The sequence below is a fragment of the Urocitellus parryii genome (assembly GCF_045843805.1).
Source record: "Urocitellus parryii isolate mUroPar1 chromosome 13 unlocalized genomic scaffold, mUroPar1.hap1 SUPER_13_unloc_8, whole genome shotgun sequence".
NCBI classification, from domain to species: Eukaryota; Metazoa; Chordata; class Mammalia; order Rodentia; family Sciuridae; genus Urocitellus; species Urocitellus parryii.
In genome coordinates, this window is record NW_027551776.1 from 1,545,890 (window position 1) to 1,606,837 (window position 60,948).

The following is a 60,948-nucleotide window of genomic DNA, read 5'->3' on the forward strand; positions in this document are numbered from 1 at the left end:
CAGCAAAGATGCCAGCATTACCACAATTCGCTGCACCAACAGATAGTTCACAATGCATACAAGTGATACATAGTCCAGGCAAGTTCTGCAAGCAGTTCAAAGTAGAGGAATCTGTCAATATGTCCATTTCCTCCCAAAGTAAATCTACTCCTTGATTGAGCATTACTTGTTGAGTTATTATTCACTGATGCATCAGTTTATACAGTTTGTTGATAGCTACCGAAGAAGCTGTAGTTTGGTTTTATCTTTGTCTTCACCGGCACTGGGATGAAGATAGGAATTCTGGCAATGATGCTAGGAAAAAAATTATGTAACATTCCAACAGGCATTAAGAAAACAATTTTTTGAACAATTTACATTATCCTGAACAGAATTATTAAATATAATGAGAAGGAAAGGTGAAAGCAAACAAACAGATCTGTTAACCTCCTTATTTGTTCACATATTAAAACAATTTTCAACAGCTGTTTACCCAATCTAAATTAAACCATTAAAATCATGTGAATAAAAAAAAATTCGGATCCATTTATTCATGAGCGCTCCTCATATAAGATATATGGACATACACACATACAGACATACAACACAAAACAGAAGTGTGCGCACATAACATACAACATATAAGACAATAATAAAGCCCTTGTAGCTTTACCTAGGTGAAATCTCCATTGCAATGTTTAAAAACTCCACAGTCAAAAAATAAAACACAGTCAAAAAACAAAACTGATCAGAAAAACATTAACCTAGGTTTGTATGAGCTCAAAAAATAAAATAGAACTTTATGATGTGGGAAAAATGCAATAATAAAATAGATATTGAAAAAAGGCACCGTGGTTAATCACTGTCGCAGATGTAAGAATAGCCAAGCTGGAGCTCTGGATATCAGCTGTTATGGATTTCAGTCAAATCATCTTCTTTTTCTGTAGAAATTGTTTTGGTTAACCTCTCTGGAATCCAAATCGGCTGCTGTTCTCCCTGTGGGAACACACAAACGGAACCCCTACTCCAGACAATAACTGGGTCGGGACCTTTCCATTGTCCTGTTAGAATATCTTTCCAAAGTACCTTAGGCTTATGTACATTTTTCGGATACATATGTCTTTCCGCAGCACTAAGTCCTGATGAATCCAAATTTAGAAAGTTTAGAGTAAAAAGGGTTATTTTAAGTTTATCTTTGGGGGATATATACCCCTTTCCAATTCCCTCTTTTTGCTTTAATAAGTACGTTTTAATAGTTTGATGAGCTCTTTCAACTATGCCTTGTCCCTGTGGATTGTATGGGATTCCTGTTATATGAGTAATACCAAAAGATGAGCAAAATTGTTTAAAAGAGTTAGAAGTGTAACCAGGACCATTATCAGTTTTTAACTGTTTAGGAACACCCACAGTGGCAAAATTTTGTAAGCAATGAGCTATAACATCTTTAGTTTTTTCTCCGGCATGAAGGGAGCCCATCAAAAATCCGGAAGAAGTATCAACTGTAACATGTAAATATTTTAATTTTCCAAATTCTGGCAAGTGTGTGACGTCCATCTGCCAAATATGGTTAGGTATCAGTCCTCTAGGATTGACTCCAAGATTAACTTGTGGTAAAAAGGTCACACAATTTTGACATTGTTTTATTATATGCCTGGCTTGTTCCTTAGTTATTTTAAAACACTTTTGTAAAGTATTAGCATTAACATGAAACCTTTTATGAAAATTTGTAGCTTCTTCTACAGTAGAAAAAATATGTATATCATGTGTAGTTTTATCTGCTAAATCATTGCCCAAACTAAGGGCTCCAGGCAATCCTGTATGTGCCCTGATATGTCCTATAAAGAATGGATCTTTTCTATCCCAGATTAGACTTTGTATAGTGGAAAACAAAGAGAAAACAGTAGAGGAAGGGGAAATCCTACCAGCATCTTCAAGGGATATTATAGCATTAACTATATACTGACTATCAGAAAATAAATTAAATACAGAATCTTTAAACATCACAAAAGCTTGTAAAACTGCATTGAGCTCTACCTTTTGAGCTGATTGTTTGGGAACTAAAAATGTAAAAGTTTGATCAGGGGTAACTACTGCTGCTGTACCATTATTAGACCCATCAGTGAATATATTTGGAGCATTCACGATAGGTGTTTTTCTTGTCATTTTAGGAAAAACTACAGGATGCTTAGACCAAAAAGACAACAAAGGATTAGATGGTAAATGATTATCAAATGAAACATTTGATTTACACATGATTATTGCCCATGTATTTAACTCATTAGCTAACTCATCAATTTGCTCCATAGTATATGGAGTAATAATTTTATTGGGAGAAATTCCAAACACTCCCTTTGCTGCTTTTATTCCTTTCAGTATTAATTGTCCTACAGCCTCAGGATACCTAGTAAGAATAGTGTTAGGAGAGTAAGATAAATGTATCCACAATAATGGACCTTCTTGCCAAAATACTCCTGTAGGAATATTTTTTGTTGGTATTACAATGAATAATAAAGGCAAACTTATATCAATTCTGTCCAAATGCATATTTTCCATATATGTTTCAATAATTTTTAATGCCTTTCTTGCTTCAGGAGTTAATATGCGGGGTGAATTTGGATCTGATGGACCTTTTAGGATATCAAATAAAGGTCCCAACTCTCCTGTTGGTATGCCTAGATAAGGCCTTATCCAATTTATATCTCCCAACAACTTTTGAAAGTCATTAAGTGATTTGAGTTGATCTACTCGTATTTGAATTTTAGGTGGACAGACCATGGTTGAGGATAATAGAACTCCTAAATAATTAATTGGAAAATTTAATTGTACTTTATCTATTGCTATCTCTAGATTATAATTTTTTAACAAATTTGTAAGTGTGGCATAACATTCCAACAATGTGTTTTTATCTTTGTGTGCTAACAATACATCATCCATATAGTGAAATATTTGTAGTTCAGGATTTTGATTTCTAAGTGGCTGGATTGCTTTATTAACATAAATTTGACACATAGTTGGGCTGTTAGCCATCCCTTGAGGGAGCACTTTCCATTCATATCTCTGATCAGGACCTTCATGATTCAGTGCAGGGATAGTAAATGCAAAATGTGGACTATCCTCAGGATGAATTGGAATTGAAAAGAAACAATCTTTAATGTCTATAGCTAAAACATACCAGGTTTTTGGTAAAGCAGATAATTGAGGAATCCCTGATTGAGCAGGTCCCATAATAACCATCTCATTATTAATGGCTCTTAAATCTTGTAATAATCTCCATTTACCAGATTTCTTTTTAATGACAAAAATGGGAGTATTATAGGGAGATACAGAAGGTTGTATATGTCCCTCCGCTAATTGTTGTTTGACCAGGTCATGGGCTGCTTGTATCTTTTCTTTAGTCAGGGGCCACTGAGAAACCCATACTGGTCTATCTGATTTCCAAGTGATTTTTATTGCCTCAGTGACCCCTTCTGAAAACCCAGTCCATGTCTATTTATTCTTTGATCTATTTGTATTGGTGCTGCTATACCTTGTTCTTGTTTTTCTAATCTTTTTCCTTTCCTAAAACCTTGTCTAGCCATAATAGTGGGTGCATTTTGATTGATATTATGTGTTAATGTCAAACCTAATTGATCTAAGACATCTCGTCCCCATAAATTTACGGGAAGATGATCCAATACATATGGCTGTATAGTTCCTTCACATCCTTCAGGATCCTTCCAATCTAAGACCATTGCACTTCTATGGGGATTAGTTGCCACTCCTAGGCCTCGAAGTGTTTGAGTGGCTTGTTGTAATGGCCAATGTTTTGGCCATTCTTGACGAGATATGATGCTAAGGTCTGCACCTGTATCCAGTAGCCCATTAAATTCATGTCCTTGAATATTTAGTTTTAGCATTGGGCGAGAATCTAAATTCAAAGACAGCATAGCCCAATCTACACCTGTGGAGCCTAAACCCCTGGAACCTCTTTCCATAGTAGTACTGGAAAATTTATCATGTAGGCTGGATATTATTAATAACTGTGCTATTCTATCTCCTGGTGAAATTACTGATATACCCTTTGGAGAACTAGCTATAATTTTTATTTCACCTTCATAATCGGGATCAATTACCCCGGGACTTATCATAAGTCCTTTTAGCGTAGAAGAACTGCGTCCTAACAATAAGCCTACTGTTCCTTGGGGAAGAGGTCCTTTTACTCTTGTGGGAATGATTTGAACTCCCATCTCTGGAGTTAGTACTGCTCTGGCGGAGGCGCAGATGTCCAACCCTGCGCTTCCTCTGGTTCGTCTGATGAGAGATCGGATGGATAATGTGTCCTGGGTACTACCCTGATGGGGTTGCTGGGTTCCTCCATGGTTTTTCTGGGTTCCTCCAGTGCCCCGTACATTTGTGGTCGTGGGCCCCGGAGCATTGGGCCCCCCTGTCCGTTTTTTGGCAATGGAGCCTGATGCCTTTCTCCACGATATCGTGGGTAACCACCTGGTCCTTGTCCATTTTTTGATAATGGAGTACCCTCTATGGTGGTTTGAGAACGGCATTCATTAGCCCAGTGTCTCCCTCTACGGCATCGTGGGCAAATATCTGGTGTTCTATTCCTTTGATACCTAACTTTGTTATACCTTCCTCCTATGGGGCAACTCCTTTTAAAATGTCCTGTTTGTTCACAATTGTAGCATGTTTTTGGCCTGGCATCTAAAGCCTGTTGTACTGCTGCCAAGACTTGTCCTTGTTCATTAATGTCTCTACATAATTTAATATATGTGTTTAAATCTTCATGTTTCCATGGTCTAATGACCTCTCTGCAGCAACGATTTGCTTGGTCATAAGCCAGTTGTTTTATAAATGGCATTGCTTGTTCTGTGTCACCAAAAATTTTGGAGGCTGTTTGAATAAGCCTATCTACAAAGTCAGCGTAAGGTTCATTAGGTCTCTGTATTACCTTAGATAGCTGACCTTGTAAATCTCCATGTCCTTGTAAAGTCTTCCATGCCCTAACTGCGTCTGCAGCAATCTGTGCATATACAGCAGGATCATATTGAATTTGTTGCCGCTGACCCTCATAAGGTCCTTTTCCTAGCAACATCTCTAGACTTCTTTGAGGGTAACCGGCTGCTGCATTTCGTCTAGCTGTCTCCCTGCAAAATTCCTCATTGGCAACCTTCCATAACAAATATTGTCCTCCATTTAGCACAGATCTACACATGCTAGCCCAATCTGCTGGAGTCATGTCCAAGTTAGTAATGGATTCGACCATGCTTACAGTGAAGGGCGCATGAGGACCATAGGTTGTTACAGCCTCCTTTAATTGCTTCACTGTTTTGAACTCTAACTCACGGTGAATTCGCTGCCCTCCTGCCTGCTCAAGTACAGGGCATGCTAATCTTTGAGGTCCTGTCTCAGGATCCCATCTATCAACTACGGGGGTTGAGGGGGTTGAGGGCCACTCAGCTATCTCCATAGGTGGAGCTGTTGGCTGAATTACGCCCTCTGGTGATAGATCGGTGTTAGTAGCAGCCTCCTGTTGTTGCTTCCCCCCTGATAGCTGTTTCTCCTCTAAGCTTTCTTCCTTTAAATTTTCTTCCTCTGTCTGACTAGCTTGAGAGACCTTCTCTTTTGCTTGATCTAAATTGTCTTTCTCCATGGTTTGAACCTCTAACAATTTATTTAACACTCTTTCAGTTTGTTTTTTACTAATTTCTAATCTGTTACAAAGATAACGCAACCCAAAAAGATAACACAAAACAAGACAGAAACAGAATGAAACAAAAATGGAACAAAAAATCGTTGTATCAATTTTCCTATTTTCTGGACATGTGCATTTGTGGTCTATTTCTATCTCTTCCTCAGGGGCAAACAACTTCAAACCTTGAGCCAACCATTTTTCCCAGTCTGCCTGAGAAAATTCTAGGGATAGGCAGCTTGAAACAAAACCAAAACAAATCAAAGCAAGAACATATTGTTTTTTAAAATGGTCACCCATTCTCTTGCCTTCCCTTAGGGGTAAGCAATTTCACTTACCCCGAAGCTTCAGACGTTCCCGTCCGGGCCGCCAAATGCCGCAGTCTGGCTGGGCACAAATCACGAGCCACTAAAGCAGGAACAAATTTTATTTTTTCTACTGCAAGAAAAAACCTCACACACGCTCCTGGGGAATCCTCCCGAAAAGCCACGAGGCTCCTCCAGCAACCCCCAGCCGGAAATAACTATCCGGGAAAACCCTCCTCCTGCATTTCGACAACCAATGGGAACTCCCGGGGAATCCCCGTGAGAACTAAAAATAGCGCGAGAACTCAAAATTAGCGCTAGAACTCAAAAGTAGCGGCAGAGGCGGATATTAACGCCTTGCCTGTCAATCAATACTGTTGGCAAAATGCCAGGGGCCATACAGACTCGGCTGTGGCTCTCAGCAGCATCTCTTAACAAATCATCACACACTGCGGGGAAATCAAATAACAACTCTAAAACATGATTAGCACATTCACTGGCAGGAACAAGTTGGGGAGGGGTGAGTGGTCAGTACAAAAGGGGTATTCATTTGAACTGATTGGTTTAAGCCAAGAGGGGTGTAAGTGCTGAACTACATGGTTTCCCAACATGTTATCAACCACCATAAACTACTGGGAGGGTCATCTGGCATCCCAGGTATTTTCCTGTCTCATGCTGATTGGTGGCTGCTAGGGGGTTGCTATGGATCCCCACCTAGCCTGACTGACTCAGGGACACCTGGCGCAGCAGGTCTCTTCTGTTATTTGTAGATAACAACTTAGCACAGTGAGAATGTGCCTAGGAGTGCTCTGTGGGTTTTTCCAAGGACAAAGGTGATGTCCCTTCCTTGGACAGGCTTTGCTCTGAGGTAGAGGCTGGTTTTTCATCAGTAAGTCCTACTTCCTCACATGTTGAAGTTTGAACATTAGAGAAGATGCCAACTAAAGCATATAAAGCAGGGTTTATTTTAAAAAGGGTTAACATAGACTTCTTCCAGGAGGGAGAAGAGGGGCATAGCGGGTATCCCAAGAAGCGAGCTGTTCTGCCCTTTTTATGTCTTAGGCTTCCTTTGTTCTCCTGCCCTTTTCCCCTAATATTTCTCCTTCCTGCGTACATGACTAGGCCTAGGAAATGCTGCTTAGTGGGCTGGCCAAAATTTGAGAAACAGGTGGGCTGAAGGGGAAAGGGCAGGATGGAGCAGCCTTAACAAACTTAAGGCTCCCTGTAGGGAGGGATAATTCAGGGGGCTGGTTACCCTGGTAATAAGCTGTAGCAGGGGCATGTTCTCAATAAGGATGCAGGAAGGGCTCTTAAGGAATTAATATTTCAATCCCTCAGGGAACAATTTCCAACTGCCAGACTCATTCAAAATTGGTCTCCTGGATCCAACCTAACTTGATTTACCTATCTATACTAACTGCCTGTTTGGCTTCAATGGAATAAAGTCTTTCTAGGTTCCCCACCACCACCACCACCAGGGATTGAGCCCAGAGGCACTTAACAACTGATTGTTAACTACTGATTTTTTTTTCATTTATTTTATCTTCATATAGGGTCTCACTAAGTTGCTTAGGGCCTTACTTTGCTGAAACTGGCTGTGAACTTGACATCCTTCTGCCTCAGTCTCCTGAGCTACTGGTGATACCACTGGTTATTGGTCCTGCTTCCCCACATGTTGAAGTTTGAATATTAGAGAAGCATGCCGAGGCAAGCATATGAAGCAGGGTTTATTTAAAAAGGAGTAACATAGACTTCTCCCGCAAGGGAGAAGGGGGCCATAGCTGGTATCATGGTATTTCAAGAAATGAGGTGTTCTGCCTTTTTTATATGTCCTAGGCTTCCTTTGTTCCCCTGCCTTTCCCCCCTTATCTTTCTCCTTCCTGGTATCCCAAGAAAGGAGGGTGTTTTGCCTTTTTATATGTCCTTGGCTTCCTTTGTTCTCCTGCTCTCTTCCCCTATCTTTCTCCTTCCTGCTTAAGTGGCTAGGTCCAGGAGAAGTTCAGTAGGAAGGCCAAAAGGTGAAAAGCAGATGGACAGGGGGAAAGGCCAGATGGAGAAGCCCAAGACACATTAATTAACAACTTTTACAACTCCCTTTAGAGAGGGGCAATTCCTGGGACAGTCACCTTAGCAACGTGTGGAGCAGGGGCAGGTTCTTGATGAGGGTGGAGGAAGGGTCTGAAGGAATTAACATTTAAATCCCTCCATTCTCTGGATCTGACCCTTGCCTATCTGCCTCTCTAATTCTGGCTTCAAAGGGGGTGAGATTTCTTCCTGTCTTTGCAATGCTTTTTGTGGATTTCCCATGAAGTCCACTGCAGGCTAATTTAATGCTCATTAAACAATAAATTGGGCTTCTTGGTCTTTGACTTTTATGAAGAAGTTTTCTGGGTGTCAGATTATTTCATTTTTGAGTATTTCCCCGATGCTGAATGTAGGAATATTAGCCTCTGCTATTTATGCCTTAATAAAGGAAAGAAAACCTCAATAGTATAATTGATCATTGAGATCCTCTGAGAAAATACCTAGCACACTGTCAAACTGCAGGGTGGTGAAGAGGTGAGACAACATAACTGATAACCAAGACAAAAAGCAGCAGTAGAAACAGTCAAAGAGGAGCCAGCCATGGACTGTGATATAGAAGGACTTTAAAACAACTGATCTATAGGTTTAAGAAGAAGAGAAGAAATAGAAGATTTTTTTTAATTTATTGGTCGTTCATAACATTACATAGTTCATAATACATCATATTACACAGTTTGATTCACGTGGATTATGAACTCCCCCTTTTACCCCATATACAAATTGCTGTATCATATCAGTTTCCCTTCCATTGCTTGACATATTGCCTTTCTAGTGTCTGATGTATTCTGCTGTCTGTCCTATTCTCTACTATCCAAAATGACAAAATCATAGAATTTGGAGGAAAACGGATGGCATTAGAGCAGATTATGCTAAGTGAAGCTAGTCAATCTTTAAAAAACAAATACCAAATGACTCCTTTGATATAAGGGGAGTAAACAAGGACAGGGTAGGGACGAAGAGCTTGAGAAGAAGATTTACATTAAACAGTAGAAGGGGTAGAGAAATAGAAGATTTTTATGAGTACTAGAATTTATACAAATCAAATGGATACTCTAGAAATAAAAAAAATCCATAAAAAACTATAATAGTAGATGAGTTTAATATCAGATTTTTACTGGATTATAGAAAAAGAAGGCAGATGAATAAAAATATCTTAAATGAAACACAGAGAAAATAAAGAGAGAAAAAAACAAAATCATAAGAAACATGCTGGAAATGCCCAACATTTTTAAAGATATGTGTCTAGAGTTGCAATAGGAAAGAAGACAGATATTAAAGCAGAAGCAATACTTAAAGAATTTAAAGTAATAGTAGCTAAGAGTGCTCAAGAACAGATTAACAACTCTATGTAGAGACTTCTAGCTTGCCTTAAGTGGTTTTCAAAAATAATTAATACCTTAATATATAATGCTTCTTAGAAGTATTTTTGGCCAGGACCTCAAAAATACCTAATACCTTAATATTCTTAGAAGGAGACTTTGTCAAAAATCAATAACAAAAAAATCTTAAAAGCAGCAAGCAAATAATTATTCAACATAATGATATATATTTTTGTGATCACTTTATCAAGTCATTTAAAATTTTATTTCAAAAGGGACTGCCAAACTAAAGAACAATCATTATCTTATTAGAAAGTCAGACATACAGACTTCTAAAAGACATTTTTCCTAATAAGTAAGACATTTGTAAGTTTGTTTCACCCATATGGATATGGAATTAAAGGGAGAATCAGTGGTGCAAAAGTGATTCCTTAGAGAGAGAGAAAGTAAAAATTTATAGCAAAGATGTTGTTAGATGGAAAAAAAATGTTATGCACAACTTGAAGTGGAGTCAGAGGCTGACTCTCCTGAAAAATTGGAGAGTTGGAGCTTTTTATCTCTCTGATTTATTTTGCAGTGCACCACTATAATTTATGCATTTTAAATTTTCACCAGACAAATGCCTCCTTAAATTGAATTGGGTATGAATATGAGTGTACCTTCAAAGAAGAGAGTCCTATGTAGCTAGTTTTCAATTTGAAATTATAAAAATATAAACTCTCTAAAGGCCATTGACTAACTCTTCTCTACATTACCCAGCCTCTGTAACAGAGATGTCTCACTCCTTTTCAGTCCTCAAATTTGGCATCCACATTTTCATAAAATCTGATGTATATTAATTTTTTTGGGGGAAATGGGGATTTGCTATAAGTAAACTACAATCACTGTTATGACACACATATATTCACTATGACATCCTAACAGTAAAGTTGGCAAGGTCAAAATTAGTTGGTTGAAAGTAGCGTGGACAAAACTGAGATCAAGGTGCCACCTCCCCCTTGCACTTGAGAGGCTTCATTTTCCCCTGAATTTTAAGTAATTAACACAACATATCAACTTCATAGCCCTTGACATGACTCTAAAAATGCTGAGAGCTCTTCCTGCCCACCTACCTCACTAAAAAAACCCAGTACATTTTCCAATTTACTCTCTTTTAAGCAAACTTTTCAATTTCTGTATTTCTTTTGACTCTTTTTCAAAAAAATATTTGTGAAAGTCAAGAAACATTATTTTGCATTATAGATATGACAAGACTCAGGCAGAATACAATTGAAAATATGTCTATGTGTCTTACTACTTTGTTACTTTAGACAGTTAATTTTCTTGAGCTTCAATTTCTAAATCTGTTAATAAAAATATAAGACCTCTAAACCTGTGTGCCTATACTGAGGATTACATGAGATAGTACTTACAAAGCTTTTCATATGTAACTAATATGGAATAAGTGAGCATTTATATTCCTATAGGACAGAATAGGAACCAGCTCTCATTCATTAACTCTTTATATAAATATATCTTATTTTGTGTTTGCATTCTAAATGCCTCACTGTCTATATGACAGTTTCTGTATTTTAGCTCACCAATTCTATTGCTGCATTCCTGGACTTAACTTGGTTTCATTGAGCTCTTTGGACTATTCAGTTCACTCAGTGCCAGGTTTCAGTGGGTCGTGTTTGTAAAGACCTATCTGTGTATTACAAGTCTTATGACTGTGGCAGTGTGGGACAACAAATGGTTGAAGACTAGAACTGCCATTGAGGCATACTTGGGGAGGGCCATGCCTCACCAAGGACCACTCAGGAGTCCCCTAGGGTGAGGTGTCCATGCAGAGGAAGGGAGGGGAACTGTGGCCAAGCTCCTTTATGTGGTTTCTATGGGAAGGAACAGATGAAGGAGAGGAAGCTGATTTAGGACGAGTTTGAATAATGCCAGTGGGCTCTGGGGCACAAGGGCTGTCCCTAGTGGTCTGTTACCTGACCCTGGGGTGACGAGGGAAATAATAGCCCAGAGTATGATTGCTCAGAAAGGGAGGAGATTGGTTATGGACTAAGTTGTGTGCTCAGGAAGGGAAATGGACAAGCCTCTGGCCAGGACCTCAAAACTGGCTCAAGACAGTGTTTCAGACATCCTAAAAGTATTCTACACTCTATTATGTGTATCCATGAGACAGACAGTCTCATAACATGATGCAGGTAGCTCCTTGTGTGAAGGTAGGTTGCTGAGACATGGAACTCTGAGCATGTTGTGTAGCTGTGGCCTGGGGTCCTCTGGCTGACCCTTCACTTGGGAGGACATTGGCCAACAGTCACTATTACAATGTGCCACATAGTTCCATAATGTCATTCAATTTCATGGGCTAGAGAAAGTAGCAGCAGTGTGAAGAAAGGATGCAGGTAGATCTTTACCTCAGAGGATATATAAATTTCTCTCTGGATCTTACATAGCTGGAACACTCAAAAGAGCATGGAGGCTGGAGGCATGATCTGTGAAACTCTCAGGCAAAAGTACTTGTTCATGAAGATGAAACTGTGTTGATATGATGGTGTCATTCCTGAGTGTCAGACAGCAAGCTGTTGTCTATATAGCTCCCCAGCAACAGGATCAAGAAAACTGCATTGATGAGTGGACTTTTAATCATATTGAAAGGAGCCACATGTGGTGATCTTTCCAAAGTAGCATGTAATTACCTACACAGTTTGGCTCTGACACTTACAAAGAGGCCTATGGAAGTGAGTGAAAGAATAAGAAAGAGAAAATTCAAACATCTGAGTCCCTTTATCTTAGTCCTCCAGGGCCTACCTATCTGGTAGGTACAATAGTCAATGAAATGGTTTAATTTTTCTTTCTTTCTAAATCAGAAGAAAAATGAAGCTGTCATAATGATGAATATATTGTAATAAATCAGGCCTGAGTTATATTTGTCTTTTTGCTGATGCAGTGATAAAGTATAATCTGTAATATTATTTAATGAAAAAAATGTCCACATGGAAAAATTACCTATTAAATTAGAGAGAATAATGTATTCCCCAAAGATGTCTGTGTGCTAGGTCTGGAATCTGTGGGTCTGGAATCTGTGACTCTGGTAAAAGGGACTTTACACAGCAAATTAAGAATCTTAAGGTAGTATGAAAATAGTGAATTATCCAGGGTGGTTCAATGTGATCACAAGAGTCCTTATAAGACAGAAACATGTCAGAAAAAAGAGAAGTGATGACAGATGCAAAGGGTGTAGTGACTTCCTTTGAAGGTGGAAGATCTGGTCATAAGCCAAGGATAGCAGGTGGACTCTGAAAAAGGTGAGAAACAGCTTCTTCCCTGGAGCCTCCAGAAGGAAGGCAGCCTTGTGGACTTCTTGATTGAAGGTCAGAAAACTGGCTCCAGGATTCTGAACACTTAAACTGTAATATAAGAAATTTGTTTTAAGTCACTACGATCATGGCAATATGGTGCAGCCACGTTAGGAAATTTACACACCTGTGAAGTTATATAGCAGTCCTCTCATCATCTTGGGTAAATCCCTTAAACAACCTGACTTGTATTTCCTCCTCTGCCTAACAAGGAGATTGAGTATGCAAATGTCACTCACAAAGTTAGATTATTTCAGTGGTTTCACATGTAGAATAAACTAATGCTCCAGTTGGAGTTAGAAGAAGGAAATCATGCATCTGTGACAACCTGGTCATAGCCTGATCAAAATGTGTTCAGAAAATAATGTGAAAAAGAATCATAGAGTCCCCTTCAAAGCCCTTACAGACTTAAAAATGACAATGTCAGATTATTGAAACTGGAAACAAACTTGGAAAAAGTTCATATTTTATTGCATAATTATGTTTACCAATGCAAGTCTTTAAAGTATAATTGCTATCTGTATGTAGAAAATGAGTTATGAGACCAGGCAGAATACTTGTCATCATACATGGTCTTTAGAAGAAATTGTTTTGAAAGAGAGAGCACATTGTTTTGGATCAAAGGTCTTAAATTATTACAAAATCAAATCCTTTAATTTTTTTGGCTTGAGTGTGTGAAGCCTATCTGGTTTCACTTGATAAAATGAGAAATGTTTGCTTATTTAAATATATGTCCATATTTAAATATACACTTAAATATATTTATATTTTATACTTAAATATTTTATATTTAAATATATATATTTAAATATATATATTATATACTTTAAATATATATAAACACATATATTTATATACTTTCTACCCCTTTGGGGAAAAAATGGCTTCACTCAGTTTTCTCTGTAATCTCACTTTTTTCTCGGCTCTGTATCTGCCACATGAGCATCCATGATGCAGACAGACAGCAAGCTGAGCACCACATGTTTTCACAAGCAACTCAAACATCACCCTTTCATCACAGAAAAAAACAATAAAATGTATAATTGCTCTCTTTTAGTCATAAGTGGAGGTAAAAATCAAAACACACCAGCTGGAAATATTTAATTTGCTTCAGAAAAAACAATCCTCAATGTCAAAATAATTCTCAAATCTTGAAATTCAGGGCTATGAAAAACATTAAAAATAGCATTTTAGGGGCTAGGGTTGTGGCTCAGCAGTAGAGCACTCACCTCTCACGCATGAGACCCTGGGTTCGATCCTCAGCACCACATAAAAATGAATAAACAAAAATAAAGATATATTTTAAAAAAGAGCATTTTAAGTATCCCCCTCTTTTTTAAAAAAATATTTTGTTCAGTTGTAGTTGAACACAATACCTTTATTTTATATATTTATTTATTTTTATATGGTGCTGAGGATCGAACCCAGTGTCTCGAAAGTGCTATGCAAGTGCTCTGTGGCTGAGCCACAATCCCAGCCCAGTACCCCCCCCTTTTTTCTTTTCTTTCTTTTTTCTTTTTTTCAGTATACACATTTATTATAGAAATCTCCTTCCAGTAGTGTCTTGGTCCCAGATCCACTGGTACAAAAAGAAAAGTTTTAACACTAGGTAAAAGAGGTAGGGGAACCCCCAGCTCAGAAAGTCACAGACAGGTATCATAGAAAACACAGCCTGTGTTGTTTAAAAAGTAGTGAATGGAAGGAAAGCCAAGGAGGATGTGACGAGGCCTGTGGCCGTGGCCAGAGGTCACCTCAGGATTGTATTGGCATCTACCAGATACCAGGTTCGACCACCAAAACATCCTAGGATGCAACATACCCAATGGCTCTGCCCCTTGTTAGCCTCCTACAGGGCCTCATGATTGGGGATGATCAGCACAGAGAGGGATAGAGTACCCCATCCAGAATTTAATCCTTCCAAATGTGGGCAGAAATCCAAACTGCCCTGGTTTGAGGGGTGGCAGGGATTTCTATTCACAACAGAGTCTCCTGACTACCCCCCAAAAGGATCCTAACATTGTGGAGGGGGTGGACCTGAACAGAACAGGTTGGGCAGGGGACAGGAATGAACCCAACCAGGATGAGCTCACAGTTTCCCTTTTATAAAATGCCTAGTATTGGGGCAAAGACAGTGAATACTAAAATCACAACTGTAAACAGAAATGGAGGAAGGGGATTGGAATCCCTATTGCATCATTCACTCTCCTTGAAGCTGGCTGAAGTCCCCCATTCCCCATTGTGAGAGAAGCAAGGTAGCAGACACATTCCTGGGTCCTTGGGGAGCCAGGGACCTTGGAAGATCAGGTTGGCGCCCAGCCCAGCACTGAGAACAACCACATCCCAGGGCTCAGTGAGGTCGGCTGTGTGCTCCCAGGACTGGAGCCATGCCCAGACCAACAAGGTGCAAATCAGAAGGGGTAAGACCAGTGTCCATGGGGCCTGGGGGTCAGAACTGGAAGACTGGTTCCCCTATAGTGCAGATCACTTAAAGGAGCCTTTAGCTGGGGGCAGGGTGGGGTACAGGAAGTCTGGTAGTATCTTTAGAAGGGGACAGCAAGAATCTGGAGGACAGGGTGGGGAAGAAAGAAAAGAGAGAGGAAAAGACAGACATTACACAGAGAAAAAGAGTCTCATAAACGAGGCAAGCACAGGAAAGCAGGAAGAGAAAGGTGAGGGCATATGATGTCCCTTCCTCCCAGCACCCTGGCTTCAAGGCTCATTTCTAGCTAACCCGCACTCCTTCTATGATATGGTAAGGAACTACTACCAGTGCCCAAGATCCCCTTCTACCAGGACCCCAAGGACTAATGCAGGTCACACCTGGAAATGATCTGTGCCAACACTACAGCTAGTTTCCTTGTGGTCCCAGTCATTAACTATCATGACTAGCTGATCCCTGGCCTGAATATCTTCACCAATTGCTTCAAGAGACCCCTACTCATCAGTAAAAGCACCCCCCATACCTGCTGGACACAGGGGGTGCATTGAAACTCCCGGAGTGCCACACTAAAGCCTGGCTGGGGGCCCTGTAAGGCACGTGGCCCACTTAATAGCAGCGGGCATGGAGGAAGGATGGGTGTAGTGGGCCCCCATAAGGGAGCATAGGCCCAGCTCCTCCAGGGCAAGGTTCTTGTGGCCACTGCGCTCACCAGTCAGGGTGATATGGGTGGATAGGGACATCCATAGCAGAGGGTTCTGGTGTACCTCTGGACCCTCAGCAGCCTCCAGGGACAGGCCACAGGGCTTGGTATGGGTGGCATGGGTTGGGGGTTCTTGCTGCCAAGAAGGGGGCTGCTGCTGTCAGCTGCATACATAGGTGGTGGACCAGGGAGCATGGTGAGGAGGAGCCCACCGGGCGGGAGAGTGGTCCTGGGACCTCAGCTGCAGGCAGCAGCTCCCCCCAGCCTGTCCCTGCGGGCAAGCCCAGGTCCAAGGGTCCAAGGAATAGTCCAAAAGGAAGTCCCCACATACAGGTGGGAGAGGGGCTTCCGCGGGAAGCAGGAGCAGCTGAGCTAGGTCTGAGGACCCTGCTGTGCAAGAGGAGAAGGCAGGGGTGGTTGGGGGCGCTCATACAGCACCCCATTGCTCTGTCAGACTGGTGGGCCAGTGGCAGGGGGAGCCAGAGGAGCAGGCAGAGAGCCAGCTCCCCCAGCAGCATCCCAGTCCACCAGCAGGGCCTCAAAGCTGTTGCTGCAGCCAGTGAGAGCTGCAAAGAGGGTGGCGTGATCTGAAGCAGGGCGTGCCCTGGCTGCTAGACCGCTGTTGAGAATGGAGGCCTTCGGGCTTGCAGAGCTGAGGGCCAGCGACCCGAGTGGAAGGCACACTTCGCCCCTCAAAACTTTGGAGGCACTCCTGGGCAGGGAGCGTGTGGGGCTGATGGGGCTGGTCATAGAGTTCCTCCTGCTCTTCAGATCCCCATAAAGATCTAATGGAGGTGGTTTCCGCGGGGTTAGCTGCTCAGGGCTCCTCCCCGCCCCCAGATACTGCTTGCAGCTGGTCCCAAGCCTTTGGTGGCAAGGGGCGCTTTGCCAGAGAGAAGCAGCCACGGGGTTCCTCATTATCATGGCTGGCCCCAGACTCTGAGAGGGAGCTGCTCTCAGAGTGTAGAACTTCATCTTCTTGGCTGAGATGAGCTAGGCGTGTGCCCAGGCAGACTCCCTGGGTGCCCTTGCAGACAGCGGCAGTGGCTGCGGAGGGAAAACTGGGAGGCCAAGGCGGGCCCCGACGCCCCCCACTGCTCCTCCAACACATGCAGCCTCCTCAGTGCATCCGCCTATAATTGGCGCCAGCGTCGCAGCTGTTCACCACATAGCTCAGGGGCTGGGGCCAAGCATAGGGCAGCGGCTGCGGATCTGCTGTAGCACCTACACCTCCCCTTCCAGCTCCTCAACAGGGCTCAAGGAGTGGTGCGCTGGGTTAGGATGCAGTGGAGGGTAGGCACGGGCTGCCCCGGCCCACCGCGCACCAACTGGGGCGGTTCACCAAGTTTCAGGGGGCACTAAGGGGGCAGCTGGCCAGTAAGCTCCGCCTCCTGGAGACACACTTTTCGGAGATCCTGAAGTTTCAGGCTCAGGGCCTCTTGCAGGGCCCGCTGCCCGTCAAGCAGCGCCTCCCTCTCCCCCTCAGACGCTCTGAATTCGCCTGGGGGGCAGCCTCCCCGAAGGGGCTGCTGAGCAGTGAAGGTAGGAGAGCTGATCAGCTGACCTTTGACTTCCATCCTGGTGCTGTCAGGAGGCCGTGGCTGATGGTGGACAAGGTATTGGTTCTCTTCCCATTGAGTGGGAACACAGCAAGTGGGAAGCTGGGCAGACTTACAGGTGTAAGTCTGTAAGTCTACTTACTCAGAGGCCATGGGCCACAGCCAGGAGTCTTACCTAGGGTCCTTGCACCGTGACGTAGACGGGGTCCGTGTAGGCCAGCAGGAACAGTGGGCGCCCCCTCCCTCACTGAGCCCTGGTAGTCCCCTTCCGCCCTCTTTTGGTGGGCCGCATTCGGCCCCGCGACTGTTAGCTGTGGAGGCAAGATGGGGGGCGTGCTGAGCATGGGAGAGGTGTACTGGCCCCTCCGCCAGCTGCGGACCCCCGACCCCCACCTTTAACTCAGTGCATCCGCTCTCAGCAGCACCACCACCTCCACCGCTGAGCACGCGACCCTGAGGGAAATGGGAGTGGAGCGCCAGACCACTGCAGCGGCAGAGACGAAGTGCCTCCTTTTTAAATTTTTAATATCCCAGAGCTAGTGAAGAGTGGATAGAGCTAGTTTAGTTGTTTATCAAATACTTTTCTGATAAATATAATGTTCTGCAAGAAAGTTCAATCCGTGGACATCTAATTAATTTGTTCTTGAATTATAATCCTAGAAATAATGAATATTTGATAGTCAAGATGACTTTTAGGAGCCAGATAAAATTCCAATTTATAGTATTGCACTAACACCCCAAATTAAATAGACATAACAGTGAAAGAAAGTATTCTCTTAAAAGCAATGACATGCTTAAGTCAATGTCTTCGTAAATTTTAGAATTTCAGTTATGGAAGATTCTTTACTTAAATTTTCAGCACTAAAATATTTATAAGCAAAATCAGAAAAAAATGGGAAATTAATTTTAGTATTTAGGATGTTGCAGTATTCTCTGGAAATGTTATTTTGCATTTACCAAGTTTCTTTCAATATGTGACATTTCTATGTGAATAACATGACAGGAAAACTGACAGAAATTTACACAGAATAATGGACATTCACTTAAATGTCATTCTTGAAGACAGATCCTAAGAGATGAGTTTGTAGACAATGATTAATAAATGTTCAACAAAATTATAGTAAATCATTAAGATGCTGCAATTAAGGGTCACAAATTAGGGGCACCAAATGGTCCATCAGGTGACAGATGCATACTGCTCATCCAGGCTCAAGCCACGGTCCATAAGTACCCAAACAGAAATTTACCAATTGCTCCCACCAATGGAAATCTTGTGGTAAAAACAAAGAATTAGAGCTCATGTTCCCATGCAGTGATTAACAACTGGGAAAGATAACTTTAAGAGGATTTTTTTTTAAGTTATTACAAACAACAAAACACTTTCAAGGTATTAAAAAGCATTTGAGAGAAAATTGTGAGATCCCACATAAAAAGCAATATTTGAGCTCAGAATACAAATCTGGAGTCCAGAAAACCTAGGACTGTGGGAGCTGCACATCTGTAAGTGAGGCAGAGAGTAAATGAAGTAGTGTGAAGCAGTACAAGTGGGTGGAAATCAAGTTAAAAGGCCTGTCATTACCGGTTAGCACATGTGTGTTAGAAAACTACCCAAGGTCAGAAAAGAACCATCTGACATGATGAAGTGATCACTGACCCTGACACAGGGGCAAGAACAATGTCCATTTCTTCCATCAAGAATGGAAAACAGATGAACCATGATATATAGATGGCAAAGAATCATGGTTAATCCTGAGCAGTGGGGAAAAATTAACAGAGGATAAAATGATTTTCAAGTAATTATTGTGTCCCAATCCAAAGTTCAATATTTGCATATTTATAGGATTACCACATTATCCAACACACACACACACACACATACACACAAAAAAAAGAAAAATTAAAACTGCCAAAAAAAATCATCAGGTATGCAAACAAAGAGAAAATAGAAGGATAATCAGTAGAAAATACAATCAATTAAAACTGACAAAAATTAGAAGATTATAGCATTACTGAAGAAGGCCATAAAAAAGTTACAATCAAGTCAAAGAAGATATCAAAAAATACAAGGTGAAATTTCATAGATAAAAACTAAAATAATATAAAGTAATAAAAATACACTGTGTATGACTAAGAGCAGATTTTAAAAATTAGCAGGAATGAAATAAACATCAAAAGAATGAATGTGAAGTCACAGTGGTAAATAATATTTGTGCAAGACAAATGTGATAATAGAAGCTTACCCAAAATATGCAGAGAACTGTTCAAGATCAACACAAACTTATACGCACAATGACAACAACCACCACCTGATTAAGTAATGAGCAAAATCATCTGAACAGACATTGTATCAGAGAAGATATATAGATGGCAAAGTAACATATAAGACATTCAACATTATTCATCAATGGGGAATTGCAAATTAAAATAAAATGAGGTACCACTATGCACTTATTGGAATGGTAAAAAATCCAAAACACAGATAAGACAAAATTCTGGGAGAATATAGAGCAACAGGTACTCTCGTTCTTTACTGGTGGGATTGCAAAGTGGTACAGTCATTCATCAGTTTGTCAGTTTATTACAAAACTAAACTCCACCCATTTAAATGTGACATTTTAGAGAAAATGCATAAATTTCATGAAAAATAGAAACTATTACAACTCCCCCAAAAAGAAATAGGTAATTTTGAATGGTCCTACATCTATTGAGGAAATTTAATTCAGAATATTAAAAACATCTGAAAAAGAACATTTAGCACCAAATAGTTGCACTGAAAAATTTTACCTATTATTTAAAGAAATAACAACAGCCTACATAGTCTCTTTAGAAAATAAATAGGAAAGAAAAATCTGAATTAATTTCATAAAACTAGTATTTCCCTCATGTCAAAAAGAGTATCCAAAGAAATTGATAGTCCAATAACTCTCATGGACATAGATGTACTAATTGTTAACAAACATTAGCACTCAGAATTAAAAAAAATAATAATAAAAGAACTATATACCATGTCCAAATGGGGTTTTTCTAGTAATTTCACTCCTGGGCATTAATCTCAGTGATACTAAAATTTAATCCATGCAACAATTTGCACATGGTTGTTCACAGCAATTTTATTTGTAATAGCCTCAAAAAGGCAATAACCAAAATTTTTCTGAATAAGTGAATATATAAACTAAGGTACATCAATACCATAGAATACTACTTAGTCTTAAAAAGGGATGAACTATTGATACATGTAAATATTTTAATGGACCTCAAAGAAATTATGCTGAGTAACAAACAACAACCTCAAAGTTGTCACAAACTATGCCTTTACACGATCATGTGCCACAGGACAACTTTTTAGTCAATAATCGACTGCATGTATGATGGTGGCCACCTTCTAAAACCCACAATCCAGTTGGGCTCGGGAAGTGGGACAGGTTTCCAAGTGTTCAAAGAAGATACCCCGGGGTGGGAAATGAGATATAAGGTTTGTTGAGAGACACTTATAGGGAAGCTCCAGGGGTAACATCTGACCCTTGAGATGCTTTGCCAACTAACACCTCAGATCCTCCCGATGTAATTCCAGAAAAAAAGCATCTCAGTCCCTCTTGAGTCTTTGTTCAATGGCAGCTGGCTGACCTAGTGGACTTTCCCCTCCACAGAGCCCTCAGTTCTGCATCACTTACCACAGGGAGAGGGGTTTTGTAAGCCAGGCTACAGAAGCAGTGAGAGTAATAGTTTGTCTTGTGCAGTTGGGACAGGCATCACAAAGAGCATGGCATATACACAAGAAAGCAGCTTTCCACAGGTAACACTAAAGTGAGCACATTCTTGGGAAACCCAAGTAAAAATAAGCATCCTTTAATATAATATGTACCCATGCTCATTCCCATTGTTCCCTTAACTTGGCCAAGATTTGGGGAATAGGGAAGGGTACTTCAGGAAATTGATGTTCTACCATCCTCCTTCTCTTCAAGAATAATACAAGTTGATGAAGGACACATGAAGTTGGACACCGAGGAATTAGCAGGAAGCAAGTTAATTGGCTGCAGCCGGTCCAGAGCAGGACTTTCACGTAAATCAATTCATCCCTCTGAACCCTGAGTCCAGACATATTTAGAACTTTATACCCAGTGTGTAGAGGAATGGGGGTTCAGAGGCTCCCAATTTGCAGAAGTCTACATAATAGTAGTTTTTTGTTTGTTTTCTTTTACAGTAGTGGGCAACAAACCCAGTCCTGAATACAAAAATAAACCAAGGACATTCTCTGAGAAAATTAGTGCTTGGGAAAGGGAGAGTCCTGGGTTCCCCCAGCCCTGGTTTTCAAGGAACCTAATTATCACCATTCACTCTTAACTTTTGGATTGTAAAGGACTTTCCCCAGGATCTAACTATATTTTCCTTTAAAATTAAACACCCCTGTTAAGGCTTGGCCCAAGGCTAGAAGCCAATATCCCTTATCACACTCTGCTTTTGTAAACACACCTTCAGCCTGAAAACTCATACAAACAATCACATATCATTTTATGACTCTGTAGAACCTATAAATACTGTAAAAAACTAGAAAGGGGTGCTCAGAATCTGGAGTGCTGGTCTCCTTCAGGCCCACTGTCAAATTTAGTTATTGCAACAGAGCAATAGGAAATAAGAAGCCTACTCACATTTGAATTCTTTTGCAGAAATCCTTGCTGATAGTCTAAGAACAATTATGGTGAAAGTCTCTGGAGTAGCTTAATTAAGATTGTGTAGAGGGGCTGGAGATTTGGCTCAAGTGGTAGCGCGCTTGCCTGGCATGCGTGTGGCCCGGGTTTGATCCTCAGCACCACATACAAACAAAGATGTTGTGTCTGCCGAAAAACTAAAAAATAAATATTAAAATTCTCTCTCTCTTTAAAAAAAAAAAAAAAGATTGTGTAGAGGGGGTGCCTCTACATAGCCTAACTGTGGAGTTGTCTATAGCAGGTAGGTTTGAATTCACCCTGTGATGTTTGGGCAACAAATTTGCCTAATAAAGCATTTCTCAGAATGACCCATTTTATTAGGAAATACATGACTACATTACATTCTATTAATTAATTAATTGATTAATTAAAATTCTGATTTGTTATATATGACAGCAGAATGCATTACAACTCATATTACACATATAAAGCACAATTTTTCATATCTCTGGTTGTATCAAAGTATACAAAGTGAACAAATCCTAATAAATATTAATGCTAATATTGCTGAGTAAAAAATTAGCCAGATGACATTCATTATTACAACTTTCATAGAATCAAGAACAAACTAAATAAAATAATAATACACATATTTTTTTATGAAGAAAAACACAATTGGTTTTAATTCATGAATTCTAGGGTAGCTTAACAGCATTTCATTAATTATGTTACTTTGTATTATAATATTAGTTTAATATCTGTATTTTAAATATGATAATAAAATGTTAATATTTTCGTTATAGTACTATTTGTATTATAATACTTTAGCTTTTTGTAATGCATGCCAGATAAGGGCTTTCCTACACCCCCCAATTATATATATATATATATATATATATATATATGTATAATTTTTTTCAAATGCCAGATTTCTTTATTCTTAAAATGTGCACATTATAATTTCACTTAAATACAAAATGTCCACTTCTCTTGCAGGTAAGAAGTTTCACTGATATTTCCATGTCAACTGGCTTCTTTTTAATTGAAATCCTTCCATTAAAAATAAATAAACATTTAAATTACTGAACTGTTATACTCATTAGTCTCAATACCTCTTACAATACTTAGAACTTTATAAAACCATCTCACACTTGCTGCACTGTCTGAGCTGGCCCCTCAGGGGTGAGGCTGCTAATGACAATAGATAGCATGGGAAAGGGTAAAGGAGGGTGCTTTGAACTGCAGTCCTGCTCTTCACTCTTCCTAGCTGCCTGCTTTCAACTGTGCCTGTGACACAAAGAATGAGCAGAATGAGTTGTTTTATCCATTTGCTGTTTCATTTTTACAGCAAACAAGACAATTGGGAATGTTTCACCGAAAAAATATTAGAAGAGCTACAAATACCTTTAAGAAGTTTCCTTTGGGAATTTAAACTCAGGAAAAACAGTAGTGCTTATCAACTTGATAGGTAACAAACAGACTTAAGAGGTGGGTACATAAGGTTAAAGGGATAATTCTGTAAGCAGGACCTCCTGTGTTAAACCCCACATGGTTTATTGCAGATAAAAAGCAATTTACCTGCAGATCTGTCTGGCTTAAGTGAATAGGACATGTTACAGTCTGGGGCAAACAACTGGTTACCTACTAGAGAAATGTAGGCCCAAAGAGAAGCTTCTCCTTGCCAAAAAGGTGAACACAAGTTACCCTGGGATGGGATGGATATGAACTTCACACATACCAGATTCCACAGTTCAGGGAAATATGATAATTAGAACCAGTCAGGGTAGGTCAGAATGACCCAGATTTGCCTTGAATTGATTAGAAATCTCCCTTCCATGCACCGGTAAAACTATGTACAGTGGGGACTTGAAAGTCTGATGTCATCCTGCGTCATTCAAAAATTAAGAGGTAGACCTGGCAGAACTCTCTGACAAATTCCCTGGGAACTCCAATGATACAGGAAGGTAGGAGGTACATACTGTCTGTCTCTTGTCTGAGAGGACCCACTCTCTCCTTTGAGAGTGCTGCCTTCTTTCCTTTTTCTTAGCTCTTCTAATAAACTCATGTCTGCTACTCTGACATTTCTGAAACCTTTTTGGTATGATCACAAGAACCAGTAACCTAGGATAGCCTTGGCTGCCCTGTCTCCACAGTGGGCCCTTGGTCTATAACAACCTAATATTTTTACATTTTTGAAAATTTCCATAATACTGGTATCTAACTCAGTGCCTTCTACAGGCTGAGAAGGCTTTCTACCCCTGAGGCACATCATGACCCTTCATTTTTGTTGTTATGGTAACAAATTTATTTTCTAATAGATTTGTTTAGATGTAATTTACTAGCAATAAATTACATATTTTACAAGTGTATAATTCAAAAAATTTTTAAATAAATAGAATTGTGTGGGCACCCAAACCAGGGAACCTGCCTGGATCACTGCTGGCTGGATGTGGACCTCCTGCCCATATAAGAAATAAGCAAACAATAGAAAAAGGAAAGTTGAATTCTATGCAGTTAGATGAATTCGGGGAAACAGCTAGATTGTTATTCTGCTGTTCACACAGAAGCTGTTACATTTTATAATATCTAAAGCCAGGCAAGTGATGTATATGTGTAGACTGAGTGGGCTTTGTTTAGCCCACCCCTTGGTGCCTGGCCAGCACAGGGGTCAGGTAGTTTTGTTTTGTTTTTGTTTTTGTTTTTTCATTTTTATTCTCAGCATGAGCAAATTCGAGATGCAGAAAAGCAGTTTGCAGGAAGTTGCTATTAATTTTAAATGGGATCCGGTTCAGAATCACACAGTATGTATTATTATTTTAGTTAGGTTTTCTTCATCCTGCATGATAATTCTGTGATTTTTCCCTGTTCTTGCACTTAATTCTAGTCCCCTGTATAGTAGTTAACAATTTTTAAATTTTAATTTAACTTTGCTAAGTTGCCCAGGCTGACCTCTTTTACTTGTTTCCAGTTCAGGGTTATTGCCAATAAACTCTTGCAATCATCACTCCTTTAAACCTCAGCCATTCTAGTAGGTGTGTAGTTGTATCCATTGTGCATTTTGTTTGCATTTTCCCCATTGACTATGAATCCAAGAATCTTTTTGATGTTGATAGGCATTTTCTTTTATTTTCTACTGTGAAGTGACTATTCAAATCCTAGTAGCTTTTTAAAATGTTTGTTTGATTCCTATTATTGGATTCTAAGAGTTCTTCGTATATTATTTTGTTATTGGCAAGTATTTTCTCTAATCATATCTACTATTTTTATTCTCTTAATCATAAATGCTCTGTGAAAGAGTAGAAATGTTAATTTTGGTAAATTCTAGTTTATGGATTTCCTTTCTTCTGTGTTTTATTATCTTGGAGTTCTATGCAAGAAATATTTGCTTACTTTAAGATCTCAAAATTTTTTCCTTGTTTCTTCTGGAAATAATATTATTTTATCTTTAATATTTAGACATATGATTCATTTCGAACCAATCTGGCAAACTCGTCCATTGTGTTGACCGTGGAAAGCTCTTGGTGCATATCCTGGATCTCTGCCCTCATCTGCGACTCCTGCTCTGCATCCTTCTGCAGCACTCTGGACTTCAAGGACAGAAGCAGGATCCGAAGGACACTGCAACCAAACTGGAAACAGAGCACTGGCAGCGACGCCCAGCGGCGGGCCTCAGTCAAGCTCATCCGTTCTTCCCAGAGCTCCCTGCAGCCCATGCACTTTTAGGAAAGCTGCAAGGGGACCTCGTGGGTAGGCGCTCCTGCACCTGCGCTGTGAGTCCCACCTGCCGTCTTTCATTGAATGCTGTTTGTAAAATTTATTCCTACACATTTTATATTGTTGATGCTTTCTTGAATTGTTATAACTCAACCTAGATTATGGCTCAGCTCAGTAAGCACCCTATAAAATGTAGGAGGTTAATAGCTACAACAAGGTAAGATCACAGGATAAGTAATGTTAAGTTATCCTGGCTGTATTTAACAGAAGTTAGCCTTGGGCTGGGGTTGTGTTCTATGGTGGAGCGCTTACCTAGCATGTGTGAGGCATATAAATAAAGTCTACTGACAACTAAAACAAACAAACAAACAAACAACAACAACAACAACAACAAAAGCCTAGACTGAGTGACTCCATTTTGAAGTTCCACCATAGTGACCTAGATGTAACCCTAGTTATATAACTTATTTTTTTGTACAAGTTATTTTTGTACTAGATGTATTCGGAATAAGAATGTAGTTATATGCGTTGGCTGGCTGATTGCTAACTTTAGCTTCTGTGTCCTTCTTGCTTGCTTGCACGTACATTTTAGAGGGTGTGATTTTTTTCCCCTTATGAACCCCATAGAACTTGGACCAGGCGCTGTTCCTGGCAGATACAGTTTGGGTCCTGCAGGGAGCAGTTGCCAGGTAGCTAAATAAAGACTCTCCAGTTTGGACAAAAATCGGACTGAGAGTGTTTTCTGAGCGATTGGGTCACAACAGAATGACATCATTTTAAAATTTCTATTGATGAACGTTCATGTCTACTATATATACAATTGATTTTTTATGTGTATGTTCTAGAAGTTTTTAAAAGATTCAGTCTGATTTTTAATATAAGTGATTATGTTTACTCCAAATAAAGTTAATTTTATTTTTTTCTTTTTCGTTAGTATGCTTTTTAATATTGTTTTTCTCCCTTCACTGAGTACATCCACTGAATCTTTAGTAGCAAATGGAAAGAAATGTTATGGACAAAACGCCTTTTGTTCCTGAGGATGTGGTTAAGTATTGTCACTAAGTATTATGTTTCTGGTAAGTTTTTAATAGATTCCCTTTGTCAGACTGAGGAACTTTTTCTGTTCCTAGTTTGCCAAAACTTTTAAACAGAAGTTAATATTGGGTTATGGGAAAAAATACTTTTATACATTTATTGAGGTGGTTTTATGAATATATGTGTATATGCATATTACATATATGTGTAATTTTAGGTTATTAATATGGGAAATTATATTGATCAATTTTGGAATGTTAAATCAACATTGCATCAGTATGTAAAACTTTTGTATTTCATATGTTGTTGAATTTTCTTTGTCAAGTTTTGCTTAGAATTTGTGCATCCAAGATCATGGTGCACTGCTGGGGGTAGGGGGATCATTAGGGAATTAGTGATCTTAGTTTGTACTATTCTCTTGCAATGCTCTTTCCTGTTTGTTTTTTAAAATTTTTTTGATAAGAATAATGCTGGACTTATTAAATGAGTTGAAAAGCACTCCCTCTTCATCTTTCTTTATAGTTTTGTGTAAAATTGCATTACTTCTTTTATAATTGGAATTCAATATTGTTGCCACCTGAGATTGGATTCTTATTGGTAGAAGGGTTTTTAACTAAAATTTCAATTTCTTTTATAGATACAAGACTATTGACTAAATCTACTTCTTCTTGAGTTAAGTTTTGGTTTATTCTTAACTTTGAAAGAATTTATTCATTTTATCATAGTTGTCAAATTTATTGGCATAACGTAATTCATAATATTTTCTGAGTTTTTTTTACCCTTCTTTTTCTTTCTTCCTTCCTTCCTCCCTCCCTCCCTCCCTCCCTCCCTTCCTTCCTTCCTTCCTTCCTTCCTTCCTTCCTTTCTTTCTTTCGGCACAGGGTTGGGTGCTTGCCATTGAACCCAGAGGTGCTTAACCACTGATCCACATCCCTAGCTCTTTTCATTTTTTATTTTGAAACAGAGTCTCACTAAGTTGCTTAGGGCCTTATTAAGTTGTTGTGGCTGGCCTCAAACTTGTGATTCCCCTGTCTCAGTCTCCTGAGCCACTGGGATCACAAGAATGTGCCACCAGGACCAGATGACTTTTCTTTAATATCCTTAGAATATTTAGTGATATAATGCCTCTCATTCCTAATATTGGTAACTTGTGTCTATTCTTAAATTTCCTTGTCATTCTTCAGAGATTTATCAAGGTTATTTTGTTTCTTCTAGGACCAGCTTTTGTTTTTATAGATTACCCCCATTTTTAGAAGTGTTTTATTTAATTGATTTCTAAGCTGATATTTCTTTTTTCTCCAACTTCATTCATTTCTTATTTATTTTTATTTTCTGCTGTGTTAAGGTGAATGTCTTATCCATACAAACTAATCGGGCAGATAATACATGCAGTGACATGTATCTACACCATACCCACCCTTCTACCTCACATACTTTCCCCTAATTTCAATTTCTTTTATAGATACAGGACTGTTGCATTAGTGCGGTACCTATTCATTCTTCCTCTCTCTCCTCCTAAATTCCTGGTAACCATTGATTTTTCTAACTGTCTGTACAGATTTACCTTTTCCAAAATGTCATATAGTTGGAACTTTCAAGTATATAGCCTTTTCAGACTACCATCTTTCATATACCAGTATACACTTATGATTCCTTCATGTCTTTTTATGGACTGATACCTCATTAATTTTTATTGCTGAATAATATTCTGTTGTATGGATGAATTACCTTGTGTTCATCTATTAACCAGGACAGAGACATCTAGGTTGCTTCCCATTTTGTGTGGTTATGAACAAACCTTCCAGGCTTTTGTGTGAACATAAATTTTTGACTCATTAAGACAAATACTTAGGCATAAAATTGCTGGATTGTAAAGTAAAACTATGTTTGTATGTTTATCTTTTCTTTTTTTTTTTATGAAAATAGAATCTTTATTAAATGAGGAAGGCCTAGCAGTCGTGCACTCGTGAAACGCGGGTGTTTACTAAGACAGCAGGAACATCCAAGTCAATTACTTGGGGCGAGACCGCTGCCCCTGGGGGCCTGTCTGGAGAGGGGCAGGTGGCGAGGCCAGCTGCTGTGGGTGGCGCCCCCTGGTGGAGCACATGCCCCTGCGAGGCCCCCACGGGACAGTCCTGCTCCTCAGCCGGAGACCTTGTGTGCTCACCAGGGAGAAGTGGCCGCCCACGGGCAGCCCTGGCCTTGCGCGGCTCTGGGCCTCGGCCACGGCCGCATCCCCTCCCAGCCCCGTTCTTTTTCAGCCGTTTTCTATTTTGGGCAGTGAGCGCTGGCTGGCCATTACTGGCAGCAACCGGAAGACAAATTTAAATTTAAAAAGTGAGTCTGTCTAAAGGAGAATATTTGGGAAACAACTTAAAATACAGGAAAGGAAAAAAAAGAAGAAGAAGAAAGAGAAACAGCCAGCAAGGACAGGGCTGAGGACCCCTCTCCACGCCTGCGGCCTGCGGTTCCCGGGAGGCAGGAGGAGGGCGACACCCGGGCCTTCCTAGCCCTGCAGCCAGCACTGTGCCGCCATCTCTCCCCATTCTTTAACACTTACTAAAAGGAAAAAAGGGAGAAAAGAAAAGTCGAGAAAAATTCTAAAGAGTGAAGCAAGAGCATTTAACTCCTGCCCCAGCGCCTGGGCCGCGGGGGGAGCCTCTTCTCCTGGAGCCGTTCCCATGACCTGCTCCAAGGAGGAGGGACCGGTCCTTCTTTGAAGGCAGGGGAGAACCCAGCCTCGGGGACAGCCCAGCCCAGCCTGGGGGACAGCCCGGCCCAGCCTGGGGGGAGTCGGCAGGTCCTCCCCGCGCACACGCCAGGCTGCAGCCGGGGAGCTCCGGGCTCTTCCGCTGGCCTCCTTCCTTTCCCGCAGCAGCCAGGCGGCAGCGAGGGTTGCCATGGAAACCGGCCGTCCTCCCACAGGAGGCTGCCGGCTCTGATTTCCTGCAGAGTTAAGAAGCAGGCGGCGGTGGGTCACCCAGGCGTGGAGATGGGTCTCCCCGGGGATATCCAGCCTCCTGCCAATCACACCGTCTGTCTGGGAATCCGGGGCTGCCTGGCGACAGAGGGCTGGGGAAGCCCCACACCCCGCACTGCTCCAGGAAGGGACGGACCCCTGGGGCCTCTCCTGTCCACCTAAAGCTCCGTGTCTGTGTCTACGGCTCAGGGTATGAATGCACACTCAAGCCTCTGGCTCTGGGCACTCCAAGGCCAGACAGAATGGCACCCCACCAGCCCTGGACCCCGAGGAACATGAGCCCATCCACCATTTGCTCCTAGAACAAGAAGTGTGGTCCCAGTTCGACCAGTTGATGAGCTGTATGACCCCCAGGAAACCCACTGCACCTCTCTGAGCCTGCTTTCCCATGTACAAAGAGGGCATCACTGTCCTCTCTTCACAGAGACATTGTAAGGAATAGAAATCCATGTCTCCTCGCACGTCACAGCACTCCAGGGGCATCCGATAAGCAGAACCTGCTGTCGATAACACCTGCGGCCACCATCAGGGTTCGCAGGCTGTTTTTCTGACGTCGTTTTTCCTTAAAACTGAGGCAAATGTTGGTTTCCTCACCGACCTGCTTGTTCAAAGGCTAGTGCAGGCAGGTCAGTCGGCTGGTTCCCACCAGCTCGTGACATCACTTCTGCTCCTGTGACGTCACTTCTAAGAGCCAGACGGCCTCAGACTTGGATGCCCTCGGGGCCAGAAGGTACCTAGAGGCAGAGCCTGGGGCCTGTCTCCTGGTCCCCGAGGCAGGGAAGCCCACATCAGAGGACTCTCCCAGAGCCCAGCGCTCAGGGGGGCCTAGGGACCACACCCGGCTGTCAGCTCCTCGGAGATCCTTCTGTCTCTCAGGTGTCCCGTGGACGGTGGGGGGACTCTGTCCAGTGAGTGGGGCACCCAGGGAGGGAGGGGTCCTGAGGGACGCCTTAGCAATCGGGACAGAGCCTGCGCTGTGGACACACTGCTGGGTCCAAGGGGCCTCTCCAGGCCAGCATCTGCTTTGACCGGCTTCGCCTGGACCACACTAGTTGTCAAGGGCTGGGACAGGGACCACCGTGGAGCTGGGGGCCTAGCAGCAGGACTCATGGCCCTGCCCTGTCTGGATTAGCTTCAGGGGACATCACCAGGTGACAGGAGCAAGGTGAGCCGGGGAGGAGTCTGGCTGGGGCTTGAGGTCTGCAGCGGTCCCAGCCTCTGCGGTCTTTCCTGCTGTGTCCTTCGCAGCTCCCGCCCCTCGTCCCCTCAGTGGACACGGCCTCTGGAGCAGCAGGAGAGGGCGATGCGGTGCAGGAAGGCAGAGCCGCGCACGTCAGGGCCGGACGCGGAATCGCACAGGCACGTCGAGTTCCGGCTGCATCAGGCCGAAGCCGTACCTGCTGAGGTGGAACTCGGGGACCTCCACGTCTGCGCGGATCAGCTCCAGGTCGCAGTGCGTCAGCACCAGGACCACGAACTGCTTGATGCTGCTGACGGTGTAGCCCCTGCCCAGGCACTGGTTGTGGCCCGCCCCCCAGGGCACGCTGGGGTGCTTCAGCCGCTTCCCGTCCTTGTAGAAGTCTCTCTTCTCCGACCCGTCGGCGTTCAGGAACCGGTCGTATTTAAACGTCTCGGGATCCGAGTAGGACTCAGGAAGGGGAAGAGGAGGAGGCGGTCACCACGTCGCAGAGAGAATTCCCGCCCATCGGCCATGGGCATAGCCATGTCCACCACCACCTCCCGGGTGATGAAGGGTGCAGCTGTGAGCCTGAGGGTCTCATCCAGCACGCTGTCGAGCACGGGCATGTTGTCTAGGACCTTCTGCGGGAGGGTGGTCATCTGTGAGCCGGACTGCTCTGCTCTCCAGAGGACGCCCTCGAGCTCCCCGCGGACAGCAGCCAGGGCCTCCGGATTCTTGAGGAGGAAGAGGAGGAGCCAGAAGGCAGCAGGCCCCGTGTTTCCCTGTGTGGCCCACAGCTGCAGCACCAGGGCCCACGCCTGCATCTCCTCCGACGCCCCCAGCTCCTCCAGGTGCCGCAGGTAGCTCTCCAGCCAGCTGCTCCGCTGGGCCCGCGTGGCCAGCCTGACGGGGGACAGCAGCTTCCACAGGTGGGCTTTGACGCTGCACACACGGTCCTTATCCCCCACTGACAGGGAGCCTCGCGCCAGCTTGGGGAGCATCAGGTCCAGCTGGCGGAAGGTGTGGTAGACGTCGGCCGAGTGGGCTCTGTCCTGGGCCTGGCTCTCCTGGGTGCGTGTGGACGCCTCCACTCCATACAGGGTCAGGTAGCCGGCTCTGAGCAGAGAGCCGTAGCAGAGGTCCAGGAGGCCCACCTCCCGCCAGCCGCTGGCCCCTTCCGTGGCGTCGCCCAGGAGGACGGAGCGGAGGTTGGTGAACATGGCTTCCGTGAGCGCCTGCAGGTCTCTGTGGACGAGTGTCGGTCTCATCCGGGCCTTCTCCTCCGTGGGGCTGTAGTGCGGGAGCTGCACGTCGAAGATCCTCTCCATGAGGAAGGCGGCATACGAGTGGAAGTCCAGCCGGGAGCGCGGCTCCCACGCCACCCTCTCGTAGGAGTGGGGGTCCAGGAGCACGGTCACGTGCCGGCCCCCCACCAGCACGGTAAAGATGTCCCTGTGCTTCTCCTTCATCCTAGCGAGGAAGCTGGCGGCGTCTCTCCCAAACTCCAAGGCGTGGCCCAACCAGGGGATGCTGCCCAGGTCCAGGGGAGGCTCGCCAGGTCGCCGCGTGCGCCGGCGGGTCAGCAGCAGCAGCAGCAGCAGCAGCACGGCCAGGAGGCCGAGGAGCTCGGCCCAGGACGTGGCAGCGGCGGGCGCGGCCCCTCCAGGTAGGCAGCGCACCGCGGCCCCGGGGTCCCTAGACCTCCCCGCCGCCCCTCCCCAGCGCCGCTTCCCCGCGGACGGCCCCCGCCCCCGCCCGGGGCCACGTGGAAGGGACGATATGTTTGTCTTTTCAAGAAACTTCAGAGTGGTCTTCCAAAGTGAATGTACCATTTTTCATTCTGACCAAACACACATGTAAGTTCCTTTTACTTAATACTCTCACTTGTATTTGATATTGTCATTTTTCAAAAAAAAAAAATAGCCATTTTAATTGTGGCATAGTGGTATCATGTTGAAAATCCCTAATGACACATGGTATTATGTAGTTTTTCATAAGCTTTTGTTATATGTGTAGATTTCCTTTGGTAAAATTGGTTTTCAGATTTTTTAAAGTCCATTTACTAATTGTGTTTTTTTCTTATTATTGTATTTTTGGAGTTACTTTTATATTTTGGATGCAGGTTTTAATAAGATATTTGTTGTGAAAATATATATGATTTGTTTCTTTATTCTTTCAACATTTTTTTCAGAGCATTAGTTATTGATTGATTGATTAGTTGATTGATTCATGCATTATTTGTGATGGTATCTCACTATGTTGCCCAGGCTTGTCTTAAACTACTGGACTCATGCACTCCTACCACCTCAGCCTTCCAGGTTCTTAAAGTTTTTCATTTTATCAAAGTTCCGATTTACCAGTATTTTCTTTCATGGATTATATTTTGCTATTAAATTTTAAAAACCACTGTCAAATTCAAGGTCACCTAGACACTTTCTGATGTTATTTTATAAATGTCTTATGTTTAAATTTAGGTCTTCAAGTTTAACTCATAGAAGTAGAGAGTAAACTAATGATTGTTACCAGATACTGGTATCAAAACAGACAAGCCCTCCAGTGAAATACCATAGAAGACACAGAGATAAATCCCCATATGTACAATCATCTGATCCTTGACAAGATATCAGAAACATACATTGGAGAAAACACAGCCTTTTTAACAAGTGGTTTTGAGAAAACTGGATAACATATGTAGAAGAATGAAATGAGAAACTCATTTTATATTTCAAATATAAGTGTTTTGTTGTAAAACATTTTAAACTTATTTTTAGTTATTTTGAAATATAAAATGAGGTTCTCATTTCATTCATTTAATTTCTTTATTCCAAATTTGTATACCTTTTATTTATTTATTTTTAAATTTTGTTGTTTTACTGCATTAGCTAAGAATCCAGGAACAATAAGATGGGGCATTCATGCCATCTTCCTGATAATAGGAGCAATCACTCAGTTGTTCACATTATGTATAACATTACTGTTGGTTCCTTGTTTTGTTTTTGATAGATTTTTAAATCAGGTTGAGGAATTTCCATGGTGTTCCTAGTTTCCTGAAAGTTTTAGTCATGAATGAGCATTGAAGTCTGTCAGATGCATTTTCTGGACCTGTTTATATGATCAAATGATTTTTCTTCTTTAGTTTAATTGATGAGTTAATTACTTTAACTATATTTTGAATGTTGAGCTAGCCTTGCACACCTGGAGTAAATATCACTTGGTCTTAGTGTAGAATTGTTATTATGTATTGCTAGATTCTGTTTGCTAATACTTTTGTTGAGAATTTTTAAAAATCTTATGTTCCTGAAAGATACTGGTCAGCACATATTTTTTCTATTTATGACTTTATCTTGTTTTGGCATACAGCCCCATGAAATGATTTGGGAAATGTTCTGTTCTTCTATTTCTGAGAGAGAATATAAATCATTGTCTTAATTTTTTTCCTTGAATTTTTGGTATAATTCATCAGTGAAATTTTCTGTACCTGGTGTTTTCTTTATTAGAAGGCTGTTGATTATTCACTTTTTTTTTCTTTTTAGGTATAAACCAAACCTACTTAACATTATCTATATCTGCTTTTGTGAATGTTGTAGACTGAGTTAGTATCCCTTTAAAATGTATTAGTTGAAACATTGTCTCCTATGTGATGGTGTTAGGAGGTAGGACCTTTGAGAGGCAGTTAATTTCTGAGGGTAGACTCTCATGAATGGGATTAGTGCTTTGATAAAAGAGGCCATAGGGGTCCTCACCCCTTCTGCCATGTGAGAACACATTCCTACATATTCCAGGAGGTGGATACTTATCAGACAATGAAACTGCTGATGGCTTGCATTGATTTTTAACCCACTCATCCTCCAGTAAGATGAGAAATAAGTTTCTGCGTCAATTCAAAAGGATATCAATCCACCCAGTTTGTGCTTTTCTGTTATATAGCATCATGAATATATGAAGACACTGAGTTTTGGTATTTTGTGTCTTTCAATGAATCAGTGCATTTTAAAATTCATAACATACATAATTTTCATAATATTCTTTTAACCTTTTAATGTCTATGACATCAGTGGTAATGAAATTCTTTTATTTCTGACATTAGAAGTTTTAAAATCTTTTATGTCTGTTTTTTCTCCTCTTACCCTTCCTCCTCCTCTGCCTCCTTTTTCTTCTCTCTTTGCTGTTTCCCCTTCTCTTTCAGTTACCTTGGCTTGAGTTTGATCAATTTTATTGATCTTTTCAAAAATTAGCTTTGAATTTTGTTGGCCTTTTGATATTGCTTTCCTTTTAAAAAACTTCATTGATTCTTGTTCTTTTTTTTCTGCTTTATTTAGGCTCTTTCTCTATTTTTCTAAGGTGGAGGTTTAAATTATTAATGGTATATTTTTCCAGTGCTAAACTCTTTCTTCTAAGTACTGTTTTCTCTACATCCCTCAAATTTTAACCAAATGTTTTAATTTTCAAAATGCTTTCTAATTTCTCTTGAGACTTTGGCTCATGTGCTATTTAGAAGTCTATTGTTTGATCTTCAATATTTTAGGAATTTTGGTGTATTATTCTGTTATAGTTTTCTACTTTACTCTGTTGTTGTTCAAGGACACGTTTTGTGTGATCATTATTCTTTTAATTTGTTCAGTTATGTTTTATATCCTAGCATGTGATCTATCTTATTTGGAGTTCTATGTGAGCTTGAGAAGAATATGAATTGTGCTGTTGTTGGATGAAGTGTTCTATAGAGTCAGTTATTTCCATTTAATGAGCAAGCATCACTCATCATACTTGGCCTCTTTAGACTGAAATATATGGAAATGTTATTCTCTTGAGAGTGGGAAACATAGGATAAACTAGCCAGGAAAGTGGGTGTGTAGCTCTCCCTCCCCAGCATTGCCAGTAGTCAGCCAGGTTTAAGATTTACTGTCCCTGCCTGCACTTCCCTGTATTACACCAGGGCAGCCTGGACCTAGGGGCTCTGCAGGTGTGTGGGGCAAGGAGTGCAAAATGGCAGATGAGTGGATGTGTCTGCAGGTTCCACCTTCGCCCCACATCAGAGAGGAGAGAAAAGGCTGGGAGGATGTGCACCAAGAGACCTCTGCATCGAGTGAGATATTGGATGTGGGGTGGAGGAGCCTCGAGAATGTGGACGTGAACCCTGTCCCTGGAACCTTGCTCAGGATGCTCACTCTTTTGAATTCGAAGACCTGCAGCACAGGAGTGGCAGGAGTACTTGTAAGTACAGCAGATCTTTTTAAACTTATATTGAAAACTTAGAAATTGTGTTGTTATTGTTAATAAATATTGACAAATGTAATCGCTGGTTTGTCTCTGAAAATGAAGCTTTAAAAGTATCTCCAAATCCCACCACTAAAATAGTATGGATTAAAATTGTTTTTCCTCTTGTTGCATCTAAAACATAAGAAGCATGTTTTGACTTTTGTGAACCTAAATGTAGGCTGCTGTTTTGCATAATTTGAGTAAGTGCAAGAACCTAAAATTACTCCCCCAGTGCCTGCAAGCGAGGCGAACCGGCAAGCCACGGGCGGGCGGGTCAGGCCCAGCAACCAGCCAAGGGACTGCAGCTACACGTGCCAGCGGGGAACGCGGACCGGACCCACTAGGACAGGTCCAGCGGCGGACGGCTGAGGGCTAGGCCCGTCCCCTCCCCCAGTGTCTGCAGGTAGGCGGGACTGTGAACAGGAGCAGAGCTGGCCCAAAGCCTGCTGAGGGGCGGAACCGGCCCCTCCCCCAGTGCCTGCAAGCGAGGTGAACCGGCAAGCCATGGGCGGGCGGGTCAGGCCCAGCAACCAGCCAAGGGACTGCAGCTACACGCGCCAGCGGGGAACGCTGACCGGACCCACTAGGACAGGTCCGGCGGCGGACGGCTGAGGGCTAGGCCCGTCCCCTCCCCCAGTGTCTGCAGGGAGGAGGGACTGTGAACAGCAGCAGAGCGAGCCCAAAGCCTGCTGATGGGCGGAACCGGCCCCTCCCCCAGTGCCTGCAAGCGAGGCGAACCTGCAACCCATCGGGAGGTTAGGCCCAGCAACCTATGGAGTGACACAGGTGCCCCTGGCGCCTGCTGGGTAGGTGGACCTTTGACCGACCAGCAAAGCAGACCTAGGGCCTGCCAGCATGGTAGACGGATCACACTAATTGGAGGAGGATCACAGCCACTACCTGCCCTGCAAGGGTGATTTTTCAACTATACAAGAGCAATATAAATAAATAGAGGGGGAAAATATCAAAGACACAACAATTTCACCAAGCAGAAAGAAACGCCAGCAGTATGAAACGACAAGGAAAGAAAGGACCACAGGCAATGCAGGTCAACTCAACTTTAGAAGAGGTAATAGCTGCAACAGATGGAATGTCAGATAGAGAGCTCAGGACATACATGCTTCAGATGATCTGGAGTCTCAAGGAAGACATGAGACAGCAAAATCAGACAATGAAAGATCACATTGACAAACAAATCCAGGAAGTTAAAGATCATTTTCACAGGGAGATAGAGGTAATAAAAAACAAACAAATAGAAATACTAGGAATGCAGGAAACAATAAACCAACTTAAAAACTCAATTGAGAATACTACCAGCAGAGTGGATCACTTAGAAGATAGAACATCAGACAATGAAGACAGAGTATTTCAACTTGAAAAGAACATAGATAGCTCAGCAAGTCTACTAAGAAACCATGAGCAGAACATTCAAGAGCTATGGGATAATATCAAAAGACCTAACTTAAGAGTCATTGGGATACAGGAAGGCACAGAGCTCCAAACCAAAGGATTAAGCAAACTATTCAGTGAAATAATACAAGAAAACTTCCCAGACTTGAAGAATGAGACAGAATCCCAAATCCTAGAAGCCTACAGGACGCCGAATGTGCAAAATCATAAGAGATCCACACCAAGACACATTATAATGAAGATGTCCAACATACAGAACAAGGAGAGAATTTTAAAAGCTACAAGGGAAAGGAAGCAGATTACATTTAGGGGTAAACCAATCAGAATAACAGCTGATCTCTCAACACAGACTCTAAAAGCTAGAAGATCCTGGAATAACATATTTCAAACGCTTAAAGAAAATGGATTCCAACCAAGAATCTTGTATCCGGCGAAATTAAGCTTCAGGTTAGAAGATGAAATTAAAACCTTCCACGATAAACAAAAGTTAAAAGAATTCGCAGCTAGAAAACCATCTCTTCAAAAAATCCTTGGCAAAACATTACAGGAAGAGGAAATGGAAAATAACATTGATAACCAACAATGGGAGGTAGGACAGTAAAGGGGGGAAAGTAGTCAAAGAGGATAACAAATCAGGTTTAGTAACATCAATAAACAAATATGGATAGAAGAACAAACCATATCTCAATAATAACCCTAAATGTTAATGGCTTAAACTCACCAATTAAGAGACACAGGCTAGTAGAATGGATCAAAAAACAAGACCCAACAATATGCTGTCTACAGGAGACGCATTTGATAGGAAAAGATGTACATAGACTGAAGGTGAAAGGTTGGGAAAAATCATATCACTCATATGGACCACGGAAACAAGCAGGAGTGTCCATACTCATATCTAATAAAATAGATTTCAAGCCAAAGCTAATCAAAAGGGATAAAGAAGGACACTTCATACTGCTCAAGGGAACCATACACCAACAAGACATAACAATCATAAATATATATGCCCCAAATAACGGAGCAGCCATGTTCATCAAGCAAACTCTTCTCAAGTTCAAGAGTCTAATAGACCACCATACAGTAATCATGGGAGACTTCAACACACCTCTCTCACCACTGGACAGATCTTCCAAACAAAAGTTAAATAAGGAAACTATAGAACTCAATAACACAATTAACAACCTAGACTTAATTGACATATATAGACTATACCACCCAACATCAAGTAGCTACACTTTTTTCTCAGCAGCACATGGAACCTTCTCAAAAATAGACCATATACTATGTCACAGGGCAACTCTTAGACAATACAAAGAGGTAGAGATAATACCATGCATCTTGTCTGATCATAATGGAATGAAACTGAAAATCAATGATAAAAGAAGAAAGGAAAAATCAAACATCACCTGGAGAATGAACAATAGGTTGCTGAGTGATCAATGGGTTTTAGAAGACATCAAGGAGGAAATTAAAAAATTCCTAGAGTTAAATGAAAACACAGACACAACATATCGGAATCTATGGGACACATTGAAAGCAGTTCTAAGAGGAAAATTCATTGCTTGGAGTTCATTCCTCAAAAAAAGAAAAAACCAACAAATAAATGATCTCATACTTCATCTCAAAATCCTAGAAAAAGAAGAGCAAAACAACAGCAAAAGAAGTAGAAGGCAAGAAATAATTAAAATCAGAGCTGAAATTAATGAAATTGAAACAAAAGAAACAATTGAAAAAATTGACAAAACTAAAAGCTGGTTCTTTGAAAAAATAAATAAAATTGACAGACCCTTAGCCATGCTAACGAAGAGAAGAAGAGAGAGAACCCAAATTACTAGCATACGGGATGAAAAAGGCAATATCACAACAGACACTTTAGAAATACAGAAGATAATCAGAAATTACTTTGAATCCTTATACTCCAATAAAATAGAAGATAGTGAAGGCATAGATAAATTCCTTGAGTCTTATGATCTGCCCAGATTGAGCCAGGAGGATATAGACAACCTAAACAGACCAATAACAATAGAGGAAATAGAAGAAACCATCAAAAGACTACCAACTAAGAAAAGCCCAGGACCGGATGGATATACAGCAGAGTTTTACAAAACCTTTAAAGAGGAACTAACACCAATACTTTTCAAGCTATTTCAGGAAATAGAAAAAGAGGGAGAACTTCCAAATTCGTTCTACGAGGCCAACATCACCCTGATTCCGAAACCAGACAAAGACACTTCAAAGAAAGAAAACTACAGACCAATATCTCTAATGAACCTTGATGCAAAAATCCTCAATAAAATTCTGGCGAATCGGATTCAAATACATATCAAAAAAATTATACACCATGATCAAGTAGGATTCATCCCTGGTATGCAAGGTTGGTTCAATATACGGAAATCAATAAATGTTATCCACCACATCAATAGACTTAAAAATAAGAACCATATGATCATATCGATAGATGCAGAAAAAGCTTTCGACAAAGTACAGCATCCCTTTATGTTCAAAACTCTAGAAAAATTAGGGATAACTGGATCATACCTCAACATTGTAAAAGCAATCTATGATAAGCCACAGGCCAGCATCATTTTGAATGGAGAAAAATTGAAGGCATTCCCTCTAAGATCTGGTACAAGACAGGGATGCCCTCTCTCACCACTTCTGTTCAACATAGTCCTCGAAATACTGGCCAGAGCAATTAGGCAGACGAAAGAAATTAAAGGCATAAAAATAGGAAAAGAAGAACTTAAATTATCACTATTTGCAGATGATATGATTCTATACCTAGCAGACCCAAAAGGGTCTACAAAGAAGCTATTAGAGCTAATAAATGAATTCAGCAAAGTGGCAGGATATAAGATCAACACGCATAAATCAAAGGCATTCCTGTATATCAGCGACAGAGCCTCTGAAACGGAAATGAGGACAACTACTCCATTCACAATATCCCCCAAAAAAATAAAATACTTGGGAATCAACCTAACAAGAGAGGTGAAAGATTTATACAATGAAAATTACAGAACCCTAAAGAAAGACATAGAAGAAGACCTTAGAAGATGGAAAAATATACCCTGCTCATGGATAGGCAGAACTAACATCATCAAAATGGCGATACTACCAAAAGTCCTATATAAGTTCAATGCAATGCCAATCAAAATCCCAACAGCATATCTTGTAGAAATCGATAAAAGAATCATGAAATTCATATGGAACAATAAAAGACCCAGAATAGCAAAAACAATACTAAGCAGGAAGTGTGAATCAGGCGGTATAGTGATACCAGACTTCAAACTATACTACAGAGCAATAGTAACAAAAACAGCATGGTACTGGTACCAAAACAGGCGGGTGGACCAATGGTACAGAATAGAGGACACAATAACCAATCCACAAAACTACAACTATCTTATTTTTGATAAAGGGGCTAAAAGCATGCAATGGAGGAAGGATAGCATCTTCAACAAATGGTGCTGGGAAAACTGGAAATCCATTTGCACCAAAATGAATCTGAATCCCTATCTCTCGCCGTGCACAAAAGTTAACTCAAAATGGATCAAGGAGCTTGATATTAAATCAGAGACATGGCATCTGATAGAAGAAAAAGTTGGTTATGATCTACACGCTGTGGGATCGGGCTCCAAATTCCTCAATAGGACACCCATAGCGCTAGAGTTAACAAATAGAATCAACAAATGGGACTTACTCAAACTAAAAAGTTTTTTCTCAGCAAAAGAAACAATAAGAGAGATAAACAGGGAGCCTACATCCTGGGAACAAATCTTTACTCCACACACTTCAGATAGAGCCCTAATAACCAGAATATACAAAGAACTCAAAAAATTAGACAATAAGATAACAAATAACCCAATCAATAAATGGGCCAAGGACCTGAACAGACACTTCTCAGAGGAGGACTTACAATCAATCAACAAGTACATGAAAAAATGCTCACCATCGCTAGCAGTCAGAGAAATGCAAATCAAAACTACCCTAAGATACCATCTCACTCCAGTAAGACTGGCAGCCATTAGGAAGTCAAACAACAATAAGTGCTGGAGAGGATGCGGGGAAAAGGGCACTCTTGTTCACTGCTGGTGGGACTGCAAATTGGTGCAGCCAATTTGGAAAGCAGTATGGAGATTTCTTGGAAAGCTGGGAATGGAACCACCATTCGACCCAGCTATTCCCCTTCTGGGTCTATTCCCTAAAGCCCTAACAAGAGCATGCTACAGGGACACTGCTACATCGATGTTCATAGCAGCTCAATTCACAATAGCAAGACTGTGGAACCAGCCTAGATGCCCTTCAATAGATGAATGGATAAAAAAAATGTGGCATTTATATACTATGGAGTATTACTCTGCATTAAAAAATGACAAAATCATAGAATTTGGAGGGAAATGGATGGCATTAGAGCAGATTATGCTAAGTGAAGCTAGTCAATCTTTAAAAAACAAATTCCAAATGACTCCTTTGATATAAGGAGAGTAAACAAGGACAGGGTAGGGACGAAGAGCTTGAGAAGAAGATTTACATTAAACAGGGATGAGAGGTGGGAGGGAAAGGGAGTGAGAAGGGAAAGTGCATGGAAATGGAAGGCGATCCTCTGGGTTATAAAAAATGTCATATAAGAGGAAAGGAGGGGTAAGACAAGATAATACAAATGGAAGAAATGATTTACAGTAGAAGGGGTAGAGAGAGAAAAGGGGAGGGGAGGGGAGGGGAGGGGAGGGGAGGGGGGATAGTAGAGAATAGGACAATCAGCAGAATACATCAGACACTAGAAAGGCAATATGTCAATCAATGGAAGGGAAACTGATGTGATACAGCAATTTGTATACGGGGTAAAAGCGGGAGTTCATAATCCATGTGAATCAACCATGTAATATGATGTATTAAGAACTATGTAATGTTATGAACGACCAATAAAAAAAAAAAAATAAAAAAAAAATAAAAAAAAATAAAAAAAAAAGAACCTAAAATTAGTGCTAGAATATTGACAGGTGAGATGAGGTGAGTGAACATAATAGGAGCTTGCAAGTGCCTTCACTTAACGCCATTTCATTACAAATGCATTTCATAGGAACTATGTAAGAAAAAGTAATAGCCATCAAACTGGCTCTGTTCTGCATAGTGTAGATCCTTGCATTTGGAACTCTGCAGAGTGAGGTGGACCAGAGAACTCTGGCATTGCACTGGCAGGCACAGCAGTAGGGTACAGGAATAAGCCTGGATTTCCCTGGCATGTTCTGGGAGACTTCCAGCTCTTCTCTCGAGAGGGCTTTTGCTTAGAAGAAAAAATGGTTTGTCATTCAGGTTGTTTTAAATGTTCAAATGCTTGTGTTTTGTGATTTGTTCTGCTTCTGATTTTTGTGGGTTCAGGGTAGTCACGTTGATTGCTCTGCTCTGGATTAATGCTATGATATGCTAGCCAAATGGTTTCAGCAGTCCTCAAGGTATTTTAATCTGACAATTAAAAAAAAAGTTTAAAAAATCTTGATCACAGGGCTTTTCTTTTTCTTGAGGAATTTTTAAAACATCTCTCATGTCCTTCATTCCCTCCCTCCATCCCTCATTAAATTTTTTTTAATTAGTTGTGACTGGGTGTGGTTGTGCACTCCTGTAATCCCAGTGGCTCAGGAGGCTGAAAGTCAGGAAGATCATGAATTCAAAGCCAGCTTCAGCAACAGTGAAGTGCTTAGCAACTCAGATGCTGTCTCTAAATAAAATACAAATAAAATACAAAATAGGGTTGGGGATGTGGTTCAATGGTTGAGTTTAATCCCCAGTACCATTTCCCTACCCTGCCCCCCCCCAAAAAAAAAGAAGGCAAGTTGTGGGCAGGAGGACAAATTAATGTGTCTTTCAAGAAATTCACTTTACTGCCATGTATCCAGATTAAACTTTGTCATCATGGGAAAGTTTAACCTGAAGGGAAAAGCACTGCAAAGTTACTCTTCCACCATTCATCCCTCTGTGCCAACTGGTTTAATGATTTCATTTCACTTATTTAAGACCATAGTGTATGTGAGTCCCTGAAACAAATGAACATGCAAATATCGACCTGCATTTCAGACACAATTTTAACTTAGCTTTGTGTAACCACCTCCATGAATTAATTAAAATGGGGCATTTACATGAAACCCAATCATTAAGTCCTGCAAGAAAGCATTGTCATTTTGCTAAGAGATTTAAAAATAACCAGACTAATTAATTTGCTTGTAGAAATGAATTACCAGATAATTCCTACACACAGTCACTGAAGTACAATTAAAAAACAAGTCACTGGAGGTCACTATAACTTGGAGTAAATGTGGCTTCAGAAACCATTGCCATGAGAGGAGCAGGGGGCTTTTTGCTGCCTCTCCCATTTCCTTAGTTTTAATTGCATGATTTTGATGTTGTAAGCAGTTTTACTCTTTGTTTTTCATTGGTATTGCATTCCCTGGAACCCAAGAGAATGCCCCCTCTGACCCTGAGCATTCTTGCTAAGGAGTCACAGTGCAGGTGCTCTGTGGGGAGGGGCAGTACACCTGCCTGCAGTAGATGTGTTTCTAAGCCCAACTCCCTGTGGCTCTCTGGCTGACTCTGTAAATATCAACACTAGCTTTCATGTATCACCTCTTTTTATTTTGTTATATTTAGTACTCAAATTAATGTTAAAAATAAATTTACATTGCCACAACCTTTTTAGATAATAAGGTCAATCTCCACAGGGAAGAGATGGCTGTGATGGTTCTTCAAATGTCAAGATTATATTTAAATGGCTTGTGGCTTTAAAGGTTCACAGAGACTAGAAAAAATACATTTGATAATTCCTTAGGGCTCCCATTCTGATAGTATGACTTCTGGGAGTAGAAATAATGGTGAATAAATGTTATTAATCTCATTAGGTATGATAGATAAGTTAATAGATAAGCTAATATTTCTTTGTTTTCTGAGTATTTGGGAAGTATTTGTGTGTATGTGTGTACAAGTAAGGTACTTAAAACTTGTATTTGAAATCTGTTATTACCAAGTCATAAAGAGTTTATTCTCATGTCTGTGCTATCCTGTCAGAAATTAAATTAGTTAATTAATTAATTAATTTTGCTGTATTTGGATTGAACCACAGGGCACTTTACCACTGAGCTATATCCCCTGCCCTTTTATTTATTTATTTCTTAGATGGGGCCTCCCTAAGTTGATTAGTGCCTTGCTGATTTGCTGAGGTTGGCTTCAAACTTGCCATCCTCCTGCCTCAGCCTCCTGTTTATGAGAAATTTTAAAGAGGAGTTTGCTGGCAGGGTAGAAAATTAGGTTCAATACAAAGCCATGGACCTCAGTGTTGCTAAATGCTTTTACTGGCTAACCTTCATTTCCTTAAGAAGTGCTTTAAGAACTTAAATAGTCCTTTCCTGTAGACTTTATGACTAAACTGAAATGTTCTTGAGCACCAACATGAAAGTAATGAGAAGCACAAAGATATCTAAAAAAATGCATAGATATTCTTCCCATACAGACTGAATGCTGGTTCTCAGGAGGAAACCATTCTTCCTTATGGGTCAGCTCACATGAAGTTTGGTCATGAGAGCAGCTCTTCCAGAACAGGACTTGCTGGAAGTTGCACTCTCAGAGATCATGCACATTTTGACATGATCTTTTTAATCAGAAGGAGATTTTGAGTCAGGAGAATTTTGCACAGAGGGTAAAATGTTTCTAGATAGCCTGTACCATTGGCTTGTGCTTTACTTTTTCCTCCTCCCTTCCTCTTCACTCCTCCCCCTTTCTCTCTCTTTTCTTTTCCTCTCTACTCTCTCTGTCCCTGAGGTTAAACCAAGTTGAGTGGACTGCAACTATATATAGTCTATGACACAGGATCTATTATTTTAAAAATATGAGCAACTGCCTGGGCTGCCTTCTAAAACTCTTTTAGTCAAGATGAGAGTGTTTTATGTGGGAAATTCTTGATGGGAACTCTAGGGGAAATTTGAACACAGATTCTGAGTTAGAGTTCAGTTTTCTGTATGAGCAGTTGTCATTTCCTTTACTTCCTTTTGGGAGGCACAAGTGGAGGAAGAAGGTAACTCTGTTTTATCATTTTCCCTGGGAATCTGCCATTTATTAATTTCTGGGTATTTGGAGGAAAAAGAGGGAGAATAATAAAATGTCCATGTTTTGATTGTTTATCCAGTGCTTTAAATCTGTCTCATGGATTGTCACTCTGAAGTATAGGGTTCACTCTTCTCCCATGTAGCAACTACACAGTTGGAATCTAACAGCTGCATCATTCGCTCCATGTAGGTAAAGCACAAACTCTACCTGACAGCTTCTGTGCCTCCACTACTCTAAGGAGGATTGAAGTACATATTAGCAATTTCATTCCTTGATGGTGATATCTGAGGAGTGACCACACTTACAGATCCAGGGAGTCAATTCAGTGAGTAGGTCTGACTTGGAATCTCTGCACGTGTAATTTTCTCCAGAAGCTTCCTTTTGCTTTCTTCCCCAGTCAAAAGTGCCCTTTATATTCCAAGAAAAAAAAAAAAAACTCTGGGTCACTATAGGTAGAACATACACTTTGAGTCACTCTTCTAAGAGTGATAATGTTTATTTTCATCCATTGATGTCTTCCTTCCTTTCCATTAAGTTCAAAAAATCACTCATGGAAATGTCCCTGCCCATGACTGGAGGTGCAGACCAAGTCTATTTTGTTGGCCTACATGGGAAGCAAACCCATGATGTTCAAGTAATATGCTTGACCTGAGGAATCTCCATATTGATACCTTGATTTGAAGATTTGTACACTGTCTTCATTGAAGCCTCGTGGAAAGCATTACTTTATATCATATTTGGTGATAGTGTATTAATCCTACAAGTTCCTGCACAGTATTACCAGTTTCAAGTATAAATATCCACAATGTCATCTAATAGCAACACAACTGTAGTGTATAAGTTATTCTTATCTGAGAACACAATCAACCTTAAATACTTGGTATAAATCAGGGGCATGTAGAATGGAGGCTCTGAAAGTCTCCCATATAATGTCATGAACATTTATTAAAAAATTGTTCAGTAGTGTCTTTGTCAAACTCTCTAAGAGTTTTCTCTCAGTAATCAAGTCATTTAGTGGACATGGATTGTTTGTCCTTATTTGATAAGTGCTGTCAATACTCTTTATTGCTAAAGGAACATGTTCAATCTCAAGTAACGCTATGAGTGCTAAGAGGATCAATATAGTCTATAAAGCCTTGGATAACAGGGTCTAAACTCCTGCTGATATTTTAACTGAGTCAGGCTCTTCTTTCCTCAGTAGCATGTTTGTTGTTTGCCTATAGTGAGTTGGATCTGCATCAACCTGGTATGTGTAGGAAGGCCCCCTGTGAATGGGAAGCCATGCATTGATGTAGGCATTGGGGAAATAGCCCTGGAAACAGGGATCAGTGTCTTTATGGGCATTTGAACTTGGAGTTTTTTAAAGAGAACTTTTGACAAACTAGTAAAAAGATCGGTATTCATAGTATGTGAACACATTTCCCAGAAGTATGAAGACTAGGATGTGTTTGCATACTTACAGAAAACAATAGCATTTTCTTTAATAAAAGTTCATGTGACTGCTAAGCCCAGAGTGCCAAGTGAGGAGAGATCTAGGCTTGGTGGGGTCTGAAGCTTGTGGAATTGTAGGGGATTCTTTAAGCAAAAGCAAACTAAATGACCATAAGGACCCATTCTCAGTGCCCCTGCCAGGCCTGTAGGGTATTATGAGGAGAACTCAGGCCTCATGGGTCTCAAGGAAAATCTTCTTCTCTGTGTGAGTTGTTTGGTAAAAGTGAGATCAAATCATTCCAAAGTACCTGATAAAGGACAGGAAACTGTCCTTAAATAAGTAAATGTTAGGACTGGGGATGTGGCTCAAGTGGTAGCGCGCTCGCCTGGCATCTGCGGGGTGCTGGGTTCGATCCTCAGCACAACAGAAAAATAAAATAAAGATGTTGGGTCCACTGAGTACTGAAAAATAAATACTAAAAAAATAAATAGGGGCTGGGGATGTGGCTCAAGTGGTATCGCGCCTGCCTGGCAGGCATTCGGCTCAGGTTCCATCCTCAGCACCACATACAAAGATGTTGTGTCCACTGAAAACTAAAAAAAAAAAAAAAAAATTATGTATATTAAAAAAATTCTCTCTCTCTCTCTCTCTCTCAAAAAAAAGAAGGGAACAACTCATTGATGAGTTTATTTAAAAAAATAAGTAAATGTTAAAAATGTGATTTTTTTTATACAATGGAATTTTACTCAGCAATAAAAGAGAATAAAATCATGGCATTTGCAGGTAAATGGATGGAGTTGGAGAAGATGATGCTAAGTGAAGTTAGCCAATCCCCAAAAAACAAATGCCAAATATTTTCTCTGATATAAGGAGGCTGACTCATAGTGGGGTAGGGAGGGGGAGCATGGGAGGAATAGATGAACTCTAGATAGGACAGAGGGGTGGGAGAGAAAGGGAGGGGGCAGGGGGTTAGCAAGGATGGTGGAATGAGATGGGCATCATTATCTAAAGTACATGTATGAAGACACAAATTGGGTGTCAATCTATTTTATATACAAACAGAGATATGAAAAATTGTGGTATATATGTGTAATAAAAATTGTAATGCATTCTGCTGCCATGTATTTAAAAAAATCAATAAAAAATAAGTATATGTTATGGTGAATTTTCCCTTTAAATCACAAAGGGAATATAAAATATAATATTCCTAGGTAATTGTGACTCAAAGTATATGTCCTACCTATAGTGATCCAGAATTTTTTTCTCGAAATATGAAGGGCACTTTTGACTGGGGAAGAAAGCAATATAATATATACACTTTTGAATATAAAAGTGTAAAATAGCTTAAATGATTTGAAAGTATTGATCTAGGGTTTAGCTGTAGCCTCAGGTTTCTAAATAACAACGATGAATTGAACTTTAGGATATTTTCCTCACTTATTTTTTTTAGAACTTTTGAAGGGTTATTTCAACACACAAAGTTCTTTAGTGTGTCTTGTAAATTTTACACATTCCTACCTGCCTCTGGGACCCACTGATAATCCAGTTGCCTTAGGCCTGTGCTGTTAGTATTGAATAGCTTCTTAAAAACTGCATTATACATTTCTGTATATTTCTGAAAGGCATAAAACCAAATATAAAATGTTTCTCCAAAATATAGATATGTGTTTTTTCTAGTTTCAATTCTAAAGCATAAAATTATGTGCTTTGAATGTTTTTTCAAATCACTACTTAAGAAAATTCTGCAAATTCCATGATTTTGTCATTTTTTAGTGCTGAAAAATACAGATTGGACACAATAATAAACTTTCAACGGACAAAAAAAAAAAGAAAATTCTGTACCACTTTTAAATACTGCCAAAGAGTGTGATAGTGTGACCTCTCAGTCTTCTACAAAGGCATTGTTTAACAGGTGTTACCGCTATTTATGGCTTGCTTCTTGGAATGCTGAGGTATAACACCAGAGAAGCATGCTGAGGCAAGTGTAGAGTGGAAAGTAGAAGCTTTATTAAAGGACAGCAGAAAAGACTTCTCCCTGGAGGAAGAAGGGGACCCAAGAGGTGGAATCCATGGAAGGTGGAGGTCTTCCCTTTTTTATATAGTGTTAAGGTCTTCTTTCAGCTTTCCCACATTCATGCCTTTTGTTTCTCTTTATCTTTCAGTGATAGAATGCAGGTGGGAAGGCCCAAAAGGTGGGGAATAGATGGGCTGGAGGAGTAATCTGGGCAGGAAAGGCCTGGGGCAGCTTTTGATTAGCATTTCCCTGTTTGCTGGGAGCTGTTTCATTAACTGTTCCTTAGAATGGGTTGGGGGGGGCTGGGGATGTGGCTCAAGCAGTAGCTCGCTCGCATGGCATGCGTGCGGCCCAGGGCCCGGGTTAGATCCTCAGCACCACATACCAACAAAGATGTTGTGTCTGCCGAGAACTAAAAAATAAATATTAAAAAAAAAAATTCTCTCTCTCTCTCTCCCCTCTCTCACTCTCTCTTAAAAAAAAAAAAAAAAGAATGGGTTCCGGGCCTTGGGGACATTAACATTTCAATTTCCCCAAGTGTTGCTCTGGTTTCCTGGACTCCATTCTCAATAATGGCCTCCTTTTCATTTATCTTACTTGATATTAGACCGGATTTACCTAACTACACTAACTACCTATCTGTAAATCTGGCTTCACTGGTACCCATTATTTCTTAATTATCTAGGATAAAACTCCCATAGCTCTCTTACTTGTTTACTATTTGATTATAATTGAAACACTGAAATGTTATCTGCTAAATTGATGAGTGCAGTTCTGCAGATAGGAAAGATAAAGATGTTAGTGTCCTCTAGGACATTAATTAGTTTTTATGTAATCTAGCCATCTCTTTCTCATGTCCTCTCAAAAATGCCTGTAAATTTCTACTTCCTCAAAAATGTACTTTCCCTGGATCATTTGTTGATGATCTTACAAAACTTTCTGTATTTGCTTAAGAGTCAAACACTTCAATTCTTTTTAAGTGTTTGAAAATGGTGCTATGACATAGACATTGAACATATCATTGTGTGATCATAAGGCTGCTTAGTTCAGTTGTCCCTTTATACTGTATATCCTTTCTTATCCATTAGAAACTTTAATCTTCAATAATGGAATAGAGAGCTAGCTTGAAAAAGAGGTAAAAATATCATTAGATTCAAAATATTGGGTATTTTCAATATATTATAGTGAAAACTAATAGAAGCATAAAACATTTGACTTTCAAAAATTGTTATTATTTGTATACTATAATTATAATAGTGGAATTTATTATGCCATATTCATATATGCATATATCATAATTTGATTAGTCTCATTCATTCCCCAATACCTTTCCTTCTATTCCTTCCCTTCCTCTCCCATACACTTACTCTATTCTACTGATCTCTCTTCTATTATTATTATTTTTTGTTAGTGCATTATAATTATACATGTCAGTGAGATTCACTTTGATTTATTCATGGAGGGACATAACTAATTTGGTAGATTTCATTACCCATGACTTCCCCATGCCCTTTTCTCTTCTCTTCCTCTCTATCCCTTTCTTCTACTCTATTGGTTCCTGTCTTCATGAGATTCTTTTTTTATTCTTTTTCCCCCCCTCTCTTGCTTCACATATGAGAGAGAACATTTTATCCTTGGACTGTGTGAATCTGGCTTCACATATTTTATTTAGCATGGTGTTCTTTAGTTCCATCCATTTAACTAACAAATGACATGATTTCATTCTTCTTTATGGCTGAGTAAAAGTCTGTTGTATTCATTTTTTCATCAGTTGAGCACTTGGGTTGATTCCACAACTTGAACTAAATCAGTATACTATAGTGATACATGAATACCAATGATTATAGCAGTGCAATTTACAAAACACTTAGCATTTTGATTAGATTAAAATTAGAAATTGCATTCTTATTATATGCTCATTAATATCACAGCAATAAAAAATTTCTTCCAAGATTATAAATCGCAAAGTGGGGGAAAATATATTCTATTTCTTATCTGTGCTGTAGCATTCATTAAATTTTTCCTGTATACACTTTAGGATAAGGTATACTTGCACGTATAAGATGTGCATGGAGGCAGGGTCAATTATATCTAACCCATGAAAAAAAATTGGATAAAGTTTGGTTTTTGACTAACAAACATAACATTTTTTTTATTTCATTGGGAGGTTATTATGAATGTGTCTGATATTTAAAATTATGAAACTTTCTAAATATTTTTAGGATGTGGCTTTCAGAAACTGTATTGCTTGTGGTTCCATCACCTGATTTAGTGGTTTTATTCTCTGGAGAAGGAATTGTAATGCCACGTGATTTTTGGGACTGGTGGACATTGGCCTCTGTTTCCATAGCCCTGGGTGGTTCCTGGAACTTTGGCTGAAGCTTCAGTCTTCTTTGTAATGTCCTATTATTTGGGATATTCAAGACCCAACAGAAAATTTCTCTAATATTTGAGCAAGCAGTGGAACCACTGATTGGAGTCCTGCAGGTTCAATTTCTTGCCAGAAGACTTAGAACAGGTGCTGCCTGAAGGACTCAGACTCTGTAAGTCCTTTGTTATGTTGCCATCTAAATCCTTGGTTTGTCTGAGTGGTTGGTAAAGTTAAATTGAATACAGTGTTTCTAGGATTAGTGAACTGTTGGACAAAGTGGTGAAATTATCACTGCTGTCAACAGAAATTCACTAAGGGAGAATTCAAGATAAAAAGAAAGGCTCATAGCTTATTGGTTAGTCCAAGCAGCAAAAACAAAACACCCATGTCAGAGAGGGAGGAGCAGAGATTTATTCAGGAAAGCAAGAAATCCATATTCAGGAAGAATGTGGCTGTCAAGGGAGTGAGATGCACCTTTTGGGAACTCAGGCTCTTAGAAAAAAATCTGGCTTGGGAAGTGACAGCCCTTGGAGAAAAACTGACCAGAGAGTGAAGGTATGAGGGAATTTATCACAAGGCTTTGAGTTTAAAGTAGTCTCCCTTTTCTTCCTTTGTCTCCTTTCTACCTATCTTTTATTTATTCTATCTCAATATGATATTATTCAGAAATGCTACCTACTCACTAACCTATAAACTTAATGGAAAAGAAAAGAAAGGATGTACTTCACAAAGAAGAGAGAATGAATCCAAAGAAAATGAAGTGAAAAAAACTCTTATCAATAGTATGCAAAACAAATTAATAAAACAGGAAAATTTGATAAGATCTAAATTAGTAGATATTGAACAGCTATCTGAAAATCTCAATTGTTATAAAAATAGGGACTGAGATCACCAGGTGGGGAAGATAAGGAAGGAGAATGTTCTTATTTATGTTCTTCAGGAACACAGTGGATTTTAACCTTAAACATTTATTTTTTAAAAAATGAGATTTGGTTTTGTGTCAAAGAGAAGAATGCTCAGTAGAAAATAAATTGTGCATGCTGTCAATTGTGAGACTTGTTTCCTACTTAGGAAAAAAGTCATGTTTTGTTTCAATGAGTGCTTGTTGGTTCATTCACTGTTTTATATAAGAATATCTTCCCCTAAACTTGGAAATTGTGTTCATGGTGTAGAATGGGTGGATGAGATCATTCAAGCATGTGGTTTTCCTCAGTCTACTTTTTTTCTTTCATTTCTTAATTGGGGGTGGGTAACTACAGATTGAACCCAGGGATGCTTAACCACTGAGGTATATCCCCAGCCATTTTTATTTTTATTTTTTAGTTTTGAGGCAGAGTTGTTGAGGCCCAGCCTCCCAGAGTTGCTGGGATTACAGCCCTGCACCACCATGCCTGGCCCATAATGCACTTTCTATGGGGCCTGCTGTAGCCAAGGAGGCTCACCTGTGGTGGCTAGGTGACCCCTGAATGTATCCACGGGGTGTATTTAATTCATGCATCTACAGTCCTACCAGTGTATTTAAGAAGTTTTTACAATCACTATTGCAGGTAAATTATAGAACAAACACTTTTTTTCTGTGAGCAATTTAAATATTTAGTTAATTCTTATATTTTAAGTTTTCTTGCTTTAGTAATGCTTATAGGGTGTAGATTTAGATTTGGATTTATAAAAGAAAAGTCACTATCCACACATGGTGTTGCTCAGACAAAGGGACATTTCTATTGGGCCTTCTCAAAGTTCACTGGTTCACCCTGATGGAGATTAAATTGGAGAAGAGCTATACAAATTTATTAAGGTGGAAGAAGGGAAAACCCAGCAGGGGTGGGGGTGGGGAGAGATCATAAGAGGATTGGATATGCACAGCCAGCAAGAGTATCTTGTGATGCAGCAGGGGTCTTCCAGGCAACAACCACCTGTGGCCAACTATCTGGGTCAGGTGTTAGAATCCCAATCTCTATTTGCTGTGTTTATAGCCCTCCTAGGCAGAAAAGAGGTGGGGGATATAAAATGGACCTCCCACCCCAATGCACAGCTGCTATTTACTAATGTAGATAGATACTTTTCTTTTGGGAAAGAACCACCTTTCAGAACCATTCCTGTGTTCACAGAGCCTGAAGTTTCTCTGAATTATCCAATTTGAAATATGCCAAAGAAATGTGTCTGGGGTAGGATATTTTACTCTCCTACAGGGTCACTAAATAAAGTTTCTCTAAATTCTTCTCAACTGCGAATGTTCAAATTATCAGATTGTGTGTGTGTGTGTGTGTGTGTGTGTGTGTGTTTTCTAAGACAGTGAAAAAAATTCTCCTGCAGCCTAAGTCTTATCCTGAAAACCCAACATGTTATTATATTTATGGATCCAATGTGACAGTACACTTGTTAAATTTTTGTAAGTTTTTAAAGTCTGTGGTATTTTCAGAAGAAACATTTCTCTAAGTAGAAATGACCATATGAAATTTTTCATATTATTTCTAGGGTTTAAAAAATTGTGCAGCAATTTTCAATTATTCCACAACAATATAACCCCACACCCACCTGGAAAATTTAGACCCTCTGGTTCTTATTATGATTTTTTTTCTTTTTGTTACCAGAGATTAAATCCATAAGAATGAGTGTGTCTTAAGTTTTAAAATCAGAAGCTGAAATATTATTTTATTATTTCAGTCTAAGGTTGTTATTATGGCATGACAAACAACCAGGCTATTGATTAAAGTGGCTTTTCAATATGGTTTAAATGTTTTATAAATATGAATTTGTTGCATCAGACAGCCTAGGAGGATAGCCCTAGCAATCTGACCTGAATCAGTGTCAATTGTGTACATTTGTGATGTGTTTAGTTTTTCTATAAAACATATCACAACTAAAAATTTTTCTTTTGTGGTGCTAGAGATGGAATCCATCCATCACCTTGCTCAGGCTGGATAAGCACTCTACCACTGACCTATGCCCCTAGCCCAATTCTAAAGCTTCTTTTAGAAACACAACCTTGATTATGTTCATACTTATGAACGAATAGGTGCACTCAAAAGTTGAGATAATTTTGCAGAATCATTCTCATGTATATGAGTGGCTATTATACAGAGAAATAAATTTGCTTTGGCCTAACTACAGTATTTCCTTTTCTCTTATGTTCATTCTTATAAGCTTATTATTTGTACTCAGCTTTCTTTTCTCCTAAGTTATAGTTCTTTACAATTGCTTTATCATCTCACCTGTTAAAAAAAATTCTTTGAATAATTTTCATAGCTTTGAAGCCTTTCAAGATTTATCTATTTCTTATGGACATATTATTTCTCAGATTATTTATAAGAATAATATTCAGTTAAGGAAACTGCATATTTTGTAATGATGTCATAGAATAAAAATGACATCTGATCCTACCAACTTTCGCTCCAGGCATCATAGTATAAAAGAAAGAACAGTTCATATTGAAAACATCAAGGAGTGAAGATTTCTGAGGGTACCTGAGACTTTACCTTGTGTGTATGTCAATTAGCTGGAAGATGCAGAAGTGCAGGAACTGTACTGTCCCAGTACACAGGTAGAGAGATCCTCCTGTGCCAGGGCCTCACAGGAGGTGGGCACTGTGGGAGGTCACTCTGAATGATTCGTGTTCTCAATCCCTGAGAGGAGAGGCTTTGACCATCACTACATCTCATAGTGACCTGGACATTGCCCGGTCCTGGAAGTTGAGGACTTGTCTTCATACATAGGTGTGTCGCCCTGAAGCCACTTGGGTTGAATTACACTCACCTTTCCTTTGTAACCTGCCCCTCTGACCTTTTTTTGGATGGAACTTTCTAAGAATGAAGGTCCCCCCAATAAAAGCCCACTTCCGAACGTGCTCCCCCTCTCTGGCCAGCCTCTCCTGACTTTCCCTTGTTCTCCCATTTGGGGAGCTTGAGGCTGAAAGCCATGGAGCCTTCCTGAAGCTTGTTTAAAGGTAAAGTGTATGTCTGTGTTTTATTTGGTGTCCCTGGAAATTCACACGAGCGACCTGAAGTTCAGCTGCCCGCATGGGTCGGGGCAGCAGGGCACCTTGTTTTGATCATATGATTTCACAGGTGGCCTCAGGAATCAATTGGAATAGCTGATTCTAAGGCCTTCCAGTTAGGGTTATAAAGAAAATCATCATTTTTTAAAAAAAAGTATCAAATTGTTTTTCCCAAGGAAAGATTATACTATAAAAGTTGTTTCTTTTTAAAAATATTACTGTTATTATTATTATTGGTACCATGGATTGAACCCAGGGGCACTTAACACTGAACCACATCCCCAGCCCTTTTTAAATTTTTTAATTTAGAGACAGGGTCTTGCTTAGTTGCTTAAGGGCTTGTTAAGTTGCTGAAGCTGGCTTTGAACTCGTGATCCTCCTGCCTCAGCCTGCTGAGCTGCTGGCATGCACTACTGTGACCAGTCTTTTTTTCCTTTTTCTTTTTAATACTAAGCTTTGGAGAATGAATGAATGTGTTGTTTGGCACTGTGAATGCCTCCCCTCTACACTTGTATTTTAAATTGGATGTGGAGGTTACAACTGTCCTCCATAGGATTATTTGTAGGGTCTTAATATGTGATAACTGTCCTCACAGGATTATTTGTAGGGTCTTAATATGTGATAACTTATTTCACGATAAAGAAAATAATGCAAATGCTTTTCATCCTAGCAGCAACCCTATTGGTTGTGTGATCTCCATTGTATAGATGAGAAGGCTGAGGCTAAGGAACATCCCAAGATTAGTCAACTGGTTCATTTTCTCTGACTTATACCTTGCATACTCTGCTTCTCAAATCTGTGCTTAGTTCTCAGCAAGTTAAGGGATGTGGGTGTGTGTGTTTGGGGGCAGGGGAGACACCATAGTGGTGAGAAAAAAAATGTGAGCAGAAGTGACTACAGGGGGAGCCATGGGCCATGGCTGTCAATGGACATTCATAAAGGAAGGCCTGCTGGGGCCCAGGCTGGGAAGGGGAGCAGGCCCTCATGTTAAACAGTTCATGGGTTAACCCTCACTTGCCCCCCCCACCAATGGGGGAACCCCTTAGCCTACAATACGAATAACTCTGACTAGAGTTTTGTTGCATTGGAGAAATTGCCATGGTAACACTCCAGGTAGCAAAGCCTGAACAGAATTCATTGAAATGCCCATAATGCCCCAGTAACATAATGCTCCAGTAACATACCAACCACTTTGGGGCTTCTTAACCATTTTTTTTTTTGTGTGTGTGTGTGTGTGCCATGAACAAATCCATTCTGCAGTTTGCTGAAGCTAATGAGCCCCTTCTCAGAGTAATGCTAGTAGATGCAGAACATTTGCATCTGGAATTACAGAGAAAAGCAATTATTAAAGTGCAGTAATGAGGGTACTAGAAATGTTAATATAATAGCCATCCTTGGCTATTAATTAGCATGCAAAAGAACAAAATCTGGTGATGAACTTAATAACTACTGTTATTTTGAAGAAATGAGACACAAACTGTATTTCTAACCATGCAATGATTGCTATAAAAATATCTAATTTATATTGGTTAACCAAATGCACAGGGCATGCTGAACCTGTGTGGCCTGTCATGTTGAGTTGAGTTAGAGGTTAGTGAAAATAAAGATGTAATTGTCTTCTACTCATGTTTACATAGCCCCTTCCCTTCATTCCCCTGGATTAAGAACCCTGAGCCATGTGAGTCACTCCTTCAAGTCTTATGAACAGCCTCCTGGGCTTGCTTTCTTTCTTTCTTTCTTTTATTTATTTATTTTTTTTGAGAGAGATTTTTTAAATATTTATTTTTAATTTTTTTAAATTTTTTATTTTTTTAGTTTTCGGTGGACACAACATCTTTTATTTTAGTTTTATGTGGTGCTGAGGATCAAACCCAGCACCCTGCTCATGCCAGGCAAGCATGCTACCGCTTGAGCCACATCCCCAGCCCCACCTCCTGGACTTTCAATTGGGCTTTTAGTGAACCTTTAGCTCAAGTTAGGGAAAATGATACCTTAAATATATGGAGTCTTCCTGCTTGTAGTTCTTGCAGACTGCATTTAGGTAGTCCCCCTCTTCCCATTTCCCAACAGAGTTTTTATAATGATCCCCATAAACACTTGCATCATTTTGTAGGATGCATTCTTAGGAGCCAGTATATTTTGTTACCATTTGATATTCTCTCCTACTTTGTAAGTATAGCTAGTGTTCCAATATAGCATTAGTTTTTGAATATTGAGCTAATAGCTAAGCAATCATTTTTTTAAAAAATTTCTATCTATACAGTCACATCATCTGCAAGTTATAACAGTTGCTTTTTCTTCTTTCCAGTTTATATGCTCTTCATTTTAAATTTTCTTCTGTTTACTGATAGGAATTTTGGTACAATGATAATAGAAACAGTCGTCTTCCTGATTTTAAAGAAAATCCTTCTAATATGTCCCCATTGAGTCATGTGCTAATACCAATTTTCAGCAGCTATCAAGAGACAACCATGAACTTTTCATGAATTTTACAAGTCAGTGTCAAAATATAGCCATTATTTAAAATTAAATTATGACTCCAACATTTGCAGGCTGATGAGTGAGCTTGGTGCTCACGGTGTTTGCTGCAAGCGGACTTACCCCTGGAGCTCAAGCTCTGACTTATCTGGCTGGGGACCTGAGGTCCTGAGTTGGTGCTTCAGAGAGCCCCGGGGGAACCAAGCGCCCAGACCTTCGCTGCAGGGCTTGTAGCATCCCCCACCTAACCTCCGCTGGGCAGCTTCTTTACAGTTCCGCACTGCTGCTGTCCCACACTGGAGTCCCTGAATACTAGCCGCCACCCTACTTTCCACCGCCCTACCAGCAGCTGGTTTACACTCAGTTGGCCAATCCCTATTTGCATCTGAGCAAAGCCTATGCTGGGGCCATCAATCCCCTGCACCAGCCTGTGACCGCCAACAACCAGCAGCAGCCCTGGCCTGGCCGCCAGAGCCAGGAGGGTCCAGCCTGCCTTTGCACCTAGGGTGCCTGGCGGGCCTGCTCCCCCATCTCTCCGGGCAGGAGGGAGGTGCCATGGGCTACAGCCGCTTAGACCTGCTGTTCCCCAGTGCGCACGCCCTGGACGCCACCTGCCTGGCAGAGAACCTGGGGCTCCACGACATGGCTCACCAGATGGAAAAGGTGCAGAACGTCAACTCACACCAGCTTGGGCCTGATCAGACTGTAATCCGCAAAGGTCCCATTTTCCATGATTAAGAACCCCCTAGGTCTCCCCTGTCAGAAGGAGCTGGTGGGAGCCGTGCAGAATCCCAGTGAAGTCTTCTGCTTGGTTCTGGGAAGACTGTCTCTCCTCAGCTCCACGTCCAAATATAAAGTGACTGTGGCTGAAGTGCAGAGGCGATTGTCACCTTCTGAATGCTTAAATGCCTGGCTGCTGGGAGGTGTTTTCAGAAAAGCCAAGTCCAAAAATGGAGGCCAATCGTTGTGGAGAAAAGTTGGACAAGACTGGGCTGAATCTTCTGGCTGGGAAACTTGGAAAGCTGCTCTTGAGACCCTCCTGACATCCTTGGTGGAAGGAAAAGCTGTTCACTTGGCTTGGGACTTTGTGTATGTCTGTGAAGTTGAGTTTCCTAGTAAGCCAGTGGCGGAAAATTTAACCAGGCCTCACCCAGGAGGGTAAACCGAGATTGCAAGGAAGAAGAATAAATACACTGGGGGCGGCTCAGCAAGTGTGGAAAGAATTCATGGACCTCCTCAATCAAGACTGAACACCCAACTGCAGCAACAGGCCCTCCCTGATCTTGGAAAGGTACCTACAGAACCACCTGTCTCATTTCAGCCTGATTACCCACCCATAGGTTTGGCAGCCAGGCCATCTGCACCGCTGTGTCTGCAGTGCAGAAGCAGGTCAAAGAAGCCCTGATTGTCATAGACAAATCCTATATGAACCCCAGAGACCAGAGTCCAGCAGATTCTAATAAGACCCTGGAGAAAATGGAGAAGTACAAGAACTAAAATGGGGGTGAGCAGAGGGCAGGAAGGGAAAAGACTGAGGAATCCTTCTCCACTGGGACAGACTGGGATACGTTCTTGCTAGGGGAGGAGCTTCCAACCTCCCCTATCCACCTATCCAAAGGCCTCTGTCACTTGAGGCTTGCAGGATCTTGACCTGCCCTCATGGATCCCTGTGGCTTCTCCAGCACTGCAGTGTCTGTCCTTGAACACAGGATCCAAGGTGACAAGTACTGGTTTTTGTTTTGTTTTTACTTGCTCAGCGTTATTTTTTGGAACCCCATCCCTCCTTCCTCTGACTTCCAGGGCTAACAAGAAACCATGCTGTTGAAACTTCAGATTGATTATATTCAGATTAACGATAATTTATTTCCTTCAGTGTTAAGATATGGCTGGTTTTTATGTTCACTAAATATTTTTTTTTTCCAAAAATTAGTCTTTATCTACCTACTTTAGCGATGGTTCCCTCCAGGAGGAGGCAAAGGTACCATGTGCTGTGCTCTGCAGCCAAGGAGCAGGTGCTGGTGGGTGCAAACCCCATGCTCAGAGGGGCCTTCTGATTGTAGGAAACTTGTAGAAACAATGCCTGCTGACGTTTCATTTTTCTTTTCTCTCTCTCTCTCTCTCTCTCTCTTTTTAACTTTGAAAGTTAACTCTTTAAGTGGGTGACTCTTTGGAACGACAGGTTCCTGTAAGGAACTGAAGTTTTATTTGCATATTTATTTCAGATCTTGATTTTTCCAGTAAACTTGAAAAGGGTGGCACTAAGCTCTCCTGCTGCCTGTCACCCCCAAGCCCCTGTGGAGGCTCTGTATTTTGAGAAACAGTGTGTTGAGTGTACAGAATATATTTATGCAAAATTTAATGGGATCTGTAAATACTGGTGCACTTCTTAAAAGTTTTTGAGAAATATGATTTGATTTTAATGTTAAGTTTTAATGGTGGTGGGGTAATTTATAACACGTCTTTAGATTTTATTCATCTGTACACAGGGTATGAAGAATTAAGAGGATACAGGGCTTTGTTCTTGGTTTGGAAGATTCTGTTTAATCAGAGCTCTGTGTTCAGAAAGCAATAACTTGGTATCTCATTCCTGTGAGGCTCATTCACTGTAAGGTAAATGTGCGTTAGAGTTGGTGTGGGTGAAATGGAGGTTTAGAATTGAACTCCTTGCCTGTAAATGTTCCCCAATGTGCATGATACTTATATAATAAAAGTATTCTGGATAGAATCTGTGGAAAAATAAAAAAAGTAAAATTAAGTTATGTAAGTGAAACTAAGCCAATCATATTGAAAATACAGGTATCAATTATCAAAACTCACCTCTTTTGCTTCTTTTGTAGTGTCTTGCTATGACCCCTGCTCTTCAGGCTGTTTATGTGTCTTCTATGTGTGTGCAAGATGGAAGTGTTCCCTGGTGTGTGATTGCGTGCCTT

At 40.7% G+C, this 60,948-nt stretch overlaps 3 pseudogenes; 1 reads left to right on the top strand and 2 right to left on the bottom strand.

Annotated features, from left to right (window-relative positions):
- Window positions 1-15,659: 15,659 nt before the first annotated feature.
- On the bottom strand, window positions 15,660-17,459 carry LOC144251472 (coiled-coil domain-containing protein 120 pseudogene; annotated as a pseudogene).
- Window positions 17,460-31,125: 13,666 nt separating this feature from the next.
- On the bottom strand, window positions 31,126-32,456 carry LOC144251470 (prostacyclin synthase pseudogene; annotated as a pseudogene).
- Window positions 32,457-32,499: 43 nt separating this feature from the next.
- LOC144251456 (transcription factor AP-2 gamma pseudogene) lies at window positions 32,500-59,515 on the top strand (annotated as a pseudogene).
- The last annotated feature ends 1,433 nt before the right edge of the window (window positions 59,516-60,948 follow it).